Source organism: Physella acuta, unplaced genomic scaffold (assembly GCF_028476545.2).
Source record: "Physella acuta isolate Inbredline_101_S28 unplaced genomic scaffold, ASM2847654v3 ptg000565l, whole genome shotgun sequence".
Taxonomy (NCBI): Eukaryota; Metazoa; Mollusca; class Gastropoda; family Physidae; genus Physella; species Physella acuta.
The window spans coordinates 326,091-398,179 of NW_026732084.1; the positions used below are offsets into that span (position 1 = coordinate 326,091).

The following is a 72,089-nucleotide window of genomic DNA, read 5'->3' on the forward strand; positions in this document are numbered from 1 at the left end:
GACTGGTCAGTTTTGACCCATTTAACGAATTTTCCCGGACATGGCGAGTTTTTTGTGACACCCCAAGACGTTCTCCTACCACCTCATAAAATTTCAAGGGGGGTCGTCGGAGGAAATTGTTTTTCGTAATAGAGCTCATATAAAGAGAATTTCACTCGCGGTCACTTTTTAGCCCTCGGCGAGGGCTTTGAGTAAAACCGACAGTTTTCCCTAAAGGTCAAGCCATTTACCTAAGAGCATGCAAAAAATTAGCCAGATGTAAAGACGGTAAGTGCCCTCAAATCCGTTTTGAAATCACCCTCTGTTTTTCCCATAAAATACAAAGATTATATAGGAAAATACGACTGGTCAGTTTTGACCCATTTAACGAATTTTCCCGGACATGGCGAGTTTTTTGTGACACCCCAAGACGTTCTCCTACCACCTCATAAAATTTCAAGGGGGGTCGTCGGAGGAAATTGTTTTTCGTAATAGAGCTCATATAAAGAGAATTTCACTCGCGGTCACTTTTTAGCCCTCGGCGAGGGCTTTGAGTGAAACCGACAGTTTTCCCTAAAGGTCAAGCCATTTACCTAAGAGCATGCAAAAAATTAGCCAGATGTAAAGACGGTAAGTGCCCTCAAATCCGTTTTGAAATCACCCTCTGTTTTTCCCATAAAATACAAAGATTATATAGGGAAATAAGACTGGTCAGTTTTGACCCTTTTAACGAATTTTCCCGGACATGGCGAGTTTTTTGTGACACCCCAAGGCGTTCTCCTACCACCTCACAAAATTTCAAGGGGGGTCGTCGGAGGAACTTTTTTTCGTAATAGGGCTCATATAAAGAGAATTTCACTCGCGGTCACTTTTTAGCCCTCGGCGAGGGCTTTGAGTGAAACCGACAGTTTTCCCAAAAGGTCAAGCCATTTACCTAAGAGCATGCAAAAAATTAGCCAGAAAAAAGACGGTAAGTGCCCTCAAATCCGTTTTGAAATCACCCTCTGTTTCTCCCATAAAATACAAAGTTTATATAGGAAAATACAACTGGTCAGTTTTGACCCATTTAACGAATTTTCCCGGACATGGCGATTTTTTTGTGACACCCCAAGACGTTCTCCTACCACCTCACAAAATTTCAAGGGGGGTCGTCGGAGGAAATTTTTTTTCGTAATAGAGCTCATATAAAGAGAATTTCACTCGCGGTCACTTTTTAGCCCTCGGCGAGGGCTTTGAGTGAAACCGACAGTTTTCCCAAAAGGTCAAGCCATTTACCTAAGAGCATGCAAAAAATTAGCCAGATGTAAAGACGGTAAGTGCCCTCAAATCCGTTTTGAAATCACCCTCTGTTTTTCCCATAAAATACAAAGATTATATAGGAAAATACGACTGGTCAGTTTTGACCCATTTAACGAATTTTCCCGGACATGGCGAGTTTTTTGTGACACCCCAAGACGTTCTCCTACCACCTCATAAAATTTCAAGGGGGGTCGTCGGAGGAAATTGTTTTTCGTAATAGAGCTCATATAAAGAGAATTTCACTCGCGGTCACTTTTTAGCCCTCGGCGAGGGTTTTGAGTGAAACCGACAGTTTTCCCTAAAGGTCAAGCCATTTACCTAAGAGCATGCAAAAAATTAGCCAGATGTAAAGACGGTAAGTGCCCTCAAATCCGTTTTGAAATCACCCTCTGTTTTTCCCATAAAATACAAAGATTATATAGGGAAATACGACTGGTCAGTTTTGACCCATTTAACGAATTTTCCCGGACATGGCGAGTTTTTTGTGACACCCCAAGGCGTTCTCCTACCACCTCACAAAATTTCAAGGGGGGTCGTTGGAGGAAAATTTTTTTCGTAATAGGGCTCATATAAAGAGAATTTCACTCGCGGTCAATTTTTAGCCTTCGGCGAGGGCTTTGAGTGAAACCGACAGTTTTCCCAAAAGGTCAAGCCATTTACCTAAGAGCATGCAAAAAATTAGCCGGATGTAAAGACGGTAAGTGCCCTCAAATCCGTTTTGAAATCACCCTCTGTTTTTCCCATAAAATACAAAGATTATATAGGAAAATACGACTGGTCAGTTTTGACCCATTTAACGAATTTTCCCGGACATGGCGAGTTTTTTGTGACACCCCAAGGCGTTCTCCTACCACCTCACAAAATTTCAAGGGGGGTCGTCGGAGGAAATTTTTTTTCGTAATAGGGCTCATATAAAGAGAATTTCACTCGCGGTCACTTTTTAGCCCTCGGCGAGGGCTTTGAGTGAAACCGACAGTTTTCCCTAAAGGTCAAGCCATTTACCTAAGAGCATGCAAAAAATTAGCCGGATGTAAAGATGGTAAGTGCCCTCAAATCCGTTTTGAAATCACCCTCTGTTTTCCCCATAGAATACAAAGATTATATAGGGAAATACGACTGGTCAGTTTTGACCCATTTAACGAATTTTCCCGGATATGGCGAGTTTTTTGTGACACCCCAAGGCGTTCTCCTACCACCTCACAAAATTTCAAGGGAGGTCGTCGGAGGAAAATTTTTTTCGTAATAGAGCTCATATAAAGAGAATTTCACTCGCGGTCACTTTTTAGCCCTCGGCGAGGGCTTTGAGTGAAACAGACAGTTTTCACAAAAGGTCAAGCCATTTACCTAAGAGCATGCAAAAAATTAGCCGGATGTAAAGACGGTAAGTGCCCTCAAATCCGTTTTGAAATCACCCTCTGTTTTCCCCATAGAATACAAAGATTATATAGGGAAATACGACTGGTCAGTTTTGACCCATTTAACGAATTTTCCCGGATATGGCGAGTTTTTTGTGACACCCCAAGGCGTTCTCCTACCACCTCACAAAATTTCAAGGGAGGTCGTCGGAGGAAATTTTTTTTCGTAATAGAGCTCATATAAAGAGAATTTCACTCGCGGTCAATTTTTAGCCCTCGGCGAAGGCTTTGAGTGAAACCGACAGTTTTCAAAAAAGGTCAAGCCATTTACCTAAGAGCATGCAAAAAATTAGCCAGATGTAAAGACGGTAAGTGCCCTCAAATCCGTTTTGAAATCACCCTCTGTTTTTCCCATAAAATACAAAGATTATATTGGGAAATACGACTGGTCAGGTTTGACCCATTTAACGAATTTTCCCGGACATAGCGAGTTTTTTGTGACACCCCAAGGCGTTCTCCTACCACCTCACAAAATTTCAAGGGGGGTCGTTGGAGGAAAAAAAATTTCGTAATAGGGCTCATATAAAGAGAATTTCACTCGCGGTCAATTTTTAGCCCTCGGCGAGGGCTTTGAGTGAAACCGACAGTTTTCCCTAAAGGTCAAGCCATTTACCTAAGAGCATGCAAAAAATTAGCCAGATGTAAAGACGGTAAGTGCCCTCAAATCCGTTTTGAAATCACCCTCTGTTTTTCCCATAAAATACAAAGATTATATTGGGAAATACGACTGGTCAGGTTTGACCCATTTAACGAATTTTCCCGGACATGGCGAGTTTTTTGTGACACCCCAAGGCGTTCTCCTACCACCTCACAAAATTTCAAGGGGGGTCGTTGGAGGAAAAAAATTTTCGTAATAGGGCTCATATAAAGAGAATTTCACTCGCGGTCAATTTTTAGCCTTCGGCGAGGGCTTTGAGTGAAACCGACAGTTTTCCCAAAAGGTCAAGCCATTTACCTAAGAGCATGCAAAAAATTAGCCAGATGTAAAGACGGTAAGTGCCCTCAAATCCGTTTTGAAATCACCCTCTGTTTTTCCCATAAAATACAAAGATTATATAGGAAAATACGACTGGTCAGTTTTGACCCATTTAACGAATTTTCCCGGACATGGCGAGTTTTTTGTGACACCCCAAGGCGTTCTCCTACCACCTCACAAAATTTCAAGGGGGGTCGTCGGAGGAAATTTTTTTTCGTAATAGGGCTCATATAAAGAGAATTTCACTCGCGGTCACTTTTTAGCCCTCGGCGAGGGCTTTGAGTGAAACCGACAGTTTTCCCAAAAGGTCAAGCCATTTACCTAAGAGCATGCAAAAAATTAGCCAGATGTAAAGACGGTAAGTGCCCTCAAATCCGTTTTGAAATCACCCTCTGTTTTTCCCATAAAATACAAAGATTATATAGGAAAATACGACGGGTCAGTTTTGACCCATTTAACGAATTTTCCCGGACATGGCGAGTTTTTTGTGACACCCCAAGACGTTCTCCTACCACCTCATAAAATTTCAAGGGGGGTCGTCGGAGGAAATTGTTTTTCGTAATAGAGCTCATATAAAGAGAATTTCACTCGCGGTCACTTTTTAGCCCTCGGCGAGGGCTTTGAGTGAAACCGACAGTTTTCCCTAAAGGTCAAGCCATTTACCTAAGAGCATGCAAAAAATTAGCCAGATGTAAAGACGGTAAGTGCCCTCAAATTCGTTTTGAAATCACCCTCTGTTTTTCCCATAAAATACAAAGATTATATAGGGAAATAAGACTGGTCAGTTTTGACCCATTTAACGAATTTTCCCGGACATGGCGAGTTTTTTGTGACACCCCAAGGCGTTCTCCTACCACCTCACAAAATTTCAAGGGGGGTCGTCGGAGGAAAAATTTTTTCGTAATAGAGCTCATATAAAGAGAATTTCACTCGCGGTCACTTTTTAGCCCTCGCCGAGGGCTTTGAGTGAAACAGACAGTTTTCCCAAAAGGTCAAGCCATTTACCTAAGAGCATGCAAAAAATTAGCCAGATGTAAAGACGGTAAGTGCCCTCAAATCCGTTTTGAAATCACCCTCTGTTTTTCCCATAAAATACAAAGATTATATAGGAAAATACGACTGGTCAGTTTTGACCCATTTAACGAATTTTCCCGGACATGGCGAGTTTTTTGTGACACCCCAAGGCGTTCTCCTACCACCTCACAAAATTTCAAGGGGGGTCGTCGGAGGAAATTTTTTTTCGTAATAGGGCTCATATAAAGAGAATTTCACTCGCGGTCACTTTTTAGCCCTCGGCGAGGGCTTTGAGTGAAACCGACAGTTTTCCCAAAAGGTCAAGCCATTTACCTAAGAGCATGCAAAAAATTAGCCAGATGTAAAGACGGTAAGTGCCCTCAAATCCGTTTTGAAATCACCCTCTGTTTTTCCCATAAAATACAAAGATTATATTGGGAAATACGACTGGTCAGGTTTGACCCATTTAACGAATTTTCCCGGACATAGCGAGTTTTTTGTGACACCCCAAGGCGTTCTCCTACCACCTCACAAAATTTCAAGGGGGGTCGTTGGAGGAAAAAAATTTTCGTAATAGGGCTCATATAAAGAGAATTTCACTCGCGGTCAATTTTTAGCCCTCGGCGAGGGCTTTGAGTGAAACCGACAGTTTTCCCTAAAGGTCAAGCCATTTACCTAAGAGCATGCAAAAAATTAGCCAGATGTAAAGACGGTAAGTGCCCTCAAATCCGTTTTGAAATCACCCTCTGTTTTTCCCATAAAATACAAAGATTATATTGGGAAATACGACTGGTCAGGTTTGACCCATTTAACGAATTTTCCCGGACATGGCGAGTTTTTTGTGACACCCCAAGGCGTTCTCCTACCACCTCACAAAATTTCAAGGGGGGTCGTTGGAGGAAAAAAATTTTCGTAATAGGGCTCATATAAAGAGAATTTCACTCGCGGTCAATTTTTAGCCTTCGGCGAGGGCTTTGAGTGAAACCGACAGTTTTCCCAAAAGGTCAAGCCATTTACCTAAGAGCATGCAAAAAATTAGCCAGATGTAAAGACGGTAAGTGCCCTCAAATCCGTTTTGAAATCACCCTCTGTTTTTCCCATAAAATACAAAGATTATATAGGAAAATACGACTGGTCAGTTTTGACCCATTTAACGAATTTTCCCGGACATGGCGAGTTTTTTGTGACACCCCAAGGCGTTCTCCTACCACCTCACAAAATTTCAAGGGGGGTCGTCGGAGGAAATTTTTTTTCGTAATAGGGCTCATATAAAGAGAATTTCACTCGCGGTCACTTTTTAGCCCTCGGCGAGGGCTTTGAGTGAAACCGACAGTTTTCCCAAAAGGTCAAGCCATTTACCTAAGAGCATGCAAAAAATTAGCCAGATGTAAAGACGGTAAGTGCCCTCAAATCCGTTTTGAAATCACCCTCTGTTTTTCCCATAAAATACAAAGATTATATAGGAAAATACGACGGGTCAGTTTTGACCCATTTAACGAATTTTCCCGGACATGGCGAGTTTTTTGTGACACCCCAAGACGTTCTCCTACCACCTCATAAAATTTCAAGGGGGGTCGTCGGAGGAAATTGTTTTTCGTAATAGAGCTCATATAAAGAGAATTTCACTCGCGGTCACTTTTTAGCCCTCGGCGAGGGCTTTGAGTGAAACCGACAGTTTTCCCTAAAGGTCAAGCCATTTACCTAAGAGCATGCAAAAAATTAGCCAGATGTAAAGACGGTAAGTGCCCTCAAATCCGTTTTGAAATCACCCTCTGTTTTTCCCATAAAATACAAAGATTATATAGGGAAATAAGACTGGTCAGTTTTGACCCATTTAACGAATTTTCCCGGACATGGCGAGTTTTTTGTGACACCCCAAGGCGTTCTCCTACCACCTCACAAAATTTCAAGGGGGGTCGTCGGAGGAAAAATTTTTTCGTAATAGAGCTCATATAAAGAGAATTTCACTCGCGGTCACTTTTTAGCCCTCGCCGAGGGCTTTGAGTGAAACAGACAGTTTTCCCAAAAGGTCAAGCCATTTACCTAAGAGCATGCAAAAAATTAGCCAGATGTAAAGACGGTAAGTGCCCTCAAATCCGTTTTGAAATCACCCTCTGTTTTTCCCATAAAATACAAAGATTATATAGGAAAATACGACTGGTCAGTTTTGACCCATTTAACGAATTTTCCCGGACATGGCGAGTTTTTTGTGACACCCCAAGGCGTTCTCCTACCACCTCACAAAATTTCAAGGGGGGTCGTCGGAGGAAATTTTTTTTCGTAATAGGGCTCATATAAAGAGAATTTCACTCGCGGTCACTTTTTAGCCCTCGGCGAGGGCTTTGAGTGAAACCGACAGTTTTCCCAAAAGGTCAAGCCATTTACCTAAGAGCATGCAAAAAATTAGCCAGATGTAAAGACGGTAAGTGCCCTCAAATCCGTTTTGAAATCACCCTCTGTTTTTCCCATAAAATACAAAGATTATATAGGAAAATACGACTGGTCAGTTTTGACCCATTTAACGAATTTTCCCGGACATGGCGATTTTTTTGTGACACCCCAAGACGTTCTCCTACCACCTCATAAAATTTCAAGGGGGGTCGTCGGAGGAAATTGTTTTTCGTAATAGAGCTCATATAAAGAGAATTTCACTCGCGGTCACTTTTTAGCCCTCGGCGAGGGCTTTGAGTGAAACCGACAGTTTTCCCTAAAGGTCAAGCCATTTACCTAAGAGCATGCAAAAAATTAGCCAGATGTAAAGACGGTAAGTGCCCTCAAATCCGTTTTGAAATCACCCTCTGTTTTTCCCATAAAATACAAAGATTATATAGGGAAATAAGACTGGTCAGTTTTGACCCATTTAACGAATTTTCCCGGACATGGCGAGTTTTTTGTGACACCCCAAGGCGTTCTCCTACCACCTCACAAAATTTCAAGGGGGGTCGTCGGAGGAAAATTTTTTTCGTAATAGAGCTCATATAAAGAGAATTTCACTCGCGGTCACTTTTTAGCCCTCGCCGAGGGCTTTGAGTGAAACAGACAGTTTTCCCAAAAGGTCAAGCCATTTACCTAAGAGCATGCAAAAAATTAGCCGGATGTAAAGACGGTAAGTGCCCTCAAATCCGTTTTGAAATCACCCTCTGTTTTCCCCATAGAATACAAAGATTATATAGGGAAATACGACTGGTCAGTTTTGACCCATTTAACGAATTTTCCCGGATATGGCGAGTTTTTTGTGACACCGCAAGGCGTTCTCCTACCACCTCACAAAATTTCAAGGGAGGTCGTCGGAGGAAATTTTTTTTCGTAATAGAGCTCATATAAAGAGAATTTCACTCGCGGTCAATTTTTAGCCCTCGGCGAGGGCTTTGAGTGAAACCGACAGTTTTCAAAAAAGGTCAAGCCATTTACCTAAGAGCATGCAAAAAATTAGCCAGATGTAAAGAAGGTAAGTGCCCTCAAATCCGTTTTGAAATCACCCTCTGTTTTTCCCATAAAATACAAAGATTATATTGGGAAATACGACTGGTCAGGTTTGACCCATTTAACGAATTTTCCCGGACATGGCGAGTTTTTTGTGACACCCCAAGGCGTTCTCCTACCACCTCACAAAATTTCAAGGGGGGTCGTTGGAGGAAAAAATTTTTCGTAATAGGGCTCATATAAAGAGAATTTCACTCGCGGTCAATTTTTAGCCTTCGGCGAGGGCTTTGAGTGAAACCGACAGTTTTCCCAAAAGGTCAAGCCATTTACCTAAGAGCATGCAAAAAATTAGCCAGATGTAAAGACGGTAAGTGCCCTCAAATCCGTTTTGAAATCACCCTCTGTTTTTCCCATAAAATACAAAGATTATATAGGAAAATACGACTGGTCAGTTTTGACCCATTTAACGAATTTTCCCGGACATGGCGAGTTTTTTGTGACACCCCAAGGCGTTCTCCTACCACCTCACAAAATTTCAAGGGGGGTCGTCGGAGGAAATTTTTTTTCATAATAGGGCTCATATAAAGAGAATTTCACTCGCGGTCACTTTTTAGCCCTCGGCGAGGGCTTTGAGTGAAACCGACAGTTTTCCCAAAAGGTCAAGCCATTTACCTAAGAGCATGCAAAAAATTAGCCAGATGTAAAGACGGTAAGTGCCCTCAAATCCGTTTTGAAATCACCCTCTGTTTTTCCCATAAAATACAAAGATTATATAGGAAAATACGACTGGTCAGTTTTGACCCATTTAACGAATTTTCCCGGACATGGCGAGTTTTTTGTGACACCCCAAGACGTTCTCCTACCACCTCATAAAATTTCAAGGGGGGTCGTCGGAGGAAATTGTTTTTCGTAATAGGGCTCATATAAAGAGAATTTCACTCGCGGTCACTTTTTAGCCCTCGGCGAGGGCTTTGAGTGAAACCGACAGTTTTCCCTAAAGGTCAAGCCATTTACCTAAGAGCATGCAAAAAATTAGCCAGATGTAAAGAAGGTAAGTGCCCTCAAATCCGTTTTGAAATCACCCTCTGTTTTTCCCATAAAATACAAAGATTATATTGGGAAATACGACTGGTCTATGACAACGGACAAATCAACTGCCAGCTGAAGTAGAGATCCCCCCAGAGAAAATGGAAATGGATTGGCCACACACTCAGGAAGCCTGTATCCAGCATAACAAGACAGGCCTTCACCTGGAATCCACAGGGCAGGAGGAGGAGAGGCAGACCAAGAAAGACCTGGAGACGTGACCTGGAAGAAGACACCAAGAAGATTGGACACACCTTGGGACAGTTGGAGAGACTAGCCCAGGACAGAGACGCCTGGAAAGCTCTTGTCAGCGGCCTATGTCCCAAGAGGGACGACAGGCAAACCAAACCTAACCTAACCTAACCTAACCCAACATCACTGGAAAAGGAGGGGTCGGCGTGGTCGAGTCGGTAAAGCTCATGGTTGCTAAACTGAAAAGTCTCGAGTTCGAACCCTCGGGCAGATGAGGCTCGTTAGCTGGGGACAGCCACTCTTCTAGGAGAGACAACTCCAAAATTAAAACACCTGCTGCCTTGTAGTTTGTTCTTGGTTGGACAAAGGCTATGGAAGCAAATCCAAAAAGAAAAGCAGGCTGAAATCGGAGTCAATGGCCTCAATGGCACATAACCAGTTGACACGTAACGCTTAATTGTGTTGGAGGCGTGGTCGAGTCGGAAAAAAAAAGCACATGGTTGATAAATTCGAACAAAGTCTCGATCCCCTTCAACACTAATAATTAAGAACGAAGAAGAAGAAGAAGAAAGACTGGAAAAGGAATAGAGAAGAAACAAAGCGCAGAGGCGTAGCGACCTATTCAGGTGCCTGGGGCGGACTATCAACTTTGCGTCCCCTCCCTCCTATTTCTATATATAGTTATTCCTGTCTGTGAAAAAAACGCCCCCCACCTCAGTTGGAAAGGTTTGTGGCACTTCTTACCAGCTACTAACCCGTAACATTTTAATTTCGGTGCCACAAAATTGATATAAAAAACAGCTAAATCAGTGTGTAAAGCCTTGTATTTGCTTATTTTCGTAACTTTGACAGTGTATAATTCTATACTTTAGCTTAAAATGAGCTTTTAAATTAATTTCTCTACCCCTTTTGGCGCCCCTTGAGGTCGGCGCCCGGGGCGGCCGCCCCACCCGCCCTCCACTAGTTACGACTCTGACAAAGCGTGCTATGCAAAGTTTTTCTTAGTCATGAGCCCATGAAACCTTCAAAACTAAAACGTCATTTTGAGACGAGTCATTCGGAAGACACCAAAAAAGATATGGAGTTGTTTTGTCGGCATGAAGCTAGTTGTAAACGTCAAAGACTTCATCGTGTTCATCAAGGAAAGGGAGCATTAGTGCAAGCATCACATGAAGTCGCATTAGAAATGGCCAAGCAAAAATAAATAAATAATAATAACACAATTAGAGAAAATCTCATCAAACCCTGCATGTTGAAGATGGTGAAATTAATTCTTGGGGATTCCAGTGCAGTAAAGATGCAACAAATATCTCTGTCTAATAATACTATTCAGCAGACATGTCCGTAGATGTTAAAGAACAAATTTTGAATGAAATCAAGCTTTCACCATTGTTTGCTTTTCAAGTTGATGAATCAACATGCTTGAATTCGTATTTGCAGTTGCTTGTCTTTGTGAAATATATTCATTCAGATGATATCAAAGAAGAGTTGCTATTTTGCGAAGATATCATGGAGAAAATAAATACGTTTTTATGATTAAAATGGGAAAATTTCTGTGGGGTTTGTACGGATGGTGCGCCATCTATGTTTGGGTCAAAATCGGGCTTTCAGAAAACGGTAAAAGATTTAGCTCCCCAATCGAGGAAAATCCACTGCATCATTCACTAAGACTCTGCCGACTTCTTTGCTTGAGGCACTTAATTCAGTAGTAAAAGTCGTAAATTATATTAAATCCGGAGCCCTTAACACCCGTCTGTTTAAAGAACTGTGCAAAGGCATGAATATAGATCACAATGTTCTGCTTTTATACACTAAAGTACGCTGGCTGTCAAAAGGAAATGTAGCGAATCGTGTATTTTGAATGGAGGCGAGCGAGTTGACGAGATTCCGTCCCCAATGTTGTTGACATGGAATAAAAACGTGCTTTTTAAGATTTAGACCGTAAAAAAAAAATAAAAAAAAAAAACTTAAGCCTAAAATTAATTTAGAAATTTTATATTTTTAGAATAAATGCTATAAAAGTTGCAAATCCAGAGAACTTGAAAATAATTTGTTGAGTTTAAGGCTACATTTCTAATTATTTTCATCAAGCCTAAGTTAAAACCGGATGTTTCACTTTCGTAAGACAAATATTGATTGGCTGTACAGTAACTTAGTGATCGATAACTATTTGTTTACAAAACTTTGCAGATCAAGTTTTTAAATAACAATGCAAATTAAAAACCCCGTGACCTAGTTTTCTATTTTTAGCTTACAATGTGTACAATAAAATCAATGACGGCCTATCCAATAGCAGGATGCCATTGTTTATGTCGCCATTACACGTGAAAACCAAATTGTTTTTGCTTTTTTTTTAATTTTTATTTAGTTACCGAAAATATTATAAACATCAAATACATCCAATCTTTAGTAAAGTCCGAAAAAAACCAGATAGACAGGATTTTATAACCATATTAATTGTAACTACGCTGTGCATGATTTTTAAACTAATTTATACACCTCTCAAATACCTTTGAGAGTTTTCTCGCTCGTGTCCATTGAAAGATGAAATCAAGTTGTTCTTGAAGAGCAAGAGAAACAAGACCTTTTGATATACTTTAACGATAAAGAGTGGTTGGAGAGAGTAGCATACCTAGCAGATATTCGAACATCAACGTAAGCTTAACCTGAAGCTTCATGGAAAATGAACTTATATTATCTCTTTTCGTGATAATCTCGGGGCATTTTTATCAAAGCTTCAAAATCGGCGAAGAAAAATAAATCATGGAAATATTGCCATGTTTGAGAAACTCTGCAGTGTGGTAGATGAATCTGATTGTGAGATAAATAAAATTAGAAAGAGTATTCTGGGCATCTTGAATCTCCTGAAAACGATCTGCGGCATTATTTTCCCTGAGCTGAAAGAAGAAGAATCTACATTGACGTGTTACCTATTCTCTGCTTCCCTTGAAGTTGCCATGCAGTCCCGATGAATTCTTGGATTTGCGAAATGATTCTGCGTCAGATGAAAAACTGTTCACACAATTTTTATGTAGTATGCAGCATTTATACCCAATCGTTAAATTGATTGCCTTTCGAGTTTTAGATCCTTTTTGTGTCTACATATCCTTGTGAGATTTTCAATACTTCTCCTATTAAAAACAAAACAAAGAAATAAATAAGGTTGATAATGTCATGAGTTTGCGTTAACGAAAACTCAACCGCGGATATTGAGGCTAGTAATAGCATGCAACTTTACTCATCGTATTTAAACAGTTATCAAGAATAATTCATATCCAAAGTCTACTAGAAAATCCACTAATATCGACTTTTCTTAATTCTATGGTGGTCGCGGATCACTTACTTTTTTTTTTATAAAAAGGGGGTCGCAACTTGAAAAAGTTCGGAACCACTGTCTTAGTTTAGACCCGTGCAGTTATAGTTGCTTAATTTTAACATTCATTATACATTTCTAGCCCAGTTGCTGACACTCCAATAAAATGTCCTAAATGTTGCATGTTCTCTAATTTTTAGATAATTTATTGTTGCATTGTAGGCACCATTGCTACACCATTTTCCTTTAAATAATAAAGCTGCGTGACCACTGAGTTGTGTTTTTTTACTCTTTCTTTTAATTATCCATGCCTAGATCTATATACTATATGAGCCGGCCGGCGGCATAACATACGCCGCTATTTAGTTGTTGTTTTTTCTACTTTTCAGTAATTCATAATTTGTGAATTCGACAGTACCAACGCTGCCACTGAAAATATTTCTTTAAAACACTATAAATAGCTAGTTAAGGACCATAACCCCCCCCCCCTTCCCCCCCCCCCCCCTACGTTTAAAATCGTTTAAAACTAAATTATCTGCCCCTAATAGCCGTCACTAAACCCGGCTCTGCTTGTAAACATTTAGAGTGAACACAGCTCACTAAGACCATATAGGGGTGGGGGTGGTAGGGAGCGCGTTTACAGCTTGTTTTCTCGCGGCTCCCAGAAGAGAATTATATATATAGAAGATAGCAGGGGTCTCCAAACTTTTCAGCCCGAAGGGCCGCTTTAACTATCAAAAATCAGTTCGCGGGCCAGAGTAGAGTTTCTTCCATGCATCCTTTGGGGTGACTGTCATAGTCAGAAAACCGTTGCTGAAACTGCAGCTGGGGGTCTTTGATGATCTTGCATGCAAATGATGTGGGGAACTCAGCTGTTGCTTCGGCCATGAAGACTTTGCACTGCTGAAAGTGCGTCAAGTTGTTGCCCTGTAGTTGTTCCAGAAACATGGAACAGCTGTCCAGCGACTCTATTTGAGTCACAATGTTTTCATCAATGTTTGCAACATGGAGGGCAAAGGTATTTATACCCAAAGCTAGAGTTTCAAATTGTTTTGAATTTTCTGAGCAAAGTACCTCAACCACTTCTAACAAACATTTTTTTGCCGTGAACAAAGGATCTCCGTGGGCCGGATGCGGCCCGCGGACCGTAGTTTGGAGACCCCTGCTATATAGTATTAGCAGTCGCTCCAGGTCAAAGGTCATGTTTGTTTTTAAAAAATGTTCTGTAAATAAATGTGAACGTTTAAGTATTAATTCTAGGATCTAGAGATCTATTATACACTATACATTACTTGAACACAAAACCCACCAAAAGTAATTTTTATCTGGAAATATTTTGTTCGCAGAACATGTAGATTCTAGAATCTAGATCTAATCTAGATTCAGTCTACATTAGTACATACTACATACATTCTAGATCTACATGTCGTAAGTGTAAACGCGGTATAATAGTACAATTCAATATAGAGTAGAGGTCTAGAATCCAGTCTTAGAAGTTAGATCCCAGATCTAGATCTAGCGGCTAGATCTAGATCTAGAAATCTAGAACTAGATCTATAGTTATCACTGAAGTAATAAAAATTAGGAAACCTTGATCTAGATTCTAGATCTAGTCATGTTTTCAGTTGTAGATAACTCAACATTGTCTTCACTAATATTCAATCATTTGAATAGTGGCGGCGCACAGGTAGGTCTAGCTAGATCTAGATCTAGATCTAGATCTAGATTCTAGATGATTTACAGATTTGTGATAGTCTAGTTGTTAGAGATAGTAGAATCTAGATTAGATAGTTTAGTTATTATTACTAATAGTAACTACTAGTAGTAGTAACTACTTAATATACTTAATAAGTAATAGATTCTAGATAGACTTGACTAGATCAAGAAATCTAGAGTAGACAGATCTAAATCTAGATCTAGAATCTAGATCTAGATCTATTTTTATCTAGAATCTAGATCTAGGTAATCTATCGTTTTAGCGTAATCAATTCGGCTGAGATAGTAATGTGCGGGAGAGGTAACTGATGAATATATTTGTTTAAATAAGTTTATTTAAGTCAAATTTTATAAAATATCACAGATAATTGATTTAAAATAACAATCAGTGACCAAAACAATTTAAATAACATGAAACTAACTTTAAACTAGGTGTTCGAGATAAATATTAGTAGAAAAAAACAGCGGCCATCTTTCCAAATAAAATTTAGAGTAGTTTCCCTTGATGAAAATGTCTATTCGTATGTATATTGTGTTGATTTTGTTGTTTAATATACATCCCTGAAGAATATATTCGTTTTCGTTAGAAATTGTGATTAAGGGTTCGGGTATAGTAGAACTGCGATATGATATTAAATCATCATCTTGTTTTTAGCAACTATTGGGTGAGAGGGCAATCGTCGGGAAAAGTATGACGTCATTTATGGGCGACCCATTTAATTAAGCCTAGTTGTTTATTTTGTCTATAGACATTAGTCTTAGGCCTACATTTTTTCTAAATTAAGATTATTGTGTTTTTAAAAATATGTTCAAATTTTTATTAGTACATTTGAATACCACATGGTTTTTTTTCTTAGTCTTCTGCTGTCATCAGTTTTTGATTTCTTCAGTAGTCAATGTTTACCCCTCCCCACCATCCATTATTACAACAAAAAAAAAACACCCACTATATATGTCATAGCGTAGATATATAGAATTAGACTAGACGAGTACAGGTTACTAAGGACGGTACGAACTTGACGGTAGACGATTTGGTGCGAGAGTATTATGCGCGTGTTTAATAAAATGTGTGGCGTGAGTGTGACGTGAGCATGGTGCGACAATGTACCGATGACGTAAGACGCAGCAGTGAAGTTAGTTGGGGGTTAGATATAGTAGAAGACGGACGTATTTTGTTTTTGATATTGTGCAAATGACCTATAAGTGTGTGTTAATAAAGTTCATGTTATTTCATAAACGAAGTTGTTGACATTGTTAATTAGTGTCTGCGGAACATAAGAGTGATTCCCGTCCTCCTCTCGAGTATAATAGTTGCCGTATGAATAGTAGTAGATCAGAATATATTGAGAATTATATATAAACCCCCCATCACAATATAGTGATATCTCCCTCTAGAAAAAAAAAAACTAGATCAACCTACAGTTCGTAGGAAAATTAGAATCTATTACTTATTCGTCTGTTAAAAAAAAAAAGAAATACGTCATTTTTTTTCTCAACCACGCCGTTTCATCCCCCACTAAGCACAACGTCACAAAGTTTGCGGCGCGCGTGACGTCATTTGTCTTTAGGCTAATGTTTAAGAAAGAGATACCGCGTAATTTTAAAAAATCGAAACAGGCACTAAATGAATATGGCGATGAGACTTTAGCGACATTTAGCCTGACGAATAGATCTAAATGACTTTAGTTCGGTGAATTATATTGGTGTTTAATTTATTACAGTGACATGATGTTCTCCCTCTACTATACTAATTCACGTGCTTTTAATTTCTGCAACATGCTGCCCTGAGACGTTCGGCTCTAAAATGCCCTTGACACAACGGCTTCGGTAACTGCATTTAGGCTCCCGGTCCCACCTATAAACGTCTGTCCATTAAGCTCCACGCAAAACGTGTGATTAATATGTGGACATAAGCGGCGCTAGTGGTGGTGTCAACAGGGGCCAAGCTCAGGTCTTAAGCTAAAGGTGCTCCGCACTTCATAAAAGACAAAATTGATGTTCAGATATCGTCGGACTCTGGCGTTTTGCCGACGGCCGTACTCCTAATGCACAGTCTTAGAGGCTGTCCACACTATTTTATGTTAAATTCAAGCCTATACTGGGCTGTGGCTTTACATTAGCTCAGTGGCGTAGCGAGGTCGAGTGTCACCCGGTGAGGCACTTATTGGTGTCACCCCCCCCCCCCCCCAGAGGCGACAAACTTTCAATTTTCGATTTGTCCCATTTTACCTGCTAGTCAATAATTGTCATGGACTCTTGTCGAATATTGTTGCCAGGAGCTACTTGGTTTGAGCCTTGTTGTCAGAAGTTATTTCATTTGGAGTCAATATAGTGCGGCCTATTTTCGTCGGTAGGCATTTAGTGGCAGGCCTTTTTGTCGGGGATGATGTGCTGAGGTTGTTTAACACCGCTTAGGACAACAGGCATGCAATAGTTATCATCATTCGTTATGAACAACTGTATGCATGAAAATGAACGCTTTATGTTCCTCATTTTCATTGAGCACAGCTTTATAGAAGATTCCCCCCCCCCCCCCCCCCCCCCCCCGACCACCCTGCGTAAGTTGACGTCACATTAGCATAGCATCGTTTATGGACAATCCCATATAAATAATATAACTCATTTTGGGTATTTGGTATCAACATTTTGACAACAAAGGTTATTCAAAATGTATATAGGACTTGACATCTACCATAAATGACATCGCACACTTAAGGGGTGGAGTAACTGGTTTTGAGACGACGTTTTACGCGGGAAGTGGGAGGGGTAAGAAACGTGAGACGTTAAGTATTTCGCCTAATACAAAAATGCTGAAAATATCTTTTTCATTAGAATTATGGCTTGACTTTTTAATAGACAGGGCAAAAAGGTTATTTTCGACATTACGACTATTTCGTGACGGCGAAAATGGGGGGTGGGGGGGGGGGGGGGGGGTTAAGGTAAGAGAGGTCAAAAAAAGGGACGTCATTTATGATTAAATCACTAATTAAAGGAAAAAGCATGAACATATTAAATGAAAATAGCAAACAAACAATTACACAAACAATAAGAATTAACTCAAACTAATATTTAAATAAACATTAGATATGTAGTGGTAGCTCTATTAAAAAAAGGGAGTATCTTAATGTATAAAAATTGCATCTCATAATAATAATTCTAGAACAGATGTTTATTGTCAGTCAATTAAATTGTTTAAAGGGCAGAATTTAAAAAAAAACGCATGCTTTGTATTTAAACACAAGATTAACGTATTTAATAGCAAACATCAATACAGTTCCATACAAATAGAAATTAAAGGGAAATGACTCAAAATAATATTTTCTTAAGATGGCCGCTGTTTTTAATAGCAAATTTAGTATCTGGAACATCGCTGTTAAACCTTAATTTCATGACATTTTTATTGATTTAACCCTTAAATGTGGTTTAATATTCAATTATCTTTAGTATTTAAGTAGAATATGCAAACATTTATTCATATTTAAGCCATATTTATTAGTTACCTTATCCCTACATTACTAGTGACGGCCGAATTGATTACGCTAAAACGATAGATTACCCTAGATCTATCTCTACTATGACTATCTTTAGAAATTTTATTAAACAATATTTTATTATATAGATCTAGGCCTATTAGACAATATTACTAATTATTACTAGATCTATATTAGATCTAGATAGAATCTAGAGATCTAGATTAATCTAGAATAATTTTACTAATGTAGTTTCTAATTTTTAATGATTAACACTACACTTAACACAATAACAAAATAAATCTTTGGTAGTCTAGATCTATAAGTTATAAGAGGTAAAACCTTAGTTTAGCCTCGTAAATTCCAACGTAACTTTTTATTTATGACATATTTTACATAATATAACAGATAATTGAATAGAAAATCACAATCCATGACCAAACCAGTCAAAAATATCCTGGAATAAACTTTAAACTACCCTGTTCGAGACAACAATGAGTAAATACAAGCAGCTACCATGTTTCAAAAACAAATAATAGAGTAGTTTCTATTGAAACTTTGTCTATTCACATGTCTGTTGTGTTGATTTTGTGGTTTAATATGGTTGTTTTGTATTGTTTTAATATATGCCTGTATAGTAATTTTTCTTTTTTTTTTCAATATAGTTGACATGAATGACTAATAGACCTTTTCAGACTTAATAGTGTGCATCCAAGACCACATATTGTTGGGAGGTCGAACTTTTAAACACTTTATTTGCAGTAATGAGTAATCAAATCAATATTAGATCGCCCATAAATGACGTCGCTCTTAAGTTAGTAATGACAGCGTGCATTATTACAGAACAAACATGAACATATTGTTTCAGATAGAAATTGTGATTTGTGGTGGGGAGAGGCTGAGTAGAACTCAGCGATGTGGTTTTGAGACGGGTCAGGTTTTTTTTTCTGAAAACGGCAGGTTGTGGGAGAAAGACCAGCTGTAGAAGTGTGACAAGTCATTCATTTGTGATCCATTTTCTCAGTGGGGACGACAGAACTATTAAGAAGGGTCAAGAAATGTAAAAAGCATGCTGAGTCGCATTTCTTGAACCCCCACCTTTTCATCCCCCACTTAGCACACCGTCATCGAGTTAACGCTCGCGCATGACGTCATGTAACAGTACCGCCGACCGTTAGGCTAATTTTATAGAGAAAAAACAAGCACTGCCGTTTTGACACTTACGCGACGTTTAATTTGATTACTTATGTTGGTGTTCAATTAAATAGCCCCTCACACATCTATCCCTCGTCCATTTAAACATACATGGTTATTTCTGCAAGCTTGCTGTCTTGAGACTTTTGGCACTTTAAAAATGTATTAAGCTCCCACCATATAGAACTAGACTACCAATATTAAGCTCCAAAAGAAGCTTGGTGTAAACAGGATGGCCGTCCGATTTTTAAGCTGCTCTGCACTTTATAAAAATCCCAATAAACGATAAAATGACACTTATGTTAAAGTAAATTATAGTTCTGAATCTTAATACATTAAAAGTGATATTCAAAAATTAAGAGCCAGACAGTCAACATGATATTTCAATTTAAGTCCAAGAAAAAAAATTCCTCAAAAGATGGAACATTACTAAATTTTCGCGCAGTTTTGCAAAATTGAATTAAATTATTTACGTCATCTTACAAAGCGCAATAGCTTACTGGTGCTCTAACGCGGCACCATGCTAATGGCCGTATTCCTAACGCCCCGCATTAGGCGCGGCATATTCGTCGGCAGTCATTTGGTGGCAAGCTTTTTCGACGGGCATATGTGTTGAGGCCGTTTTGCCAAACGTCTTAAACTAGCATTCTTGCAACATTTATGATGATTCGTTTTGAGCAAGGTATACGTATACTGTTAAATACTAATGCTTATTTATCGTTATTTTGATTGAACATATCATTATAGAGGTTCTCTATTAGACCGACACGTCATAAATTGCGAAGCCATATTGAGTCACCTTTCTTTCACATTACTAGCTTCGGCCAATTTTACCTAAAATGATAGATTACCCCAATTATTATATTTCTAGCTTAGTTTAGGTTAGGTTAGGTTTTCCTGGGACATAGTCCGCTGACAAGAGCAAGGTATACGTATACTGTTAAATACTAATGCTTATTTATCGTTATTTTGATTGAACATATCATTATAGAGGTTCTCTATTAGACCGACACGTCATAAATTGCGAAGCCATATTGAGTCACCTTTCTTTCACATTACTAGCTTCGGCCAATTTTAAATGATAGATTACCCCAATTATTATATTTCTAGCTTTCCAGGTGTCTCTGTCCTGGGCTAGTCTCTCCAACTGTCCCCAGGTGTATCCAATCTTCTTGGTGATGGTGTCTACTTCCAGGTCATATCTCCAGGTCTTTTATGGTCTGCCTCTTCTCCTCCTGCCCTGTGAATTCCATGGTGAGGACCTGTCTTGTTATGCTGGATACAGACTTCCTAAGTGTGTGACCAATCCATTTCCATTTTCTCTGGAGGATCTCTACTTCAGCTGTCAGTTGATTTGTCCGTTGCCATAGAACATTGAAGATCGGGAATTTTATTCCAAGGGTTAAATCTCCAGAACCCCAAACTTTTTTTAGTTGGTTGAAGACTGCTTTTGCCTTGCCCATCCTTATTTTTATGTCTGCTTCTGTCCCACCCTGCTTATTAACAATACTTCCAAGGTAGGTGAATCTATCCACTTCTTCTAGGGCTTCTCCTGCCAATGTTATAGGGGTGCTGCTTGATGGATTGACTTTGAGAACTTTACTTTTCTCTCTATTGATGTTCAGGCCCAGGCATGTAGAAAAAAAGAAAAACGTGTTAATTAGCAGCACTATTGGTTTTTCTACTTTTACTAGCTTAGCTTGTGGCTTAATTAATAATTAGGCCTAAGCCTTAATTTAAGGGCATGCTTACTTAAGGCAACAACCACTACTTGATTTTAAAAAAAAATTATGATAAATTTGACCTCCCAAAGGGATGATTCAAGATACCAATGTTCAATAATAGACTTCTAAAATTAGTTGTGGTAGGTTGTTAGTAATGTAATCTTGACTAGTTTTATCGTCAGAAATTGGGGCTAAGGGTAGGGTTAGGGATAGGATTAGCATTAGGGTAGGATAGGGTCGGGGTTAGGGGAAGGGGTGGGGGGGGGGGCGGTTAGTGTTTTAAAGCAAATATTTTCAGTGGCAGCATTGGTACTGTCGAATTCATAAATTATAAATTACTGAAAGTAGAAAATAAAACAACTAAATAGCGGCGTATGATACGCTGCGAGTCGGCTCTCAACTCAAGCTCAGCAAGGTCTAGATCTTAAATTAGTTAGTATAAGACAGGAAACATATCCAATCCTCAATTGTCTACTTTTAGGGTTATTTTCGTCAATTTTCAAAGTAACAAATATTGACATATTATATATGTATATATATATATATATGTATATATTATGTATATATTATATATATAAAAATTAATAGACACTAGACATTTACATCACGTTCAAAATGTAGATTAACCACACTCACTCAACTGAAAACTTTTTTTACATCTCAATGTAGTGAGGTCTAAACAACGAAATTCACAATTTTAACTACATAATTTCACAGAAATGGCACAAAAGCATAAACTTATTTGTAATTATGTCAAAGTTTACAAAATATACCATTTTATAGCTTATTTCTATAATTATTCTTGAAAAAAAACCCACATGGGATGAAAAATATAACAGAGTTAAATATTAAATATATATAAAACATTATTATTAAAATATGTCTATAAGCCAATTTTTATTGTAGTTGCAGCATTTACATGGCTAATTATAATTATTTAGTACTTTTTAAACATTAATTAAAAGTTACGACTGTCTATTGTAGGTGAACTGGGTGTTACGCCTTGATACGATTTCACTAAAACTTGCAATGAACAGAATGTCTAATTAAAACTGGCCCATAAAACAATGTTGATGATAGATGCAGTTGTTTTAATGCTGCTTATAATAGATCAAATGACAAACATAATTAAAAACCTAAGAATCTGGGAGAAGTGACATCATTTTACTGACACACTTGACACAGTTATCAAATAAATAGATCTAGACCTAGATAGAATCTAGATCTACGTAATTTTAAAAATACTCTAGATCTAGAAGCAAAATAACTTCTAAAACATGAAGCTAGTGATTAGATCTAGATCTATAATGAAATTGAAATTCACAAATAACATGTAAGTATATTTTGATTTTACTTTTTAAAAAATACACTCAGTTAAAAAAAAATTCTTCAGTGTACTCGAATTCCTCTCAAAACTTGCCAGCTACTCAGCTGCTTATGAAATCTGTGAATTTTAAACATATATAATAAAAGTAGGTCACCCTAAAAAAAAGTTAAATGGCTCCCGTTTCCACAACAGCCGTCACTCGATTCATAGTTTACAGAGTTATAAAGTTCTACTTTCTTTTGGCTATAGCTTTAAAGAAATATTAATTCATTATTTCTCATGCGTTTCAACAATTGTGCCTAATTTTATCTAGGAATAAACATTAGATTAGTAAGGACTTGATTATTTTTTAGAATTAGCCCTTTACACTATTGCGAAGAAACAGACTTGCGCAAATGTTGTGCGAAGTCTGGTTCAGTGGGCGAAGGTTAGAATCCGATATCAGACAGAATATTTGTACTTAGAAATAATTACATTAATTTCGATTTAAAACAAATGGCTTAAAGTCAAAAGTCAATTCAAATTAAAAAACTTTGTTATTCGCAGTGTACTCAAGGTTCTCTTGTTTATTGAGAAGTCTAGTTTCATTACATATGCATGCATAGTGCAAATAACGATTTTCCCCGACAGAAAATCATTAAAATAAAAAACAAAGTGTACGGCAAAAAAATACTTATATTTTACAGAATTAAATAGATTTAACTAAACTGTTATTTAAATACATGTTTTGGAGTAAAAAAATACAATTTTATATCCATAAAAAATTAACTGAAATCCCTGTTTTCAACGATGCCGATGTGTTGTTGTTAATATGGGAATTTATTTTGTTCAAATAAAAGTAAAATAAGCACTAAAATATTTATTTTTTTACTTTCGTAATTTACAGCAATAATTTCTAATGAAAAATCCATAAAAAGTGATAGTTATTTTTACAAAATATTGTTTCTTACCTTATTAGTGCAGTACACATACTTTCCATGTAGATCCATTCCCTCTAGGTTTGCATACTTCGCATCCTTCGCCGCAGCACAAAATATCATTAAAAACTATCGTTGCTAACGAAGCTTTTAAAAACATGGCTCAATTTATTAGTATAAGCAAAATCCCCAATGATGTCTGGTTAAAAGTTAATGAACGGCGAAGATAAAATATGCATTTTGCGTAACTAATATGTTTCCTGCCACAAATAAATTTAAAAGTAGATCTAGATCTAATTTAAAAGTTTAGTCTGATTGCTGATTGGATTAATCTTCTCCAGGTAATTCGAGATCGCTGTATATTTCAGGCATCTCTTTTGGGGAAGGGGTGTGTATAAATGAAAACATAGTATTTTCTATAGAAAAAAATGCATTTTGATGAAAATATCAAAATTAATTAGATCAAGATTTCTTTTTTGTGTAAAACAGATTTTTACAGGATATGGGGCATACTTGATCTGTGCCGTTCATAATCTTTTTTACCAGACATTTTTGGTGATTTTGTTGATATTAATAGCTAGAAAACTTTGTCATTGGAAGCTTCATGGTCAATATTTTTGAGGAATAAGATTTTGACAATATTTTATTCTGTAGCTAAGACTTGTCATGATTTGCATATTTTTCATTCTTAGCCACAGAATAAAATATGCCAAGTCGTCATGGTAATGATGGCTGCTAAAAATTATCATCCAGTGATTCCGTTTTTTAAGAATGTTAAATGGATATTTCAGAAATAAATACTAATAATTGTTATTTTTGCATATTATTCAATAATACTGATCTAATTTTAACAATGGACAATTAGTGTTTTTTGCAAGCTTGCCATTTGTACATTTTGTTTGTCTAATTGCTAAAATATATAACAGAACATAATTAAAGTAAGCAAAATGTGAATTGATTTATTTAATATTGTTGTAAACTTACCTTAAAATATTGTAAACTATAGAAAATTATATATTGCGTCCTACTAAAATAATTTCATTGATTTTTCAAAAATCATGCAGGATATAAATAAGTCATACAAAAAATAATTTGATCGAGACAACAGCTAACTAAGCCCGCCTATTTTGCCCACCATGTATTTGAATTGGAAGAAATCTAGCAGATGGCAATGAACGGTCAACCGCGTCACAACTTACTTACTTACTTAATCCTCATCACTCCCTGTGGAGTATAGGGCAACAACAAATCTCCGCCATTCCACCCTGTCCTGGGCGAGCCACTTTAGTTCATGCCAGGTTTTGCCAGTAGCCTGTACTTCTTCTTCCATCTCCCTCCTCCATGTTCCCAGTGGTCTTCCTCTACTTCTCTTTCCGGGTGGGTTCCACTTCAGCGCCATGTTTGGGAGTCTTTTTTTGCTCATGCGTAGGACATGGCCCAGCCATCTCCATCTCCTCGTTCTAACTTCTGAGACAATGTCGTTTAATCCTGTCCTTCGCCATATTTCCTTGTTCGGGACTTTGTCGTCCCACTTTATCCTGAGGATGCGTTGGAGGGATCTTCTTTCAAAGCCTCTGAGTCGGCTGTCTACTTTCTTGTTTAGTTTCCATGACTCTGCAGCATAGAGGAGTACAGAACGTACATTAGACTTATAGATCCTTATTTTAGTTCTCTGCTGCAGTGAGGATGATTTCCAGATCTTAGCAAGTCTGTTGAAAGCTTGTGCTGCCATTGCTATTCTGGTGGCAATTTCTTTCTCCATGCTGCCATTTGCTGATATATAGCTGCCGAGGTACTTAAAGTCTTCGACCTCTTCTAGCTCTGCTCCATTCGCAAAGGTCTTGAGAGCACTTTTGGTTTTTATTTTCATTAGCTTGGTTTTTCCGGAGTTTATCTTTAGCCCAACGCTTTTGGCAATTTGCTCTATTCTTGTGGTTTTCGCTTGGATGTTTTTTTGGGCATGTGAAAGTAAAGCCAAGTCATCAGCAAAGTCACAGTCCTCTAGGTGGTTGGTAAGTTCCCAAACAATTCCTCTTGGCTTATCCTCAGTGGCTCTTCTCATAATCCAGTCTATTACCACCAAAAAGATGACAGGTGAGATGACACAGCCCTGTCTGACTCCTGTTTTTACCTTGAACCATTCACTTTGCTGATTTTCGTGTCGCACACAGCATTGGTTATCATAGTACATGTCCTTAAGTATGTTTATGACTTTTCCATGGAAAGCCATATAGCTCTAGTATCTTCCATAATGATGGATGGTGGAGCTATCAAATGCTTTCTCGAAATCTATGTAGTTGATGTAGAGAGACGAATTCCACTCCAGGGACTGTTCCACTATAGTGCGCAAGACAAATATTTGGTCGTTACATGACCTGTTGGCCCTGAAGCCAGCTTGTTCTTCACGAAGGATCCCATCAATTCCTTTCCTCATTCTTTGTAATAGGACTCTGCAGAAGACTTTTCCTGGTACTGACAGAAGATTAATGCCTCTCCAGTTCTCACAAACATTAAGGTCGCCCTTTTTGGGTAATTTGATAATGATTCCCCGTTTCCAAGAATCTGGGACTTTTTCTTCATTCCATACTTTGTTGAAGATCCCTGATAGAGTTTCTGCACCTATTTTTGGGTCTGCCTTTAGCATCTCCGCAGTGATTCTGTCCTCTCCTGGAGCCTTATTGCTTTTTGTTTTTTTGGATAGCTTCTATTATTTCTTGTTCTAGGATGGGTCCTCTATACATTTCAAAATGTTTGTTCATGTCAGTGAAGTCAGCAGTTTCTTCTGGGTCTGGTCTGTTTAGGGTCTCTTCGAAGTATTCAGCCCATCTTTTCAATTGATGTTTCTCCGTTGTAAGAACTTTCCCGTTTTTGTCCTTGATAGTAGATGATCTATTTGCTATTCCTCCTGTTAGAGTCCTGATAATCTTGTAGACTGTTCTGCTATCTCCCTTATCAGCTGCAGCCTGTGCTTCTGTGGCCATTGTGTCTACATAGTTCCTTTTATCCTTCCTAGCATTCCTTTTTACCTCTTTTTGCAGTCTTCTATATTCTACATCGTTCCGTACCCTGCTTTCCATGGTTCCAGATAGTGTTTTGATTTTGGCTTCTCTTCTCTTTTCAATGAGATTCCAAGTATCGTTTGAGATCCATTCCTTCCTTTGTTTGTTCCTGTGTCCTAGTATGCATTGGCTTGTTTTCGTGTATACATCCAGGATCTTCTCGCATTGAGTATTGGTGTCCTCTTCTGGTAGGTTCTCGAGTAGACTAAATCTATTTTTTAGTTCAATTGCGAAGTTTGCCTTAATGGTGGGATCTTTTAGTTTAGCTGAGTCAAATAGCTGGTGGTTTACTTTCCTGTCGACTCTCTTAAGCTTGAGTTGTAGTTTGCACAAGACTAGATTATGGTCGCTACCCACGTCAGCTCCTCTTATTGCCTTTACATCCCTCATGGATCTTCTCCACTTTTTATTTATAGCAATATGATCGATTTGATTACTGGTTCGCTTATCTGGGGATATCCATGTGGATTTGTGCATTTCTTTGCGCTGAAATAAGCTGCCACCTATAACCAGACCATTTTCTAGGCAAATCTCTCTAAATCTTTGGCCGTTGTTATTTGCCTCTCCCAGCCCCTCCTTACCCATGCAGATCTCGTATCCTTCATTACTGGCCCCTATTTTTGCATTCATGTCTCCCATGACCACAAGAATGTCATGTTGTGGAGTCCTGTCGATTTGATCTTGTAGAGTGTGGTAGAACATGTCTTTGTCTTCATCCTTTGCTTGTTCTGTCGGGGCGTAGCACTGTATTACGGTAATCTTTACATGTCTTGAGTAGAATCTGGCTCTAAGCATGCGAGAATTGATTGGTTCCCACCCTATTAGGCTTTTCCTTGATATTTTATCCATGATAATACCAACTCTTTCCTGGTGTTGGTTATCAGATCTCCCAGAATAGATTATAGTTTCTCCTGATCCGAGTGTAGTCAGGCCTGAGTCTGTCCATCTCATTTCGCTGATACCCAGGATGTTGATCCTGTATCTTGACATTTCCTTGACCACTTGAGCTGTTTTGCTAGTTTCGTACATGGTACGCACATTCCAAGCTCCTATTCGTGTAATAATTTTGGGGGTTACTAAGGACTGTTTCGGAGTAGAGACTTCCTTGCGGCTTTCATCTAGACTCGTCATATCAGGCAAAGCTGCCTCGGTCCTCGGTTGCTCTCCCATGATGGTTTGATTTAGATCTGTTGCCGTTTCTGTAGCGTTTTTGTTTTTACATGGTGGGTTGCTAGCCCAAACCCAAAACCCTCCTCCTTTCCCATTCTGGACTTGGGACCAGACAATGGCGGAGTTGCGTCACAACTACACTCCTTAAAAACTAACCGACCGTATCACTGAGTATCAGTCTTATCACCGTAGCCAAACCTGTTTTCGAGGGTACCGATTTAATTTGATAAATAAAATTGGTATCAACTTAAAGGTAAGTAAATGTAGTTTTTAATTGTTTAAGTCATCTTGAACAATAATGAAGTTTAAAATCTCAAGTGACACCCTAGAAAAAGAAGATGTCAATTAATTGTTTTTGGTAATAAAAATAGTAGGTTTTTACTTTAACCCTTTATCTACACAATGGTGGTTGGCAGTTTATTGACTGGCCAGCGCTGACCTGTGGGAAAGCTAGGGTCTGGCCGTCCACACTGCTGATTGGATTCAACACCGTGCGGTGTACAATTAAAGCCCTGGAGACTAGGCTATTAAACGTGGCCTAATGAGAGATGACACTGCCTGGCACAGGTGGTTGGATAGTGGCCTTTACAGGTCAGCCTGTGTTGTAATTTATGGCTGGAAGATTCCTGGTATGCTCGTCCCTAACATCTTAGGTTAACCCCTTGGGTAGTTGTAAAATGGTGTTTGTAACTAGCACCCAACCACCTAAGCCCCTTTCCTGAGCAACCAAGTTACTATTTCAATGGAATACTTGCCAACATTAATAATAAACAATTTCAATATAGATTTAAGCAAAAACTTAAATTTTACAACATTTTTGATTGGCTTTGTATCTTAGATATAGTTTTATAAAATTATTTGACAACCGTGTAAATAGAGTAATCAGTAAACTTAGGTCACTACTCGTATATTCTAGATTTTATGTATTAATTATGTTTAATGCATCTGATCTATTATAAGTAGCATTATATAGAATGCAACTATCATTTAAATTGTTTTATGGACCAGTTCTAGTTTCACATTCCTTTCATTATCAATTCTAATAAAATTGTATGAATCTTTTCTTTAACACCTGGTTCACCTAGTCTATTTAAATTAGGTCGTAACTTTTAATTAATCTCGAAAGTACTAAACAAATATATTTAGTCATGTAAATGCATGAACTATAGTAAAAATTGGTTTATAGACATGTGCTTTCACCAAAACCCTTTTTAAAAGGGAAAATGAAATGTGATTTTTTTTCAAATTTAAAATGTAAGCATATAAGCAATGGGGAACGGAGTGGTCTAGCGGAAGAGAGCTGGACTGCTAACTCGAAAGTCTCGAGTTAGAATCCGGGTTCAAGTCAGTAGACCGTCCCTGAGTCCACCCAACTCTGATGGGTACCTAACTCATGTTTGGAAAAGTAAAGGCGGCTGGGCATAGTGCTGACAATACTATCTCTTCATATTCCAAGGTCACAGAAACAGTGAACTCCACTTGCCCTACAGACCGTCAGGTTTGAAAAGGGAACTTTACTTTTTACTTTATATATAAGCAATAACTTGCTTTACTTCAATGGGTACAGAAATGTCTCAGATTCCAGATACATCTTCAATCTTACTCAGTCATCTAGCAGGGAAGAAAGGTTGAGAAGTTATCGGTCTCTGTTCATCATTTCCATAATGGTACCCTCATTGAAAAGCCTTCAAGTTTTCTTCCGCTTCTGTGATGTTGATTCCACGGACCTGTACCAATTGTCTGAAATGCTTAAGAGCTGTGAAGGTATCACCCTTGAACTCAGAACATTTGAAGTAATCTGCCTGTCAAAGTTGATGCAGCTGCAAAAACAGTACTGATTCCACAGGCATGGTAAAAACATGATTCAGCATCTGTACACAGGATAACCACTGAAATTTAGAATGGTACAGAAGTACCTTGAATTCTGACCCCATTTCTTTACACAGCCCACTAAATTTTCTGTGCTTCAGAGAATTGTTTCACACATAGTTCACACCATTTTTTAATGCTTCTCCTAGTTTTGGAGGTAAAGTTTTTGTTCCTTTTCAGTTTTCACTAGAGCAGGGGTCTCCAAACTAAATGCCTGGCGGCAGCGAAGTCCTCTCATCCGGCCCGCTGAGTTTTTTTTTCCATGGAAAAAAATGTTTGTTAGAAAATTCAAAACAAAATACCTTTCAAATTTTGGAACAACATACCTGTGTGAACAAACATTTTCAATAATGAAACACGTGAAGAACAATTTGAGACGAAACTTGGACATCGAGTGTGTTGTCTGGCCCCCCCGACAGTTTCTTTCAGAATTTTTTTTCCAGGGGGAGGGGGGTACTTGAAATTTTTATATATTTCTATATACATTATATTTTGTTGGGGGGGGGGGGGGGCATTCTTCAGGGGGAGGGGGGGGGGGGGGCTCTGCCATCCCAAAGAGATGCCTGGAAGAAACTGGCGCCTGAACTGATAAATATCAGTTAATGCGGCCCTTGGGCTGAAAAGTTTGGAGACCCCTGCACTAGAGGATCAAAACCAAACTTTCTTCCAAGTATGACTGGAGCTCTGTCCAAAAAAAAAACAACTGCAGAAAACATATCCTACAAAAGATTGATGTCTTTGAAAAAGTCATCCACAAGTTTCTTCATATCGGCTGCCTTAGTAGTCGTAAGAAACTTTCATAATAAAAAAAACTCATCTTGGTAACTTCAGTGGTCTTGTTGAATTGAAGGCTGAATTTCCAGGCTTGAAGTCAAATCTGTAACTATGTGAGCAAAAATCTCTTTGCTCATGCCCTCTATTCTTATGCTGATGGTGGCATTTGAAAGAGGAACTTGGGATAACTTAACCTCGGATGCTTTTATCCACTGGTTTTAAGAGTTATCAGGTAAGCAGCTTCCAACAGTGCTGTGAGGATTGGTTTGTTGATGGGTACAAATCTGAGAACAGACAGTAGACTCTTCCATCAAATCTCTCTCTTTTCACCTTGAATTTTAGCAAGTGTTGTGTTCTTGGATTTTTCTTCTCCATTTAGCTTAAAGAAGTCTTCTCTTAGTTTTGTAAGTGCTAGACTAGAATTGCTCATTTTTGCATTGCAAAGCATGCAGTTACACCCCCTGTCTAATACAGTGTTTTTTTCAGGCATTTCTTTGGGGGGGGGGGGGGGGGGGCTCAAAGTCTACCACCCACCCCACAAAATGGAAGTTATATAGATAGAAAATATATACTTTTTACAGTGGTGCCCCCCAAAATTATAGTTATATAGATAGAAAATATATACTTTTTACAGTGGTGCCCCCCCAAAAAATTTAGTCGTCGTCCCCCCCCCCCCCCCCCCCCCCCCAAAAAAAATTTCAAGTGCCCCCCGTGGAGAAAAAAGTCTGGAAGAAACACTGGTCTACCATCACATTCTGTTATACACATTCTTCCTACCGCTTTCTTTTTTTTTCTAGCCATAGTATGAAAAGATTAAAAATTAAGAAAGATATCACATAACAGTCATAAGTTGACTACTGGCCACAAAATAGAAATAAAATGTATGCTCAGTCTATCTTTGAAATCTGGTTCATTCTGCACATGTTCTTAACAGCACTTGTATACATGATCAACGGTGTCTTTATAGGTGGCGTTGTCTCGATTCTTTATGTATGTGTGTTGTGTTATTATGGGTTCCCTGATAAAGAAATATGACACCGATACATGTTATCTAGCTCAGGCATACTTTATTGCTATGTCTATTGTCATGCTGTTGCGCTCGCACTTCATATTTAAACTGTCATATCAGTTGAGTGTGTGTCTTGACCTCTACAGAAACCCCTGAGACTCACTCACTGATCACCTTGGGTTCAATTGAACTCAGGTTAAGAACTCTGCTCTACACTCACTATGTCCTCTCTTGACTAACCCCACTTTTAATTTTAGCCTGAATAAAATGGCTCCATTGTTAGGCATTTTATTAGTGATGTTCTCTCAAATCTAATGATCAGGTTGGGTGGTATATGGCTCACATCTATCCCTCCCCTAAGTCACTCCAGGTCTAATACTAGGTGATCAAAAATTTCATAAAAAACGTTTTAATAACAAGCTTTTATGTACTAATGCACTAAAAGTAGAAAATAAATTATAGACTACTATTTAAATAACTATAAAGAAAAGCGTAGGTCTCTTCCTAAATATTAGTAAAGGTATCCAATAGATACTAAAGTGACCCACGCTTTTCTTCATAAAATTAATTGGAGTTCACAGATAGTCCTAAAAATATTTTGTTTCATGGGATAGATCACAGTGACTGGGTGAGGCTGTGGTCCGTACTATTTGTCTGGCAATTGTTGATAGTATAGGGTGGGGTTAAAAGTTGGCTAGGTAACTTTGTCTTTTAAGGATTGCCGCTAATCTACAAACAACATTTTTATACCACCATTGTCCTTTGTATAATTATTGACAACAAGATTTTTGAGATAGATACAAGCTGTCGAGTGAGCTAAAATTGCTAGCTGGTTTAGCGGGGTTAACAGTTCATGGAAATGAAACACCCTGAAAAAATTGCAGCTTATTGTGCTTCAGAGCTATTTAATGACATTTTCCTAACTCATTTCCATAACATTTTGTAAGGGAAGGAAAAAAAAAACTTCCTTGCACTGTTTTTAGCGCAATTTCCATTCTGGAGAATTGCGTTTATTAACCCGTCATTTCTGGATGTATGAATGTATGGATGTGTGTTCGCAGCTTCAAGTCGTATCTCCTCCTCAACGAAGCAATATCGAGGACTAGTTCCAAAAGCAAATTTGTTAAGCAAGTTACGAGGATGATAGTGGGCCAAAAAAATTCCGGAATTCCTTCCTGGATTTCACGGAAAAGCCAAAAAACCTCGAAAAAATGCAGTTATTGGCCCATATCTCGGCAACCAGACCACTTAGCGACTTGAAACATTTACCAATCGATTCCTGCCATAATTTAGAACAATATTGCCGAAGAAAGTTTTCAAAAATATCCTTTCGTTCGGTCACAAATTTTAAAATTACATAAACACCTACAAACCGATCGTTCTCCTAGCTTGAACGCACCCCAGCATTATACGTCAGAGCTATTTTTAGATAACATAAGGAAATTGCGCATAAATGTCACTAGACTTTTTAATTAACTTGTTTTTAAAAGGCCTGTGTGGAAAAGTTGGACAAGTGGTGAGAGCATGTAGAGAAAAGCAAAGTCAAGCATTGGAAAAAAAGCAGTGATGAAAAAATTAAGTGAAAGTAAAAAAAAAATAAATGAAAAGTTTTTGGATGAACTCTTATAAAGAAAAGAACTTTACAGACAGGCCTACTGCCCGGCCAAGAGTGGAATTGTTTAGCATTTTTACAAAAAATCGTGTCCTGTTCCGCCATCCCGTTTTCGTCGAAGTTTGTTCCTCTTTTTGAAAACAATGATAAAGATAATTAATAAATTGGATTGAAAAAAAGAGCAGTGAAAAGCTATGTCTCCCTTTGGCACACTTATCTGTTTCCTTGTTTACTTACAATATTTACAAGTATCTTCTACTAATAGATAATGTGGTCAACAATCAAGCTTCCGAACATTCCTTTTAGTAATTGCAATTGAATTTTTGATTTAACCCTTTGAGCCGGGCCTCCTTGGCCTTAGTCTATTCTTTATCTATCTTAATCTTTTCTTTCAATACTTAAAAAAATTGGGGGGAAGGGGTTAATTATTTTGCTTATTATGCTCACACCAACCCGTTAAGTTGTGTTTAATGTGGCACATTTCTAAGTTCTACCATTGTGTACTTTTGGCTGCGAACATTAAAACTCTTTAATTAATTAAAAATATCTACTTACCAGTAATGTAAACACGGCATTCTCTTAAAGTTAATGATCTTGCTCTTGTGATTAGAGACTAATTTGATGTTAAAAGCAGTATACACATGAAAATGATTGAGCTTAATAACCCTATACTGTTGATATAGCTTAGTTATTAAAACTCCCCAAGGTATTATTTTATTGTTCAGGGTTAAAATAGCATTTGATCAATGAGTCTATTTTTGTATTCTGAAAAAATTAATACAATTTGTGTATATGTTATTGTCAAAGCCTGAAGTCAGCAGATGTGCACATTGGCTTTGTCAGTAATATAAATATATTTTGATATATTGGTGCTGTTAATGATGACTTATTTATTCCACAGTATGGCTTTCTTGTTGGAGAGAGAGCTGAACATGTTGAAAAGAAAATTAGTGATTCACAGATTTACTCTTCTGACGTCAGCTCATTTATTTGTAAGATTTAAGTTAAACGTTTGCTAGAATTTGTAGACCTTTTACACTGATATTTTTATTTTCCTTTGACTAAATTTGTATACAATTTCAGATGTATCATCATTTATCCCTTGGTTTGGGCAAAATATGCTGTATGATAAGAGTGGGTGTTTTAAAGAACAAGAAATCATAAATCTACTTTCTAAAACAGAACAAGTAAGTTTGTAATTATCTCCTATATTACCACTTGAAGTATTTAAAAAAAAATGTTAACCATATTAGCTCAGGTTAAGTTTGCTAATAATATAATTTATAATGTACTAGCTTACCCATCATGTGTTGTTGCTATTCAAGAAGAAAAGAAAATTATTTCATTTTAGAATTCAAATTGTTATTTTAACTCCTTAACGCCTGAATTATTTTCCAAGCTTGCAAAAAATTATTTCCTAATTTTCTGTTTTTATCATACTGTAAAGTTTAAGGTATCTAGGTGATACAAAGTGTTTAAGTATAGACTATACGGATAAAAAAATTTTTTTTATTTAACACATTTATGGGTGTTTAATAAATTCATATGTTAATAGTTGTTAACCTATTGACAAAAATAATTTTTAGCCGCCAATAGCAGTACTGGTTGCCATGGAAACTACAAAAAGGTGTGAAAACTAACAGCTTTGATTTTTAAAAGCTGATGAAAGATGTAGATTTCTCAAACCAAACTATACATTTCTATGTTTATTAATTGCGATAGCTCGTACTCAATTTTTAATACAAATTTTTACGTACATTTATGTACACAAATTATGGGGTGCTGCTACATAAATATCAATATTTCCTAAAGTATTGAACTAAACTTAATGTACAAAACGTAGTTTTGTAGATGGTATAATGCTTAATGCACGTGGAATGTTTCAATCTTGTATGGCAAAGGGTTCCAAAGCCTTAGCGATTTGAATGTTGAATTTTGAGTAAAAATACAAAGTTGAGAAAATGTGAAAAGAAGGGTGGAAAAAGGCACATTGCATTTCCTTTTATAGAAAACAGAAAAAAAAAAACGTTTTGTTATGTGTGGAAGAACCATTTGACTAATAAAATATGCGTTAATTTATGTTGTAAGTTTTAGACAGACTTTTTTATGTAAGCAGAAAATATGTATACTACAGGTAATAAATTAATGACTATTAAATATTACACATCCTATCCATCGAGTGTTATTCTCAGAACAGCTATCATCAAACCAGATTAAGTTTTGTTTGTTAGCCGGTCTTCTCACCTCAATACAATGTCTATCCTTACTTAAATTGTAGCTTACACAAGTTTATTGCCTTTTATAATAGCCTACTACACAATCCTGGGTACAGCGCTTGAGGCTCAACACGTCCCCATCCCACACCTCCCTATCGTGAATTATTTTGATTTACTGTACTATAATATGATTGGTCAAGTGTATTAATGAATCTCTTCCCATTCATAATTTTTATGAGCATGCCCTTATATGGAGTTTGATATCAAATTTTACTTTGTGGAAAATAACTTCTATCCCACTTTATTTTTAGAACAAAAGAAAAACGAGTGCTTGGCCGATAGATTTCTGTAAAGTTTATGGTGCCCCGCTGGCAATAAATGATGTAATACCCGCTCAAAGATAACTACTTCCGATAACGGAAATTACTCAAAATTCGACAGAAGGCAGAGAATTAGATCTTTTAGTTACATGTAAAATTTCATTTATCTGTCTGAAATAGTACTCAACTTATAGGCTTTTGAAAAATTCAAAGTAGAAAAAGTTCCACTTTCGGTTATCTGCAATTGCTCAAAAGTTGATACAGATCTACGATTTTGATATAATACTTATATATGAGTGCATGGCCAACAGACTACAGAGGCTTTCCCAGTATGGACTGGAGTAAGGCAGGGTTGCCTACTTTCACCATTCCTGCTCCTGCTGGCCATAGACTGGATTATGAAGATGTCAACAGAGAAAATGCGAAACGGTATACAGTGGATAATGTGGAGCCAGCTGGATGACCTGGACTTTGCTGGCGATCTGGCCCTTCTTTCTCACACACAACAGCAAATGCAGGATAAAACCAACAGGGTTGCTAAATTTTCTACATGCCTGGGCCTGAACATCCACAGAGGGAAAGGTAAAGTTCTCAAACAGCAACCCCATAACACTGGCAGAAAAAGCCCTAGAAGAAGTGGATAGATTCACCTACCTTGGAAGTATTGTTGATAAGCAGGGTGGGACAGAAGCAGACATAAAAATAAGGACGGGCAAGGCAAGAGCAGTCTTCAACCAACTAAAAAATGTTTAGGGTTCTGGAGATTTACCCTTGGAATAAAAATCCGGATCTTCAACACACTAGTAAAACCTGTTTTACTCTATGGAGCTGAGACATAGAGAATAACTGCTATAAATAAGAAGAAAATACAATCATTTATAAACTCAGAAAGATCCTGCGGATTCGCTGGCCTAAAACCATCAGAAATGATGTTCTATGGCAATGGACAAATCAACTGCCAGTTGAAGTAGAGATCCTCCAGAGAAAATGGAAATGGATTGGCCACACACTCAGGAAGCCTGTATCCAGCATAACAAGACAGGCCTTCACCTGGAATCCACAGGGCAGGAGGAGGAGAGGCAGAACAAGAAAGTCCTGGAGACGTGACCTGGTAGAAAGACACCAAGAAGATTGGATACACCTGGGGACAGTTGGAGAGACTAGCCCAGGACAGAGACGCCTGGAAAGCTCTTGTCAGCGGCCTATGTCCCAGGAGGGGCAACAGGCTAACCTAACCTCTATATCAGGGGTCTCCAAACTACGGCCCGCGGGCCGGATGCGGCCGGCGAAGTCCTCTCATCCGGCCCGCTGAGATCTTTTTGTTCAAGGAAAAATCGTTTGTTGGTGATGGCTGAGGGACTTTGCCCAGAAAAATCAAAGACATGTCTGGAAGAAACTGGCTCCCGAACTGTAATTTGATAGTTAATCCGGCCCTCGGACTGAAAAATTTGGAGACCCCTGCTCTATATGAAATTTCATCAACCTAGCTGTAACAGTACTCAAGTTATCATGTTTACAGACACACACACAGAGACAGACATACGGACAAGATAGCAAAACTATGTTTTTCCAACTCAGGGAGGTGTAAAACGTCGAGTTGCAAATCTCGATTTTTTTTTTCACGATTTCACGACTTTCTCTATACTTTATATATATACGAGAAAGTAAAAAAGGAGTAGCAACAACATACATTTCTAATTAAGTTGGCCTACCTTCGACTATGGTTTAAGGACCTCTGTACCTACAAGCCAAGTAGTGCCCTGTGTTAAGAATAAAATACTTAAAAAAAACTTTTTAAAAAACCACGTTTTTCTTGTGGACTAAAAAGTAGAAAATAAATTTTCATACATTTGATGACAAAAACGTGGGTACGTTCACCATCAAATTTCCCGACCCATCTGCCCGACCCACGTTTTTTGTCATCAAATGTATGAAAATTTATTTTCTACTTTTTAGTCCACAAGAAAAACGTGGTTTTTTAAAAAGTTTTTTTTAAGTATTTTATTTTCTCCTTTTTAGTCCGTTGCTACACATGAAAAACATGGTTTTTAAAAAGTTTTTTATATAGTTTATTTTCTACTTTTTCTAATCACTTGATTAAGTATGACTTGACTAAGTGTTTTTAAATACACGGACTAAAAAAATCTTGAGCGACCGATACGCTTTAAACAGAGAAAGGGTGTAATTTACGTTGCTGGCGTGGAGATCTACTCACGAATCACGTGATCAAATCTCCCATAAACAAACAAATAAACGCGAAGCTGAGTTAAGGAAAAACGTGTTTATGTGTATTTTAGCATGCCCAGCGTACCAACCGTGTCACCGTTAACAATGTGTTACCGTGTCCGTTCTCCTTTTTAGTCCGTTGCTACACATAAAAAACGTGGTTTTTTAAAAAGTTTTTTTTAAGTATTTTATTTTCTCCTTTTTAGTCCGTTGCTACACATGAAAAACGTGGTTTTTAAAAAAGTGTTTATAAATACACGGACTAAAAATCTTGAGCGACCAGGATTCGAACCTGGGTTGTCGCGGCCACAAAGCGAAGTACTAACCACTATACGATCACGGCCAGCGCGCTCACATCGATTGGGGCCGAAGTAACTGTGTCAATAGGCCTCCAGTCTTGTCGGTATCTTTAGAAATCATGTCCTCAATTTTATGGTCCTTGGGGCGTAATTAAATTAAGCTAATTACGGTCACTAATTGCTAGTTTTTATGATTGCATCTGAAATTGTTAGGCGAAAGTAGCATGCATGCCAAATTTCAGGTCTCTAGAGCAATCAGAAGTGGGCTAATTTTCGGTGTCAATTTTAACAACAAACATCCAAACAACCAAACAAACAAACGCGAAGCTGAGTTAAGCAAAACGTGTTAAAAAGGATTAACACTTCTTGACAGTGGTACAAAGTTTCATCCATTGGTCTTCTGCTGGTATTAATTTTGTATACTTTTTTAATACGAGATCACAAACTACTTGGAGGCTTCCAAGGCATTCTTGAGTCGGGACCTCAGGTCAGTCACATATTTTAAGATATTGTGATTGCTGGGTGTAAATGTCATCCACTGGCCCTTGAACAGCTTCAGTGGGTCTCAAATGGTGTGGCCTTACACCAATTCAAAAGGAGTAAACCCTATTGATTCTTGGGTGGCGTCTTGCAATGCAAACATCACAAGGCAAACCTCCCAATCCTTATCCTGGAAGTGACATGCACTATTTAAAGCTCTTTCATGACTATAATACCTTCATGGTAAAGTGGGAGCCTTGGTCAGTGTGTACTCGATATGGCAAATAAAACATAGTGTAATAATGAACCATAGCATTCATAACTATGCTGACTCAGGTTACTGCTCCATGGTCTGACAGCAGGACACAATTTAGCAGCACACACACACAACCAGGCTTGGTTGCTGCTGCAAAACAACATTGTTTTAGTTTATAGTTTCAGGGCCTGACATGCTGTTGCTCTCCAGGCACTGCAGTGCAATGCCCCTCAATGTACTCTTGGTCTCTGATGTTAGTTGAAATACATTGAATCAGAGAGGCATCATCACTCTCTTGCTTCCTTTCGTGGTTGGTAGACTGTTAACTAAGCAAATGACTGACTGACAGACCTCATCCAAAAGTAAGAACAATCATGCCTAAAAAGAGGAATTTGAAGCCAAAAAGAGGAACATACGCGCTGAGGCTACTTTACTAAGTCAAAAATAAAAATAATTGATTAAAAAATTAGTTTAATGACATTAGTAGGCTTCTAGTTATATATAACTAGTCTCTATGTTAAATTTAAATACTGTAATGTCTTAATGTCAGCTTACATTTAAAAAAAGAAAGCTAACCAGTAGCCTGAGACCCCCCCCCCCCCCAATAAAAAAGCTATGACATAACATTATTTTAGGCTTTGTATGTAATATAAAATATGTTAAAAGCTACTGCTAAGACCTAGATCTACCTAGTAAAGGTCTTAGTTACTTCTTAGTAAGAAGTTCTTACTATTACCAAGTTCTTCATTACTAGTTACAACTTACAATATAGATCAGTATCTAGTAGATCTACTATCTAGATCTAGAACTTAGCATGTTAGTCATTATTTTATTGTATTTTTCTCCCTACATGTTATTTAAAGCATAATTTAAATCTACAATTCAATAGCAAATACTAAAAAGATCATTCAGAAGCAAAATTGTCCACATGATGACTTATTGTAAGTAATATTGTAAGTAAACTAGAAAATGGAAACGTTTGCCAAAGGGAGATAATTGCTTTTCCATGTCTTTTTTTCAATTTGATTTATTATGTTTCTTTATTAATTTAAAAAAAAATGGAACAAACTTTGATGAAAACGGGACGGCAGAACAGGACACTATTGTTTGCAAAACAGCAGGACAATTCCGCCTTTGTGGGACGGTAGGCATGTCTGCCTCAGTCTTATACACAGGTTCCTTAACATTTTTGAAAGGCGACCCCCCCTTTTATAAAAAGTAAGTCCCTCGCGATGCTATTTGCTGGTGAATAGTAGTATTAGATAGATGATAGATGTATTTGTTGCATCTTCAACATGCAGGGTTTGATGAGATTTTCTCTAATGTGACTTTATACGTTGCCTGCACTAATGCTGTTGCATTGGTGAAAACTGTCTGTTCAACCAAGTCTGTGATGTTTGCAACTAGTCTCATGCCTCCTTAAGAACTCCATATCTTTTTGGTGTGTTCCGAATGACTCCTATCAAAATGACTTAAGAGTTATCTGAAAACTTCAGTACTCTGTTAATATTTTTAAAACGTCAGCGGGGTAAAAAAAAATCATGAGATTTCACATGAAAAAACCTAAATTGGAATAAATAATAAAATAAAAATTAGAAAAGTATATATTTATAGGAAAGGCTCTTTATTTGATTGTTTAATATGAAATTATTCAAACTTCAAGACATCATTAAAAACTTTTTAAAAAAATAATTGTATAGTGAAATTTTGTTTGGATTAGTCTACCAGTTGGTGACCCCCTAGGGGGTCGTGACCCTCAGTTTGGGAACCCATGGTCTAGTATAACCTTTGGCTATCAGTAGTAAGATCTAAGTCACTGTACACATTAACGAGAACTGGCCTGACTAAATACATGACTCATGAAAACACATCAGTCCAGGGCCACCAATTATATATTGTGAACACACTGACACGCCTGTAAGGGTAATCAAGTGTGTCTCTTAACATATAAAAATGACTAAATAAAACAAAGGCTTGTTACAACAATAAAGTCCTTAAGTATGCCCTCACGGAACATTATGTATGTAAACATTCGCCATTGCGGTGTAGAATCCACATTCAAAATGGTGATCTGTGCTGCGAAATGTTGTGATACTCGAAGTGACAGATCTAAAGGAATTCCTTAATTTCAACTGCCAAGAGTTATATTAAACCAAGGTGATAGAGATTAGCAGTCAACAGAAAATAGACGCTGTCAATTTGTAGCCAATATTTATCAAAGTGGTGTGAGTGAAGCAGCGGCAAAGAAACTGTGAATATATTCTCGACCTTTTGTTTTTGGTAGGGAGAGTAAACAATAAACTTCATTTTAATTAACAAAAGACAACACAATAAAACAAATATGCTCTGCCTTCACAAATACTAATGCAGTAGACCAAGGTCAAGAGTAATAATAACATTCATTGGAATATTTATTTTATTTAGAATCTAGCTCTAAATCTAATCATTTTGTAAACTAAATTCGATCCAGATTCAGAGTGACTGGCTTCATTACATCGACATAGAATCAAGAATCTACTAATTTAATTAAAATTTAAATTCAAAATTTAGATCTATTTTCGATTAAAAATACACCAATAATAAATAGGCCTCATAATAAAAAATGTATTTGTCTCTAAGATCTAGAATGTAGCTCAGATTCTAAGCATTTTATTTAGCAAACACAATTATCTGAAATTATTTGTATGACTATACTTAGATCTAGAATCTGCAACTTAAATTAAATTTTAAAACTTTATACTAGTACTAGCAAATAGTTAATATTTTTGTCGTAGAAGGCTTCAATTAATTACTTAGGCCTACAAACTATGTGTCCAACTACAGTAATATGTATCTGATACTGGACTGAGTTTAAATTTAGAAGCAGATCAGTGATACTGATTTCCCCATTGTTCTCCCTGCTGGACCATGATGGTCAAAAATTACATAACATGACGTCAAATTCATAGGGGGGAGGGGGGTCCGTAATTTTGTGACGTGCCACTTTTGCAGTATAAAAAAGCAATGTTAGAAAACTAATTTTAGACTTTATTTCGCGTTTTAGAAAACTGTTTTAATAAATTGTAATAGGAATTGATTAAAATACTCTATTTCGACAGAGTTCAGACAAGATTTTGGAAAAATATAGATGTTTTAAGAAAAATTCAACCGCAATTTTGAGGGGGGGGGGTTGTAGACTGAGTTGTGACGTCATTTTAGGTCTGGCTTTTTGTGACGATGTGTGATGGAGGGGGGGAGAGGTAAAAATCGTCAAAAAAAGCGTGACGTCATTTATGGATGACCCCTAAAAACAAGTGGGGGCTGGATATCAAGTATCACGGAGGTGAGAAATTTTTAGGGAAAAACATCAGTATGTGTCTGATCACTTCCCTGCTGGACCATGGGGGTCATAACTTACATAACATGCTACCCAGATTGGTTGAGATCTAAGAACAACAGTGGTTTTTACCTCAGAAGTAGATTAGTAGTTTTATTAGGGTTTTTTTTAAAGTGGTCTCATGTTTGTTACTGTAGTGTAGATCTACTAGATCTATTGCTACTAAATCTTTTACTTAACTAGAGAATCTAAAATCTATACTAACTAGATGTAAATCATCTATATATTACTGTATTTTTTATGTCAACACAAATATAAGGATCTTCAATTCCTAAAAGTTCAATTTTTACTTTCTTGTATATTCGAAGTATGAAGAAAGTTTTGTAATTGTGCAAAAAAAAAAAAATCGAGATTTTTACAAATCTCGACGTTCTATACCTCACTGATACGAAAAAACATAATTTTGCAATCTTGTCTGTGTGTGTGTAAACACGATAACTTGAGTACCGTTACAGCTAGGTTAATGAAATTTTATATATAAGTATTTTATCAAAATCGTAGATCCGTATCAACTTTTGAGCGATTTCCGATAATGACTTTATATAATAATGGGGAATAGTTGATTAAAAATTATAATTAGTAAACAGTACGTTCAGTGATTAAAATAAATGAAAGATAGCCTTTAATCATTCAATGCTAATTATAATATTCCAACAATAATGTACTATTACACGTCTGCATAATTTGCATTCACATTTTGCTAATTATATTATTCAAACAATTATTCCGTCTTGGAGATTTTACATTCACATTTTTAGCGTGAGTTGAATTATTTTTAAATTACCTCCCTTGTCAAAATTACTAAACATTTTAATTAGATTTTTCTACCCTACTGTTATTTCAAGAAATTTAACAAAAATGATATTTGACATTGATCCTTTTAATATGTTTTAGGAATGTGCATGTATTTAATATTTCCTTTATGCTATGCAAAAGAGTAAAAACAGTGGCGACTATAAAATAACTTAATGTCCTTGTATAAACAAACCCTATGCTATTGCTTATAGTAAGACACTGTGATGCACTGAAAAGCACTGCATGGTGCGATTTTTACTTTTATGGTTTCAAAATCTATAGCGATGACAGAAGGACTGACACACTACTTGGCCGCCTATATTATAGATATTCGAGAAAGTTTAGGGGAGATCACTCCCGGTTTATTTTTACCTGTTCTGCAGTTGCAAGGCTCTTAACATATAATGAACACATTTTGAGACACGTCCAGCATTGCACAACAGCTAATTGATTACTGGCGGTGTTCACCAGGGGTGGAATAGGGTTGGGGGGGGGGGGGAGTCACAGGGAAAAAAACAGAAAAAAGTTGTTGTTTTTTGCTAGGAGTCACAGAAAAAAAGGCACAAAGGAAGAAAAATTTCTGAAAAAAAGTCACAAAGGAAAAAAATTCACAAATAAAGTCACAGAAAAAAGTCACAAAAATCTTTTAAGAAATATTTCTAATTTTATTTTTGAGAATTGTAAAATTTTGGGTGTATTAATGTGGGTGTTTTTTTTTTTTTGGTAGCATATTTAAAAAACTTTCAAGGCCTTAGAGTTTATAACAATGATAAGTAAAAATTCTATAAGATAATTTACACAGCAACCAAAATTATCATTGCGTATTTAGTTAAATACACAGTAGAAAAATTAATTGTAAACGAAATTTAGCCACATTATTGTGTTTTGCATGTTTTTTCTCCGTAGGCCTTTCCTTTGTCAGCTTCTCCTCAGTCTGCCTTGTCCGTCCGTATTGTGTGTGAATGTTTTGCGTCAATGACAGTCTTTGTACCATGTGGGCTTTCTGTTTTGATCCTATGCTTTTTTATGTAATTAGCGTGGTAAATGTGGGCAGTAAAGGTGGTTGAACTATTGAGTTGAGGGCAGCAAGTCAGATGAACTACGTCCTCATGCTATTTCACGCCAATTTAAAGTTAGTATTTAAAACACAATGAAAACTGAGAAGGTTGGAACAATCTGTTAAATTCTATTAAATGTTATATGTAAAATGAAATTAAAACCTACATACTAAATATTTGACGTGTCTCATAAATATATCTATACCTATAGAACCTACGCACACTACATTACATTTAGTTAATCGAAAGTTGATTTGCACTTTCTGAATATTTAATACATAAATGTATTAACAAATTCCATGCAAATACACATTTGTGACTTTTTTCCTGTGACTTTTTTACCTCTGAGGTTTTTTTTTCCTGTGGCTTTTTTTCCTATCTTTTTCCTATCTTTCTGTATGATGCATTATTATCTTTAAAGAAAATAATTTAGTTCTTTTAAGATATTTTGTCTTAGAGTTATTGATTTCAACAATAATTGAGGACCACTACTCCAACTAAGTAAAGATCGCTAAACTTTTAGAATTTGAAATTCGGTATAAAAATAGTTATTAAAATACTAATAAAGTTTACTCCACATTTTATCTACAGAATTTAGTTGGGTGGTATAGCTTTCGGCACCAATCTACATCAAAACCTTCATTAAGAGAAGTAAGTCTTCATAAGAAACTTCTTAGCCTGGAGAAGTACATAACTCACCCTGATGAATTTATCTTCTTCTTGTCTACGTCAACTTATTCACAAAATATTTCAACACATATTTGCAGTCATGGCTTTTTACAACTCCTTGATAGGTATGTAGATGTATTTAATTTATTTTTTCACTATTTATAGTTAAACAAACATTTATTTTAAATACAATAAATTCTTTATGCAATGTCCATAATGGACCTTGAATTCATAAAAAAGCATTGAATTTTAAAAAACAACAATTCAAAGCATCAGAAAAGCCTTGAATTTCACCCTAAAAGTATTAAAACCTGGAATTTCATCAGCAAACCTTGAAAATTGTACTTAATCAGTTTTCAGTTACTTATTAAAAAAAATTATTTGGGTAATCTTATCGTTTTAGTTTTAGCATAATCAATTAGGACGGATCTAGTAATGAGAGGTAACTTATGAATATTGAAAAAGGTATATTTATTTTTTATTTTACAAAATATTATATAAACAGATAATATAACAATCATTGGCCAAAACAATGGAAAATATCCTGGAACAAAATTTAAACAAAGATGTTTGAGACAAGTCTTTGTAAATAAAAACTGGCCACTTTTAAAAAAACTATTAGAGTAGTTTCCCATGAAAATTTTCCATTTGCATGTATTTTGTGTTGCATTTTTGTTGTTTGATACACATCCTAATATATAAAAGCCCATGTGCGCACATCTCTCTGTCCGCAATATTTTTGGCAACGTCGTCATCCTGTTCAGCAATGTATGGAGAACTTTTGGCGACAGTCTGCATTAAGGGGTTAAAAAGCTGCAGTATAGTCTGTAGAGAGGCTCTTCACATATTTTGTTAACAAAAATTTTTTAATTAGGGCGATCAAAAATGAAATAATCAATTTTGGGGATCAATAATGAAATAGTCAGATTTTTGTCGCTAGGACCAACAGAAAAAGAAAGACCTTAGAACTTTGTATTGGGAGGGTAATTGCAAGAATTGATGACTCTTCATTCTGGGTATGAAAACTGGGATATCTAGTAAAGCTACCAAAAAAGGTGACCTTTCTTGATACAACAATTGGAGAGAAATCATGCTATTATCTGTCCCTAGCAAGGTACAAAAAGTATGCCTGAGAAGCTGAAAGAGTCCTTGAACAAGAAATTCAGAACAGAGAGGTTTTTGCCAGAACATGTTGTATACTGACAACATAGCCACTGGGCATATAATTATTAAACAGGCAATTGAGTGACAATTACCTCTCCACATGATCTTTGTTGATTTTGAGAAGGCATTTGATAGTGTGGATAGAGATGTCATTTGGAAGTTAATGAACCACTGTGGGATCCCTATTAAATTCATCAACATCATCCAACAGCTATATGAAGCCTTAAACTGCCAGCTATTGACAACAAGTTGACTAGCCCTTTTCCAGTGAAAACCGGAGTATGGCAAGGTTGCATGCTTTTGCCAATGATCTTTTTCAATCATTGACTGGATCATTAGGAGAACAACCTCAACAACAGTATGCCCAGTCCAAGCTAAGTAAACAAGAAGCACTGAAGACAGGCCTAAAGATCAACTGAAAAAAAACAGATGATGAGAATTAATAATAAACTGGAGCTCCCCTTTGGATGTAAGAGATGACTATTTCTGAGGTGGATCTCTTCACATATCTTGGAAGTGTAGTAAACAAGGATGGGGGAGCAGATGAGGAAGTCAAAAGCTGTATCAGCTCGGCCAAGTGTGCATTCAACTCCCTCCTCACTAACTGGACGCTTTCCAAAATACTACTGTTTAACAGCTTTCCAAAATACTACTGTTTAACAGCTTTCCAAAATACTACTGTTTAACAGCTTTCCAAAATACTACTGTTTAACAGCTTTCCAAAATACTACTGTTTAACAGCTTTCTAAAATACTACTGTTAAACAGCTTTCCAAAATACTACTGTTTAACAGTAATCTGAAATCTGTCCTCTGTGGTTCAGAGACATGGATAGTAACATATACATATATATACATATATTTATATATGTGTGTGTAAATATATGTATATGTTTATATATATTTATATATATATATATGCAGTGCTTTTTTGTGACGGTGTGCACAATTAGGCAATCCATTGAGTAGCTGCCCCCCTTTTTTTTTACAAAAAAAAAGCACTGTATATATGTGTGTGTATATGTATGTATGTTTTTTATATATAAATATATTAATAAAGTGTAGGGTTTGCGAATTGCTCCTGTGAAAGCTGCATATCTTTTTTTTGTAAACAGTGCAATAGGCTATGAATAAAAAGGGTTACAATAGTTGTTAACTAAATTGAATCAGGCAAGTCCGTCACGCCCTGGCAGGGGGCAATTTGGCGCCCCCCAGCCCTATACGCCTACGTTAGTTTTAAGGTGCACCCTACAATATTGACACTGACACACTACATTCGATGATTAAACCGAACCAGAGGCCGTACTCTGGGCCCTTGCGGTAGTGTAATCAGGGGCTGCTGAGAGCACCCCTCTACATCATTGACACCTACGCAGTCGATGAAGTGTGTTCTACGTCACTATTACGGAGGGTGATAACATACACTTAAAGCTTTCATAAACCACGCCCTAGGGTAGTATAGGTAAACTCAAGCCCCGACATATATGATCCAAGACATATTGTGCAGGCATTGTTTACATTTAAATAACCCAGTTTTAGAAAAACAGGGTCACACGTCTTAGAATATTGGTAACGCATTGATGAAACCCTCTTAAAATCTCGTCAGACTTTCTTCTCACCCTGCATCAACATACGAGGATGGGCATGCTAGTATATCTGATTGCCATGAAACTTTGGGAAGTTGTTGAGAATCCTCATGGGGGGTATCTAGGGGTGAAAAAATTCTAATTCGCACATTTGGCAACCGGCAGGATGAGATTAGATTCTTCTCTATTCTTCTCTATGGGGTTAGGGCCCTTGAGGATGCGATTTTCCTCTATATACCGTATAAAAAGCAGAAAAGTCTGATGCATTTTGACACTTTTCATCCGATCACCATGAAAATTTGGGTGATTTGGCGCCCTGGGCTCCCCCGTGGGCTCTTTGGTGCCTATGTTCATTTTAAAGAGTGAAATAGGCTATGGATGGAATGGGTTGCTATAATCAATCACTAAATCAAATTAGGAGAATTCTCCCATGCCCTGCAGGGTGCTGTTTGGCTCCCTGGGCTTTCCCGTCAGCGCAATATTTAGGTATTGATCTATAGTGTTTAAGACACTCCCTTAATCTCTAGTGGCTTGAACTTTCTGCCTTATATTATGCCATATTTTGATAGTTGTCTAGTTAGGAGCTATGTAGTAACACATATTTTGCGATATTAGTATTTTTATGTTTGTCGGCTTTATGGTTTGTCTGCCTTATGTTCTGTTGGCCTTGTGGCTGTCAGCCTCATAGTCTGTCTGCCTTATGTGTGTGTGTTGGACCTTTGTCTTGTCGGCTGTTTGGATGTCAGCCTTTTGTCCTACACCCTTAGTTAATGCTTAAGGCATTACAATTTTGCTTTAAAACCAGTTTAGGGTGTAATTAAAGAAATAATAATTAATTATAATAATATAATTTAACCAAATTTATTGTTGTAAGTTATTCTTTAATTTTCCTTGTTTAAAGTGTATCCACATATTTTCCGTTTCCGTCTGATAGAGAAATAAATGCTTAGGCCCACCAGAAGGTGGTCGTGGGATTACACTTGTACTGACTATAAAACAGGCAGATAAAAATGATAACTATTCAGGTTTAAATTGGGGCATAATTAACAAAGAAATGGAGAAAAAAAAAGTGTCATAGGCCCTACTCTAAAATCTAGATTTACTTATATTCTAAATAATAGATTTGTCAATAGTCTCAGTGTAGTTATAACTCGATCTCAATATTTGTAATGAACGTGGTTGATGCAAATTTTTGAAGAAATCTGGCGCTTCAGCAGATTCAATCAAATATACAAGCTGTTATTTAAGGATATAAACAAGCAAAGAAGCAGCATAAGTTTTAAACCACTATGACTTTAAAAAAAACTAAAATAAAAACCATTGTAACATTACATTTCTCTCCACCCAAATGTGTGCTTTTTGTAACTTTTTAATTTGGAAATTCTTGGAAGGTACAAATGAAAACTAAATACATCCCCAGTTACTAAGTTTTGTACAGTGACACCAAGCTGAGGCAATGGCTACCATGGTGTTGGGGGTGGGAGCGAAAGGGTAATTGTATTGGGGGATGGGTAATAGAAAGTAGGTAATGTCTTAGACCTGTGCTATTAAACATAAAATCATTTCAAGCTCACTTCCTCTTACTTTTAAATACACTTCTTATTCAAGAAGACTAACTAATATTTTCTCTCTGTGACCCTTCCACTGTTCAAGTCACAAATATCAATATATATGGGCACAAAACTATTCCTCTGTTCAGAGATATTGTTTCCATATTTTGAAATAACTCTACTACTACTATAGATGTCATAATTTATATTTGAAAATTAGTTTGACTGACCTACCTGTAGATGTAAGTGTTCAAACCATTTGTGTCAATAATGGTTGAAATGAGACAATCTTTAAACTTTAACTTGACCAGGCATTTTGTAGGAGTACCAATGATTGTCATGAACTTGGGAGATACAACAAGGAAAGAATATCGGAGAAAAAGCAGTGCAACATTTTTACAGTGCCATTCAATTCAAGGATCTCTGTCCAAGCTTAGGTAAATCGCATTTTATATTTTAAATTAATTTTTAGGGAATACCAGCTGAATACTTTATTTTCTTCACATTAGTAAACTTTTTGTTAATATTATAGGCCTCTATCATATATTCCCATTGCTAATTTCAGCAAGCAATTTAGCAAATATTATAATACAATTTTATGCATCTGGATATTACTATTTTGCTTACTGGACACTTGAATTTAAGGTTGTGGGTTTTTTTTTTAAATTAATGTGCTTTATGAAAATAAACTAATAGAAGTACCATTTTAATAAAAATCTTTACATTTTTATGTCAGAATCCTCAAAAGGGATTTTTCACAAAGATATGTCAGAGACCATTTCTGTACATAGCCCGCCGAAGATACAGTGCCTCAGAGCACCATTTTGCAAATACTTCATGCAGTCCACTACCATTCTTAATACTTCTGCCAGTTTTGGAGGCAAGGTTTTTTTTTTTGCCAATGCATACCAGTGCAGAATATAATGCGTAATAATATGTGGTAAATCCGTTTTCACTAGCGCAATAACAGCAGACTTTCTTTTCAGCATCACTTTACATCGGCTGCCTTATTAGTTGTTTCAAGAGGCTTACAAAATAAAAAGATATTCTGTATCACTGTGTCTTTTACGTAGCACATTCTTTCTTCTTCTTCGTTCTTAATTATTAGTGTTGAAGGGGATTGAGATTTATCTGCCAGTGCGTTTGAACTCGAGACTTTGTTCGAATTTATCAACCATGAGCTTTTTTGCCGACTCGACCACGCCTCCAACACAATTAAGCGTTACGTGTCAACTAGTTATGCGCCATTGAGGCCATTGACTCCGATTTCAGCCTGCTTTTCTTTTTGGATTTGCTTCCATAGCCTTTGTCCAACCAAGAACAAACTACAAGGCAGCAGTTGTTTAATTTTGGAGTTGTCTCTCCTAGAAGAGTGGCTGTCCCCAGCAAACAAGTCTCATCTGCCCGAGGGTTCGAACTCGAGACTTTTCGGTTTAGCAACCATAAGCTTTACCGACTCGACCATGCCGACCCCTACGTAGCACATGAATACAGCATGCTGGCTTAGATTGGAAACTCCCTGGTCTTGTGGAGTTGTAGCATGAACTTTCCCTGACAGGAAATCAGATCTGTAACTACTTAAGCCAAGAGGTCTTTGCTCATGTCCTCTAATCTTTCGCTGAAAGAGGAATTTGGGATAACTTAATTTCAGACACTTTTTCCAGCATATTATCACGATCTTAAACACAGCTGATTTTATGAGTGTTTCAGTAATGGTGTGTGGTTTGCCCTGCTTTCTAAGCAGGTAAGCAGCCTCCTACAGTGCTGTGAGGATTGGTATGTTGGAGGATACAAAGCTGAGAATAGACAGTAGACTCTTTCATCAAATCTCTCTCTCTCTTCACCTTGAATTTTAGCTAGTGTTTTTCTTCTTCAAATGGTTATGCACCATTGAGGTCATTGACTCCAATTTCAGCCTGCTTTTCTTTTTGGATTTGCTTCCATAGCCTTTGTCCAACCAAGAATAAACTACAAGGCAGCAGTTGTTTGATTTTGGAGTTCTCTCCTAGAAGAGTGGCTGTCCCCAGCTAACGAGACTCATCTGCCCGAAGGTTCGAACTCTAGACTTTTCGGTTTAGTAACCACGAGCTTTATCAACTTGACCACGCAGACCCCCTGAAAATAAATGAAATAGGTATGCTGTGTACTAAATTGGGTGTGCTCTGCGCATGTTACTCAACCAGGTGCATACACAATCAATGCACATCTGTATATGTGGCATTGGCACAATATTGATACTTGTCATCTCGCTCTGGCGCACTTTAAAACTACATCATATTTGAACTGTCATCTGCCACAGCCGCATGTCATTTCGGCCGCAGCTGCTTGTTCTATCGTCTGCACTGACAAAATCCAATTGTGAATAGAATGAGTTGGATGTGTGTCTTAACCTCTGCAGAGTCCCTAAGACTGACTCACTGTTTTGCATGCATCATGCTTCACCATTAGATCAGTCATTGCTAAATCATGACAAAGACCAAGCACATGATTGATGAGATTCTTTCAATTAAATTAAGGCAATTCAATTTTTTTTTTCAGAAATGATTTTCTCGAGTCTTCTGGTGAAATGAATCAAAGGTTAAAAATTAAAAATCTTTCCTGTTCTTTCAATAAAGGATTATCAGTAAGTAGTAACAAAAGTAATAACAAATGTAATTTTCAATTTAGAATTTGATTAACTTTAGTAATTCCAAGTGAGTGTTGGCCCAAGTTACAGCTTTTGTGTCCATGTGGAAATCTACATCTGAAGTTGAACATTAAAATACTTACATGCAGCAACACATATAAAACTTTTAACCTGCAAACAAAATGTAAACATTTAACCATCAGTGCCAGTATTTTAAAGAAAACAATGTTTAACATGTAATTAAATCATGTTATCTCTTTAAAGTTAGAACTTCTGTGACAAGTGATAGTTGAAAACATAAATAGTTGTCATGAACTCAATGTGGACTCATGACTTATAATGCTGTCCACTACTACAGCAAATTTAAAACGTGACTTTTTTAGCAAAATAAAATAATTTTAATGATTTCAGTTATTTTATGATGCAGATTGTAAAAGTTTAGCATTTCAAGCTACATATACACAACATATGTTATTGAATCTGTAGGCTATATTGGATATGAGCTTTTAGAAAACTTAAAATTTTAGTGAACATGGAAGGGTCTAAAATTCCATTTTCTTTTTGTGGACCCTTAAATTGATTGATTTAATTAAGCTTTAACTTACAACCAAATGGTGATCGAAGTTTGTAAACTAAAACATTGTTTAAATGTTTAAAATTAAAATGTTACATTTTTAAGTAGAAGATTTAAGTAGCTGTCAGTTATTAACTATTCGAAAGTTACCCTTTTGAAGAGAACAGGGCATGCATTACCCCCCTCCCCCAGACGCAGCTTAAGGTACAGTTAGGGGGGGGATACGGGGGGGGGGGGGTAATGTCCCATAGCCCCCTTTGAACCTGGTGGTCCATGCAGCAAGCATAGAGTATACCTGTTTCTTTGACCTTAATATACAAGTGCATAGTGTGGTCAGCACCTTTACTTTCCCTTATTTCAGTCAGGTAGGCCTACATATCTGAACTGAGTGGACTATTGACATGTTCAAAACTTTCCAAAATAATTCCTTAATTTGATACTTCTGATTTGCAAACCTAAAATGAGAGTTTTACAAGATTTCTGCATTCTTTGATGTTAGGATACTCTGCACTGGATTAAGCTGTATTATTTTATAATTTCTAAAGCTTTTATATTAATTAGTCCCATTATAGACAAGGCTATTTTAATTAAACTTGGAAGTTAAAAACCTTGAAACCAAACAATATTTGATTGAATTTAGTTATCTTGTCTAATTTTGCCTCTGAGCTTAACATCTATTTACTATTGAAAGTAGTTCATTTTAAAAATAAAACTTGTAAAAAGTCATTTTGACTTATGTTTTCACCAAAATTTAGGTGTTTTAATAGTAATATACCTTTTCTTTACAGACTATTCATACAAAAATTGCAGAAAGTGAAGAGTTATTAGGTCTTTTAGAAGCAGATATCAACATTTTAAAACATCAGTTGGAAGAACTAGAAAAAGAAGAAATGGATCACATGATGACTACTGAAACAAAAAAATATCTAACACAAGAAGAAGCAGCAAAAGTACAGAATATAAAAAAAGAAGCACAAGAAAATAAAGATGTAGAAAACTTATTCATACATTTAGGAATATCTTCTGAGACAAGTATAAGCATTAGTTCTTGTCCTTTTGAAACTTTTTATATGGACCGATCAGAAAAAATTGATGGAAAAAATGAGACAGTATGTTCTTCCAGTACCTTGCTTACGGATGCAGAATCACTTAACACAAATAATAATAGTGATAGTCTTTCAAACCAGACATTAGTTTCTAAGAAAGAACTTGATAAAAATACTAAAATATATCAAGATTATGAATTTGTGGAACAAAACTCACTTGACCGTTTTACATTAGTTGAGGAACAAGGAAAGCCTAAGAATCTAAAGGAAAATCTTTTACCAACTGAATTAGATTATATTGATAATGATATTGCTGTCAGAAGGGAAAAAATAAATATTCCAATAACTGGCACAGATTGTATTCCTTCATCAACATCTGAAACTGTAATTATTGATTATGAAAAATTAGATCAATCATCATCTTCAAACAGCAGTTTAATTGAAAAGGATACTATCTCATCATCTCCTGTATTTTAATGTATTCATGTTGATACAGTACTTTAATTTATATTTTAACTATGTTTTTCTGAATTTAATTTTAAAATGAGTGTGTAAGTAAAGTACCCTTTCGACATTATGGTCCATGGGGCAGATGAAGTAGAGTTCACTTGCTTTACTTACCTTGGAATAGTGTCATCAGCACTGTGCCCAGCATTTTTTTTATTTTCCCTAAAGTGAGTCAGTTAACCATTAGAGCTGGGTGGACTCGTTAACGTCTTACTGACTCTAGACTTTTGGAGTAACAGTTAAATGCTCTACCATTTGACCACAACGCCCCAAGCAAGAATTTCTGTTAGTGCCCCAAAGTCTAGCTTATTTTTACCTGTTTTCTCTATAATAAATAAAAACTGCCCAAGCACAGCGCATTAAGCTTAAGAAATGCATTCATCATAGGCACACAATTGGATGGGAGGTGGTTATAGAAGAGTTGATTTATTCACAGATTTCTGTTTGCTTTCCAATGTGTTTTATAATATTATTAGTATCAATAATGTAGTTATTTGTTCAAGGATGAAATTATATAGAAAACTGAAGTCATATCAGATGACTAAAATTTATTTAGTTGCATTTAAGAGGTTACGTCATAAAACATGTACTTGCATCTTATGTGCTGAAATGTCCAAGTAATCAGCATGTTAAATACCACATTTGTTTTCAACTGTCATTTAATGTATGACACCAGTAGTTATTATGTGTTAATGGATAAATAGAAGGCTTAGTTTTAAATCACCTTTTAAAAATAAATAGCATAATTATAGTAGGTAAAGAGAGGTAAGACATTACAATTCTTGTCTTACCTCATGTACTCTTTAATATATCAAGCATAAGTTAGTAATAAAGTTATTTCTAAGTGCCATTATTTCTATTTATACTTATGTAACAGCATGGCTGGCCAGTAGAGCATTTGATTGTTTATCCAAAAGTTGAGTTAGGATCTTTGGATTCCTGAGTCCACCCAACTCAGATGGTACCTAACTTCATTTACAAGGTGGCTGGACACAATGCTGACCACACCATCCCTTCATATACTGAGATCACAAACACAAGTGAATTACATCTGCCCTATGGACCTTCAGGTTCAAAAGGGTAACTTCACTCATACTCATTATTTTGAATAGAAAAACATGAGCTTGATAAAACCTTTCACAATTACAGATTAGCAATTGCTCTATTATAAAAGTAAATAGGCACCTAGGCATCTGACTTCCTGTGTTAATAATTGTAGGGTCTTGACCTTTATTATTATCTGGCGTGTGACTTTCTGGTCTACAAGTAGGCATTATAACATCTAAACCATTAGTTAGAATTCATTTCAATTTAATGTATTAATTTTCCTTTATTTTTCTTTGATAATTTATGATCATTTTATTAAAAATTTTGATATGATCGTTGTTGGAAGTGGAGTGTTCATTTTGAGATGGGAATATTTAGAATTTGTATTGTACAAGTTTTTTGTGTGGCATGTAGTAAAGTCATTTTGAGGGAGTGTTTGTTGGAGTCAAGTCTCGTCCTATTTTTAGCGTTATTAAATTCTGAAAAGCGTTCAATGTCTTTGAATATTTTCTCCTGTTTTATTTTGACCATGCAATCAATATAATGGTAAGGGTTCAAGAATTACATGGCCCTTACTAGGGAACGTAGGCTCCATAGTGCTCGCAGGAAAGCCTGGGGTGCCATATCACACCCTGCAGCGGGCCGCCAGTGCAAAATTGACTTTCTTCCGACAGAAACCTTCTCTGGAGTATTCTGACCTATTCCCAAAGTTTCATGGCACTCTAATGAACGGTTTTGAACTGCATCCGACATTAATTTTTTTTAACACTACATAGAGAATAATCGCACCCTTCCATGGCGCCGTCCTTGCGAAATAAAAATAAGATTTTTTTTTGCAGAAACCTCCCTTGGAATGTTCTCCCCAACTACCAAAGTTTCAAGGCATTCTTATGAACAGTTTCGAACAGTTCATACGACTTTTATTTTGATATACCCTAAACAGAAAAATTGCACCCTCCCATGGCACAGCCCTTGTGAAATAAAAAAAAAAAGATTTTTTTTGCAGAAACCTCGCCTGGAATGTTCTCAACTACCAAAGTTTCATGGAAATTGGATGAAAGGTATCAAACCAGAATCAATTTTTTTATTATATACCATATACAGAGAAGAATTGAATCGCCACCCCTAGGAATTCGAAAAACAAATTTCCGCAGAAGCCTTTCCAGGTGTATTCGCAACAACTTTCCAAAGTTCCGCCACACTGAATCTTTTTCAAATGTACAAACGATGGAACAGAACGAAACTAAACACTAACACAAAAGAAAACGCAAACACAACATAAACTCAAACAGCAACACACAAAGAAAAAAGAAAACACTAACGCAAAGGAAAACACAAACACTTTGCAAATGCAAAAATCACAAACGAACGCAAACCTAAACGCAAACAATATGGATAACATATATACAAACTTAATTGCCAACATAAACACAGTCTATCCCGGGGTGCCAAAGTACACAGTGCCGGCGGAACTGCTTGATTCAACTTAGTAAAACACTATAGTACTCCTACTTATCCATAGTCTGTTCCATTCGGCGTCAAATAGCACTCTGTTGTGGCGCCGGAGGACGCCCTGGATTAGATTTAGTGAACGTCTTCTTTGTTCTTAATTTTTAATGTTGGAAGGAATTGAGCCTTATCTGCCAGAGGGTTTGAACTCGAGACTTTTTGAATTTGTCAACCATGAGCTTTTTCTGACTCTACCACGCCTCCATCACAATTAAGCATACGTGTCAACTGGTTATGTGCCATTGAGGCCATTGACTCCTATTTGAGCCTGCTTTTCTTTTTGGATTTTTTCGGAAAACTGGACTTAGCAATTTTGTCTGTATGTCTGATTACTTGAACATAGTAAAGAAGGGCACTAAGAGCCACACTTTTTAGCACCTGTATATTTTTAAAGATTTTTACTAATCCAAGTATTTTATAACATTGAAATTAATGCAAAATTATTCTAACACATCTTACACAATATAAAAATAATAATAAAGGCTATTAAATTTACTTTAAATTGGTTTAATTTAGTATTAATAGTTTAATAGTCATACCCCCAAAATCAGCATTTGGGGCAAATGCAGCATTTAGCATTATCTCCTAGTTTAGTCTACTAACTCTACAATAAAAATAATTAATTTCTAACCCCAAACTATTTAATGCTGTGTACACACATATTAAATGATACCAGTTACCACTTGGCCCCATTGGACCCCTCAACAATTGCAGGTCTACATAGGGCCTACAGTCTAGTAGTTTACAGTAGGCACATCACTATGGTTCCCAGAAAGAAGCGCAACGGAAAAAAGTGCACACAGAAAAAAGCGCAAACAGAAAAAAAGCGTACACAGAAAAAAGCGCACACAGAAAAAAACGCAAACGGAAAAAAGAGCACACAGAAAAAAAGTGCAAACAGAAAAAAGCGCAAACAGGACAATGCGCAACCAGAAAAAAGTGCAAACACAAAAAAGCGCAAAGAGTAAAAAGCGCAAACAGAAAAAATGCGCACACAGAAAGTTCCGCACACAGAAAAAGTATCACATTAAATGCAATTTATTTTAACATGACAAGGTAAGCGTCACCCAACTGTTGTTTTGTGAGGACATGGTCGACAATAAACCAACACGAAGTTTGTATATAATTAACTTCTTTATTGTTTGAAAGTACGAACGAGACCTAGACTTCCTATTACTATTAGAGAATGGACCGCCAAACTTTCCTAACCCCACCATTTCCTAACCTCTAAATTTCCTACGCTATATGTCACTTCCCTCCCAATCGTTCCTATTCTACAGAATTGTGTGTACTATTTATTTACATTCTTTAATCTCAATATAACTAAAATAGACTATAGTTTGAAGGGTAATGAAAACATGTAAACAAAAGGGTCGCTACTCTAAATCTATGCGAATACTTATATGTAATAATCCTAACACAAACCAAAGCATGCAATACGGCTATAGGACATTACCCCCCCCCCCCCCGGTTATTCCCCCTTGGGCATTTCCCCACGTATTTACCCCCCCCCCCCCCCCCCCCACGGAGCAATTGATTGTAGGAAAAAAAGTCACAGGAACAAAAAACACAGGAAAAAAAAACAGAAAAAAGTCACAGGAAAAAGTCACAGGAAAAAAAGTCACAAATATATATTTGCATGATATTTGTTAATACTTTTATGTATAAATAATTAGAGAGTGCAAATTAACTTACTTTAATTAAATGTAATGTAATGTGCGTAGGCTGTATACGCATAGGAATTTTTATAATTCATCTAAAAATATTTATTATGAAGTATGTATAGATTGTAATTATTTTAAACTTAAGATTAGTAGCATTAATAGAAAGTCCACATTTTTCATCATGTTTTTTTTTTAAATACCAATATTAAATTACCGTAAAATGGTAAGTTCGTCGGACTTGCTGCCCTCAACTCATGGCAACAATAGTTATGTTTAGTTCAACCACCTTTACTGCCCACATTTATCACGCTCATTACATAACAAAACTTAGGATCAAAACAGAAAGCCGACAAGGTTCAAAGGCTGTCATTGACGCATAACGTCAACAACACAAAATATGTTCGGACAATGCCTACTGAGGAGAGGCCGACCAGAGAATAGCCTACGGCAAAATGTGCCTAAATTTCTTTTATAGTTAACTTTTCTACCGCGTATTTAACTAAATACGTAACAAAAGTTGAGATTGTTGTGTTAATTATCTTAGAGTATTTTTACTTACAATTGTTATAAATCATAATGCTTTTAATGTCTATATATAATTTATGCTATAAAAAATACAACCCACAACAATAAACATACAAAATTTACAATTCTTAACAAATTAATAAAAATATTTCTAAAAAGATTTTTGTGACTTTTTTTCTATGACTTTATTTCTGTGACTTTTTTTCCGATAAAGTTTTTCCACTGTGACTTTTTTCTGTGACTTTTTTTCCTAGAAAAAACTGTGACTTTTTTTCTGTGTTTTTTTCCTGTGACTTTTGTTCCGTTCACCTGAGCAATTATCTCCCTGGGGTATTACCGCCCCCGCCCCCACCCCTCACCCAACCGCCCATCCAACAAGATAGAATCCTGATTGTAAATCTAACTCTATACCTATATATTTACCATAATCATAACCTTAAGACAAAGACGAAAATCCTAAGAATTCACCTCACCCTAAAATTAACCTAAAACCAAACCAACTCTAGACACTGGTTTAAGCCTAACCCTAGCCCTAAACCTAGCCCTAGCCCTAATCCTAGCCCTAACCCTAGCCCAAACTCAACCCCTAGCTCTAACCCTACTGGGCGGGGAGTAATTGACAGGAGGGGGTAATTACTCCGGGGGTAATAACAGGGAGGGGGGAATGTCCCGGGGTAATTCCCGTACTGAACAGCATAATGGGCAGCATGTAGCCTATATAGCAGAAGAGCTATGTATGTTGAAATCATCTTGCCTTCGTCCCGTAAACATTTTCAGTAAAAAGACCTTCAAAAACATTCCATAACCTTTTTATAAAGAAACAAAGAGAGATTAAGTTTTATTATAACATCAGGCTTTGACTTAGACCTACTCCAACGGCATCTACATTGTTAAACTGATTAACTATGTAATGTATGGCTCAATCGGATCAATGAACTAAACTTACGCCAAACCAGTTTGCAAGTTCGAGTTTTGTAACACTGTTACTAAGCTAGCAAAATGGAAATGTGCATAATCTATATCATCTATATTAACACCCAACCACCTACCTAACTACCCACACACACATCTACCCACATACCCACCTAACAACCTACCTACCCACCAACCCACCCACTTACGCACCTACCCATAAATAAAAAAATAAATATGTTATAACTGGGGATATGTGTCCCGCAACCAGTGTTTCTTCCAGACTTTTTTCTCCGGGGGGGGGGGCGGGGGGCGGTAGACTTTCTTCGGGGGGGGCGGACACTGTTAAAAGTATATATTTTCTATATAAATTATATAAATTTCATTTCGTTCGGGGGGGGGGGGGGGAGGCGGTAAAAAAATTTCGCCTGGAAGAAACTCTGGCCGCAACTTTGCAGTGAGAGGGTCTACACTACCATTATATTCTGTCTAGCCATTCAGTAGTTCATCCCAAAGCACGACGGCATCAAGGTATACAAATGATTCGACAGCGACATTTTTTAATTTTACATATTTATTGCACTATAAAAAATATATAGGACGACTTGAACGAACGATACTAAGACTGTACTACAGTACATCACCTTAACACAACAAGAACAAGAGTACCTTTTAACTTCTTTCCCCGACAACAACGAACTAGAACGTCACATTGTGTGTGTGTGTATATATATATATATATATATATATATATATATATATATATATAATGAGGTATTTTGGTAGGTAGGTAGGTGGGTGGGTAGGTAGCTAGGTGGGTAAGTAGGTAGGTAGATAGGTAAGTGGCTAGGTAGGTAGGTAGGTGCGTCATGATGAAATAGTATTAAATACATCATTGTTATGATGTGTGTATGATGTGTGTTTTATTAGGGTATTTTGGAGCGAATGAATGCTGGTGCGAGAGATATGACGAATGCATGTTTGATGACGCGAATGAAAGAGAGTGAAGTTTTGCCGTAGGAACGGGTTGTTATGGTATGCAAGCTAGGTAGTTCGGACTAGGGAGAATGTGAGAGATACTTCGTGCAATGTCGATATCAAGGATAGTTTTATGTTTATTTATACAAAAATAGTAGTTGAATAAATATTGACCAAGAAAATAATAGGCAATGTGTAAAGCGATTATCGCCTGTATCGTGGTGATGTGAATGCACATGGTAGTGCTATGCTTTAAATGGTAGTTGATCACGTGATCAAACACGACACTCTCACAGCAGCCCTAACACTCATGTATAAATGTGTCATCTAATCCATATAGGTCTTTGTGCTAAAATTTCTCTTTGCGCATTTTTCGTTGTGCTTTTTTCTGGTTGCGCATTTTTCTGTTTGCGCTTTTTTCTGTGTGAGCTTTTTTCGTTTGCGCTTTTTTTCTGTGTGCTCTTTTTTCCGTTTGCGCTTTTTTTTTCCGTTGCGCTTTTTGTTTTGCGATTTTTTCCGTTGCACATCTTTCTGGTCACCCATTAGTATACCTAGTGTGTAGCTGTCCAGAGTTAAGATTCTTGGATGTTAAAAGGGAAGGTACTAACTAATCTGATTTGATGCTTTCCCCTGATAAGTGATGTGTGTTACACACATAACATGACATGGAGGTGAGAAATGTTGATGGGAGAGCATTGGTGCTGATTTCCCCTTTGTTCTCCATGTTACAAAGAGATAGTCTTATGATGGGTTGGATACAGGTGGGGGCTGGGTATCACGGGGGTGAGAAATTGTGAGGGGGGAGCAATGGCGTAAGTTTAAGAATACCAAACGAAGTAGATCGATCACTGCGCCTTGACTGGACTGCATGATAAATATCGACAGAATTGCATTCCAGATTTTTGTGCACTGCGGATTTCTTGGCTGTTTAACGCTAGATCTACATTTGCTTGAATGTGAAGTCACGTCTGCCAAAATTGGTTAAGTTTTAGATCTTTGATTATTATAATACAGACAGACAGTGATGCTTTTTTTTTTACTATAGTATCATACTGTCTGAAATTAACTTTTTGAAACATGTAAATGTAATGCTCTTGCAAGGATTTATAGATACATTATGGTTTAGTAAATTTTAACTAACATAGAAGTCGCACACGGATGGAACTAGAGTTTTCTACAAGCTAGGAACCAACATGGTGTTCTAAAACAACTGTATGCTAGAAGTGAGTTTTCAATTCTTCACGAAATACTGCTCTCATTGTCGTCCGTTGGCACTGAGGAAACAGTAGCGTAGCGAGGGGGGGGCCGGGGGGGGGGGGACATATGTCCCCGGGCGCCAACCTTAGGGGGCGCCAAAATGGGTTGGAAAAATAAATTGAAAGGTTGAGGGGGGTGCAAATCGAAAGTTTGAGGGGGGTGCAAATCGAAATCTCGAGGGGGGGATGCAAATTGAAGGGGAAGGGTCGCTACGCCTCTGTGAGGAAAAATCAATACGAACCATCGCATCTTCACAATCACTAACCGGCGGCTAAGGCTACACTCACTACAATTGCACAACCAAGTGCACAATAAATGATCGCTGCAAGTGTAAAAACAACAAGCTACTAAGACATAAAAGTTCATCTTGTTGTAACAAGGGGTAGTATTGATTGCAAATATAGTACAATAAAATAATTTGAATGTTTCTGTCATTTACTTTAATTAATAATCAATAGAAACGTAATTTCATGATCATTACCGTATTTAAAAAATCTAAATCTGCTCTTGATATTCTAATTCGGACTTTGGCCGGTCACCCTTAGCCTGATGTCAGTGATGATCTTCTAATTCGGTTTTTGGCCGGCCCATCGTGTGCCGGGGACTGGCCAGCCAAAAATCGAAATCAAGTAAAGCTTTGACTGATCAACGAGAGGCGATATTGGCCGGTCAATGCGTGCTTTAGCCGACTTCGGGCTTTGACCGTAACGTATATAATCCGCCCCTGGTTCTGGTATTAAAATAAAAACGATGAAAACTGAGACAGTTGGGACAATATTTTAAAGTGTGTTATAAATTATATTACGATACAAATACAACTTACGCACATATATTTACAATGTTTAGACTACATAATTACATTTAGTTCAATCGTATGTTGATTTACACTTTCTGAATTCTCTATCAAAGTTAATAACAATACATAAAAGTATCACTACTAACACATTCCATGCAAATACACATTTGTGACTTTTTCAGTTTTTTCCCAGTGACTTTTTTCCTGTGACTTTTCAGGGACTTTTTGTTCTCTAGTTCTACAATCGAAAAAGCAGGACTATTTTGCTAAGAAGATTGCAAGAGACCAGCTAAAGTGGAAAGAGCTTTCTGTGGCGGCCCCATGTGTAATGGGGCACACAAGGGAAAAGATTATGTGGTACCAGTGTCCGATAAAGCCACGAAAATATAATATTATTTAAAAAGCTACTGGTAATAAAATACAATTTCTTTATTATTATCAGACGGGCAAACACTAAACCAACCCTTAAATTATGCACTGGTACAATTGTACATGGTATATTAATTTAGGGTTGCCAGGTGTCCAGTTTTGAACTGGACAGTCCAGTATTTGAGCAGACTGTCCAGGATAAAATAAATATAAATACTGGACAAGTATATGAATATACTGTTACCCCCTTCTTCTGCTTTGCGGCATACCTGAGAAGGGAAGGATGGAAAGGTGTCCAGTATTTTCGGAAAAGGTATCTGGCAACCCTATATTAATTTGATATTCGTATATTCATTTTTATCTGACCACTATCAGACGTGACGATAGGCACACACAACAGAAAGGTGGTTCTTAAACTGGGTTCGATCAAAACCCCGAGGTTAGGTGTGTCAGTCTCAGGAGTTCGGTGGAGGCCAAGACACTCACGCTACTGATATGATTTACGATCGCATTTTGTCTGTTTTGACGATAAAACTGGCAGTCGCGACCGATGACAGTTCAAATACAACAGCACGATATAATACATAGATTATTAATAGTGTGCAATAGCGAGATAACAGGCACCAGTAGGCCTATCGTGATATTTCTATATTTCGTGCGTGGAAGCCTTGACGATTTGACACACATACATCACGATTCGTCAAACACCACTTATACAGACGCGCGTGACAAACTTTTAAAAATAAACTTTTATTTAACGTTTAACTTCCTTCCTCTGTCTCAATCCTAGACTCTAGATCGAAACAGGAGAGCGAATTTTTGGTTACTTCTAACCTACTTCTAACTTGGATCAATACCCAATGACAATGCAATATGACATTAAATTTGACTTAATTGGATCACTATTTGATTTTTTATGAATTGATTAAAATGGTCTTAAATTAGTAAGTGTTCCTGTAAGGCAGTGTATAAGGCACAGCAACGTGGCACTGATTTGCAGTAAATAATAAATATTCATTATGATTTTGTGTGAAATCATATTTTAATGTAATGTTGATGAATGGTTCATTTTGTGCACCAATAAAAAATATAGATCTACCTATGTTTTCAAGTTGAAAAGATCTTTTTTTTTTTTACTTTCTCGTACATACGAAGTATAGAGAAAGTCTTGTAATCGTGCAAAAAAAAAAAATAATAAAAATAAATTAGAGATTTTTGCAAATCTCGACGTTTTACACCTCACTGATACGGAAAACCCTAATTCTGCAATCTTGTCCGTATGTCTGTGTGTGTGTCTGTAAACACGATAACTTAAGTACCGTTAGAGCTAGGTTGATGAAATTTCATATATCAGCATTTTATCAAAATCGTAGATCCGTATCAACTGTTGTGCGATTTCCGATAACTGGAAGTGGTACTTTTTCTACTTTGAATTTTTCAAAAGCCTATAACTTGAGTACTATTTCAGATAGGTAAATGAAATTTCACATGTAAGTAAAAGATCTAATTCTCTACCATCTGTCGAATTTTGAGTAATTTCCGTTGACCGGAAGTACTAATTTACGCTATTTCCGATTACTCAAAAAATAATGTTAATTTATAAAGTACTAATAATATTGCGCACTATTATGCACATTTTATTTGGCGTTCACTGGTGTGCAATTATTTTTTCTACGAGATTTTATTCTATTTTAAAAAGTTTATGTATTTAAAATGGATTAAAATTCATGTCTATATCCCGAGTTCCCATCCCCTGTTTTTTAATATAAGAATATTCGAGAAAGTTTAGGGGAGATCACTCCCGGTTTATTTATGTTAAGAATGGTTTGGTGAATTGACATATGAACAGTCTTTCTTTTTGGCGCCCCCTAAGCTCGGCGCCCGGGGACATATGTCCCCCCCCCCCGCCCCCCTCGCTACGCTACTGGGGGAGGGAGGGGGTAAAAATCGTCAAAAAAAACGTGACGTTATCTATGGATTACCCCTGATTTATGGTTCAATCAAACCCCAACTGTTCGGTGAGACAGCCTAAGGGGATTGACGGAGGGTTTGGGGTCAGGGGGAGCGGCGAGTCGATATAGATCTAGGGCCTATATGATTTAATTATTCTACGAAAAAGGCACCACTATCCTTAAAATCATAAAATGGTTCTAGGGGGAGCGGCAGCGGAAGATAGAACTAGATTCTATATCTATTACTTATCTATCCAGATCTATTAACAAGAGTTCGGTGAATGCGCACACGAAACTGGTGGGGTTCGGTTCTCTCAAAAAGATTGAGAACCATTGCTCTAGTAGTTTTAAATAATTAAATAGATATATAACCGGCGCCGGTAGTAGCTATCGAAACTTCCAGCACTGATCCTAGTGATAGTTTCTTAAAGGTCTATCTAGATCTATGTATTTCCGTTTAAGTTTAATATAGTTTTATAAATTAATACTATTAGATTTAGATACCACCATGTCTAACATAGAAGAGGTGAGTCGATTCTTTTAGTTTTAGATAGAGATCTAGATCTAGATCTAGAGATCTCGACTCTTTATTTTTATTATTAGATTAATCTAGAATAGATCTAGAATCTAGAGTAGAGAGTAGATAAGTACTAAATACTACTAGTACTAGATCTAGATTTAGTTAGTACTAACTAGTAGATTCGGTAATCTATCGTTTTGGGTACGTAAAATCGCCCGCGGCTATTTATGTACGAAAACGGGTAAAATCTTAGTTTAGCGTCGTAAATTCGGCCAAAACTAGTAATGTAGGAGAGAGTGCAATAATGAATATGTCATTAAATATGAGTATATTTTCGTATATTTTGATAAAATATTATAAATAATTGAATAATAGATCACTATTTATGGTTAAATCAATTTAAATATCCTGAAATTAATTTTTATCAACCCTGTTCGAGATAGTAAATTTGCTATTAAAAACAGCAGCCATCTTAAGAAAAAGTTATTTAGAGTAGCTTCCCTTTCATTTCTATTCGTATGAAAATGTATCTAAATATGATTGTCTTGTTGTATAGTCCGTATAACAAAGCATTTTTTTTTTTAAATTCTGCTCTTTAAAAACTGAATGTCCTAAGAAACAACTTTATTAATTCTAGAAGCATTGTGAGATGAAACTTGTATCCATGTTTAAAATCACGTTTTTTTTTTACTAATGTTTATTTGATCTTACTATTACTATATAGTTTGAGTTTTTTCTTATTGTTTGAATGTTCACTATTTTCATTTCAGGTTTTTCTTTTCATCAGTTAGATCTTGTGATTCTATCGTAACTTATGACATTTTTTTTACTTCTCTTTACCTTAATTAAACCCCAACCTCCGTCATATTTTTGTTGTCAATGTCACAACAAGTCATAAGGGGGCATCCATAAATGACGTCACACTCGTAGGGGGGAGGGGGGTCCGTAATTTTGTAACGATGTGTGATGAGGGGGAGGGGGGGTTCAGATGTTGCGACGTCACATTTTTGCATTATAAAAAAGCAATGTAAGAAATCGAATTTTAGACGTTATTTCGCGTTTTAGATAACTGTTTTAATAAATTGTAATAGTTTAGACAAGATTTTGGAAAAATATCGATGTTTAAAAAAAATTCAACTGCAATTTTGAGGGGGGTTGCAGGTTGAGGTGTGACGTCATTTTAGGGGGGGTCTGGCTTTTTGTGACGCCGTGTGACGGAGGGGAGGGGGGGAGGTAAAAATCGTCAAAACGTGACGTCATTTATGGATGACCCCTAATGTAAAAAATTACGCTTCGCTCTGCCTTATCTAAGATCTCTAGCCATAATTTTGACAACAATAAATGTTCGTCATCATTTATATATTCAGAGAGACAAAATGTATTATCCACCAGCTTCCCTCGTAAAACATCATCTAAAAAAATCAGCCACTCCACCCCTTAAGTGCGTGTTGTCATTATGGTCGATCGCAAGTCTCCACCTGCCAGTCACATTTTGGTTATCCTTTGTTTTCAAATTGTCAATATCAAGTACCCAAGTGAGTGATATGGGGTTGTCCATAAATGATGTCACATATGATTTTCTACGGGAGTGAGTGAAGATTTGTGACGTCAACTCAGGCGGCTTTGCAATTTATGACGTGTCGGTCTCATGAAAGGAGGTGAACGGGGGAAAATACCTATGTGGTTGATGGAGAACCTCTATAATGCTTTGTTCAATCAAAATAACGATAAATAAGCATTAGTATACGTATACCTTGCTTAAAACGAATTATTATAAATGTTGCAAGCCTTCTAGTTTAAGACATTTGGCAAAACGGCCTTAACTTAACACATTATCCCCGTCAAAAAAGCTTGCCACCAAATGCCTGCCGACGAATAAGCCGCGTCTAATGCGGGGCGTTAGGAATACGGCCATTAGCATGGGCCGCGTTAGAGCACCAGTAGGCTATCGCGCTTTGTAAGATGACGTAAATACTTAAATTCAATTTCGCTAAACTGCGCAAAAATTTAGTAATGTTCCATCGTTTGAGGAAATTTATTTTCTTGGACTTAAATTGAAGTATCATGTTGACTGTCTGGCTCATAATTTCCGAATATCACTTTTAATGTATCAAGATTCAGAACTATAATTTACTTTAATATAAGTGTCATCTTATCGTTTATTGTGGTTTTTATAAAGCGCAGAGCAGCTACAAAATCGGACGGCCATCCTGTTTTCACCAAGCTTCTTTTGGAGCTTAATATGGGTAGTCTAGTTCTATACGGTGTGAGCTTAATACATTTTTAAAGGGCCGAAAGTCTCAAGACAGCAAGCTTGCAGAAATAACTACGTACGTTTAAATGGACGAGTGATAAGATGTGTTAGGGGCTGTTTAATGAACACCAACCTATGTAATCAAACTAAACGTCGCAAAAGCGTCAAAAAGGCAGTGCTTGTTGTTTTTTTTTTCTATAAAATTAGCCTAACGGTCGGCGGTACCGCTACATGACGTCACGTGCGAACGTTAACTCGGTGACGATGTGCTAAGTGGGGGAATGAAAAAGGTAGGGTTCAAGAAATGCGACTCGGTAAGCTTTTTACATTTCTTGACCCTTCTTAATAGTTCTTTCGTCCCCACTGAGAAAATGGATCACCAATGAATGACGCGGCATACTTCTACAGCTGGTCTCACACAACCATCCCGTTTTCACGAAAAAAAACCTGACCCGTCTCCAAAATCACATCGCTGAGTTCTACTCAACCTCTCCCCACCACAAATCACAATTTCTATCTGAAACAATTTGTTCACATGTTTGCTCTGTAATAATGCACGCTGTCATTACTATCTTAAGAGCGACGTCATTTATGAGCGATCTAATATGGATTTGCTTACTGCAAATAAAGTGTTCAAAAGTTCGACCTCCCAACAATTGTTGTGGTCTTGGATGCACACTATTAAGTCTGATAAGTTCTATTAGTCATTCATGTCAACTATATTTAAAAAAAAAGAAAAATTACTATACAGGGGGTCATCCATAAATGATGTCACGCCTTTTTTGACGATTTTTACCTCCCCCCTCCCCCACACGTAGTCACAAAAAGCCAGAGCCCGCCTAAAATGACGTCACACCTCAGCCTACAACCCCCCCCCCCCCCCTCAAAATTGCAGTTGAATTGTTTTTAAACAGCTATATTTTTCCAAAATCTTGTCTGAACTCTGTCAAAATAGAGTATTTAAATCAATTGTTATTACAATGTATTAAAACAGTTTTTAAAACGCAAAATAACGTCTAAAATTCGTTTTGTAACATTGCTTTTTTAAAATGCAAAAGTGTGACGTCGCACCATCTAAACCCCTCCCCCTCATCACACAACGTCACAAAATTACGGACCCCCCTCCCCCTACGAGTGTGACGTCATTTATGGACGACCCCCAACATATATTAAAACAATACAAAACAATCATATTAAACCACAAAATCAACACAAAAGACATGCGAATAGACAATTTATTGTTTTTAAAACATGGCCGCTGCTTGTATTTACTCATTGTTGTCTCGAACGGGGTAGTTTAAAGTTTATTCCAGGATATTTATGACTGGTTTGGTCTTGGATTGTGATTTGTTATTCAATTATCTGTTATATTATGTAAAATATGACTTAAATATGGCCAAATGAAAGAAATATTCATTAGTTACCTTCATCGCACATTACTAGCTACGTTGGAATTTACGACGCTAAACTAAGATTTTACCCGAAAACGTTACCCCATTGTCAATTATTAAAATGTAAGGAGTCACCTGTTTTTCACATTACTAGTCGCGGGCGATTTTACGTACCTAAAACGATAGATTACCGCCTCTCTTCCTCCACCCCCACCCCACCCCCACATGATCTGGTGAGCGGTGTTCACTCTGTTTACATTTTACAATCATAGATACGGGCTTGGTGACGGCTATAGTTAGGGGCAGATAATTTAGTTTGAAACGATTTTAAACTTAGAGGAGGTAACTAAGAGGAGGCTGCTTTCACGTGGGGGGGGGGGGGGGGGGTTTAGTGTTTTTAAGCAAATATTTTCAGTGGCAGCATTGGTACTGTCGAATTCACAAATTATAAATTACTGAAAAGTAGAAAAAAAAAACTAAATAGCGGCGTATGATACGCAGCGGGTCGGCTCATATATATATAATTCTCTTCTGGGAGCCGTTAGAAAACAAGCTGCAAGCGCCTTACAGTCCCCTCTCTTCCTCTCTATCGCTACCACCCCCACCCCCTCACATGGTCTGGTGAGCTGTGGTTCACGCTGTTTACATTTTACAATCATAGAGACGGGTTTGGTGACGGCTATTAGGGGCAGATAATTTAGTTTGAAACGATTTTAAACTTAGAGGAGGTAACTTAGAGGAGGCTGCTTTCGCGTGGGGGGGGGGGGGGGGGGTTAGTGTTTTTAAGCAAATATTTTCAGTGGCAGCATTGGTGTTGTCAAATTGTAAATTACTGAAAAGTAGAAAAAAAAACAACTAAATATCGGCGTATGATACGCAGCAAGTCGGCTCATATTCAATAAAGATTCTGGTAATCTATCGTTTTGGGTACGTAAAATCGCCCGCGACCAGATCTAGATCTAGTAATGTGAAAAACAGGTGACTCCTTAAATTTTAATAATTATTTCACATTTTGAGGAGGATTTTTAGGGCCTATAGGCGCCTATAGTATATAAATTACTTAAAATTAGGCTAATGGTAATCTATCGTTTTAGGTACTTAAAATCGCCCGCGGCTAGTAATGTACAAAAAAGTTACCTCATTGTCAATGCTTTAATAGAAGTATATTGTGATATATTTGTGTCAAATATTATAGATAAATGAATAATAAACCTAAATCAATGGCTAAATACTAAATATATATATCAATATAGGCAAGAAATTAACTTTAAACGGCAGTGTTTGCGAGCAGGATTTGCTATATAAAAAGCGGACATCTGTAAGTTAGAGTGGCTTCCCCTGAATCTTGCGCTTATTTTAACACCATTTTTTATAGCTATGGCTAGAATAGTTTTATTTTGGTGAAAATGGCTGACATTTGTCCGGGTTTACAATGCTATAAAGTTTTTATCATTTTCAGTGTAAAACTTGACTGATCAAATATCATAATGGTTTTATTTATTAGATAATAACTAAATTTACATGAATACATTTAAAGTTGTCCACTAGCTTGCATGTTCAGAAAAGTTATAGATCTAACAGATATTGTTATGTGGCTTTTGTTGGCCTCGGTGCAAGTTTCTCATTTATTAGACCACTGAATATGACACTCACTGGTTATAGGAATAATTAACACAAAATGTAGGCCTATTAATTGTTAAACAAGTAAAATAGGCAGAGGCTAGTAATGTGCGACAAACTTGCCTCATTGTTAAGGCTTTAATTAACTTTAAGGGGGTAGGCTCCTGAATTAAAAGGCGGAAAAAACGTTTTAATTAATAAGCTCTTTTTATTTATTTGTGTATGTATAAGTAGGGTACTCAAGGGAAAATATTTGCATGTACCAGGGACTCTTCTGAAAATATGGTTGCCATGGAAATGGTGGCCATCTTGGAAAAACTACTTTTGTGGAGTTCTAAAATTTCATAAAGTAACATATAAACCACCCATAAAATCATTGATCATTTTTGTACTAACACCAATAGAGTCAGCTGATCTAGTTTTTTTAAACCGAAAAACAGCTAGAAATATTTTTTTGAAATTTTCAAAGTTTTTTTATGGTGAAATACCATTGAATTTAGCATTAATTTCATTGGAATTTCACCATACCATATTTTGAAAATTAAAAAAAACTCATTTTTAGAGTGTTTTCTGTTACAAAAACTAGCCAGCTGACTCTATCAGTGTTAAAACAAGAAGGATCAATGGTTATATAGTTGATAGATATGTTAGTTTATGAAATTTTAGAACTCCAGAAAATGATGTTTTTTTCAAGATGGCCACCGTTGCCAATGCCATGGCAGCCATATTTTCAAAAGAATCTCCGATGTATGGAAATATTTTAAACAAATAAATTAATAAAACGTTTTAATTAAGAAGTTGGTTTTTTTTTTTTTTGGAGCCTACCCCCTTAATTTTAATAGAAGTAGAAATCTATATATAATATTGTGATATATTTGTGTCAAATATTATAGCAAATTGAATAGTAAACAAAAATCAATGGCTATATACTATATATATATCCATATAGTATAATCAAGGATTAGATCTAGATTCTAGATCTATAATAATTATAGAATTAAGCGTCTATAGTTTATAGTATAAACTATAGGCCCTTAATTCTATATTATAGAGTTTATAGGGTTATGAGTTATATAAATAATAATAATATAGGCCCTATGCCCTGGCTGGATGATTTTAAATAAATACTGATGTCCGATAATAGACTCTTCCATAAAATAGGTGTGTCCGATAATAGATTTTTCCATAAAATTGAGATTAGCCAGCCAACCATGTGTGTATTTACTTAACTACCAGTAACCTAACACCCTTTTTTAAAGAAGATTCTATTATCGGACACTAGTATAAAATCCCCCCCCCCCCCTGGCTATACTATAGGCATAAATAATCTATTATCATAGTAAGACATAGATTCTAGTTAGGTAGATCTAGAGAATCTAGTTTAGTTAATAGAGTACTTCTTTAGACTTAAGCGCATGTGCGCGGTTCGCTCCGTGTTACGCTAAATCTAAAAAAAATCATTTGCAATTTTGTGGGGTGGGGGGGGGGGGGGGGGAGGGAGTTGTAGGCTGACATGTGACGTCATTTTAGGGGTGGTGTCAGGCTTTTTGTGATGATGTATGCCCGATGTGAGGGGGGGGGGGGGGTAAAAATCATATTAAAAAAATGGACGTCATTTATGGTTGACCCCTTACCGTGGGTCAAAATAAAAATATATTGTAATTCCAAACTTAATAAAGCCTATTAATTTATATGAAGTATTATTATCAATTACTGGACCTGAATTAATTTATTAGAGTTTATCAGTTATGTATGTATAGGGTATTGAATTATTTTCCCTATACCATATACGGAATTAAAAATATACTCGTAACCCTCTGCGATACGCACAGTCACTTTGCTGCTGTGATAGGCGTAGTCACTTCGAAAAAATCTATCCAATAGGCCTAGATCTAGAATTAGAAATCTAGATCTAGAATCTAGAAGTAACCTTGTAAGAAGAAATAGAACAATAATTAGCACATACACTTAAAATAATTAAAAATACATATACGGAATTAAAAATATACTC

General features: G+C 36.8%; 2 protein-coding genes across 4 annotated transcripts in view; both read left to right on the top strand.

Annotated features, from left to right (window-relative positions):
* Nucleotides 1–14,140: 14,140 nt before the first annotated feature.
* On the top strand, nucleotides 14,141–54,815 carry LOC131946596 (BRCA1-A complex subunit Abraxas 1). The gene is made up of 7 exons (XM_059307477.1): nucleotides 14,141–14,384; nucleotides 33,440–33,530; nucleotides 33,622–33,725; nucleotides 44,156–44,358; nucleotides 48,843–48,968; nucleotides 51,070–51,154; nucleotides 52,520–54,815. The coding sequence occupies exons 1-7, from the start codon at nucleotides 14,313–14,315 to the stop codon at nucleotides 53,252–53,254; spliced, it is 1,416 nt and encodes a 471-aa protein (XP_059163460.1). The 5' UTR covers nucleotides 14,141–14,312; the 3' UTR covers nucleotides 53,255–54,815.
* A 9,833-nt stretch (nucleotides 54,816–64,648) lies between these two features.
* Nucleotides 64,649–72,089, top strand: part of LOC131946598 (acyl-CoA-binding protein) — a 14,978-nt gene continuing 7,537 nt past the window's right edge. The window contains exon 1 of one of the 3 annotated variants that reach the window (XM_059307480.1): nucleotides 64,649–64,819. In XM_059307480.1, coding sequence (XP_059163463.1) covers nucleotides 64,802–64,819 — 18 coding nt within the window. In that variant the 5' untranslated portion in view covers nucleotides 64,649–64,801. The remainder of the gene's footprint in view (nucleotides 64,820–72,089) is intronic. The other 2 variants (XM_059307481.1, XM_059307479.1) reach the window with 2 other exon arrangements.

Bases quoted from the DNA above. Each gene is read 5' to 3' on its own strand.
- LOC131946596 (XM_059307477.1), top strand. From the start codon at position 14,313: ATGTTTTCAGTTGTAGATAACTCAACATTGTCTTCACTAATATTCAAT. The intron at 14,385-33,439 runs GTAGGTCTAGCT...TTTATTCCACAG, and splicing joins TGAATAGTGGCGGCGCACAG to TATGGCTTTCTTGTTGGAGA. The intron at 51,155-52,519 runs GTAAGTAGTAAC...TTTTCTTTACAG, and splicing joins CTTTCAATAAAGGATTATCA to ACTATTCATACAAAAATTGC.